The 72,089-nt window shown below is 40.0% G+C and overlaps 1 protein-coding gene across 2 annotated transcripts; it reads right to left on the bottom strand.

Moving 5' to 3' along the window:
- Positions 1 to 19,926: 19,926 nt before the first annotated feature.
- Positions 19,927 to 55,422, bottom strand: BTBD3 (BTB domain containing 3). Of its 2 annotated transcripts, XM_047069738.1 has the most exons (5): positions 55,316 to 55,422; positions 28,635 to 28,920; positions 28,052 to 28,142; positions 27,341 to 27,459; positions 19,927 to 24,283 (listed from the first exon to the last, which is right to left on the bottom strand). In XM_047069738.1, the coding sequence occupies exons 2-5, from the start codon at positions 28,775 to 28,777 to the stop codon at positions 23,251 to 23,253; spliced, it is 1,386 nt and encodes a 461-aa protein (XP_046925694.1). In that variant the 5' UTR covers positions 28,778 to 28,920; positions 55,316 to 55,422; the 3' UTR covers positions 19,927 to 23,250. The 2 variants fall into 2 exon arrangements, with proteins under 2 accessions (XP_046925694.1, XP_046925693.1); XM_047069737.1 differs by lacking the exon at positions 55,316 to 55,422 and having other exon boundaries at positions 28,635 to 29,259.
- Positions 55,423 to 72,089: the final 16,667 nt, after the last annotated feature.

Below are 72,089 nucleotides of genomic sequence, written 5' to 3'. Positions count from 1 at the left end.
CTCCATCTGCCATCTATTTAGTCTTTTCAGTTGGTTCAGAATGTAGGTGGGGAGATACCCTTTATTGGCACCCTCCACCCCCTAATAACCTGCAGCAACTGAGCAACTGGTCCAGGAACCTGGAAGCATGTTAAGGGTGTGCGATTGGTGGGTCACAATAACAAATGGAGATGCTTAGGATGGGTCTGTGACACAGTGTGGGGTTGCGAACCCAGCAAATTACAGATGCTTATGTTAGCCCTGGGGCTTGGTTTTACTATTCTGTGATTGGGCCCTAAGTGCTATGACCCAGGCAGGTGGCTTTAAGCCTAAAGTGCCAGTTTCACAAGACTTCACCATGGCAGAGGCTTTGTCCACAGGTGAACAGATATATTCTTGGAGGCAAGGCAGTGAGCAAAAGTGAGTGCCTAAGCAAAGATGCTTACCTTTGCTCCAAGGCACAACCTTAATCCTATGCCAAGAGAGCAGCAAACACCAGTCAACTGTCAGGAGCCTAAGAAGCAAATACTGTCCTAGACTCAACAAGGAAAAGCCTCAAGAAAGGTAGGGCCACATGGGTCCTATGCCAGCTCTGACCCAACCTACTCAGTGTCTTCAAGTTCAATTCTCTCATATTACAAAAGAGGGAAGAAAAGCACAATGGCAGGCGCAGAGTATGTGCTAAGTAAATGATCACATTATTATCTGGGAAGACAAAACTAGTGTTCCTTAAGAGTGGATGGAATGAAAAGAGAGTGGGGCAAGGACACCTCATTAGCAGTGACAAGTATTAATGGAACTGATTCACTGACAATGGGAAGGACTTGATGAATATTTAAGCCAACAGTCTTTACTAGGATGAAGAAACACTCTCAAGAAGGAGAACTGCCTGCATTTGGCTGATGAGCTGACTGGTTGATTTGAAATGGAGGCCGCTCTTTCCCTTTGTACTGTCGTGCTCCCAGGAGAGGTTCAATGGGAAAAGATTTAGGGATTGGGTCCTTAGGCTCAGAGCAACCAAGGGGTAATGATATTCCAGGACCACTTTTTCCTTAATAGGGAAAAGCTTACGCTGGAACACTAAACAGCCAGAGAAAATAGATATACAGCTTCTGAAATTAGACAGGACTTGTATCAACCCAATTAATAAATGACACAAGGGATTTGAGTGCAGGGATGTCACATACAAAAGTGTATATTATGTCAGAGGATAAGGCCCAAAGGAACTATTGATACCACAGACTGTGAACAGCAATCTTTGATGTTGTGCAGTGTACAAGTTGCACAGCTGTACATGTGACCCTGCTTAGGTGGAAACTTGTAATTTATTAAGCTAATGTGGAAATTCTGAGATCTTATTCCTTTGTCTTTGGAACAGTGGCAACTTTCTCTAGACTAGGCCTTGATGCAACGTTTTTCCTTCCTGAGAATTAGGGCAGATTTGAGTTTCTACATGATTTCCCATGCTCTTTGAGAGTGTTTCCATCAATGTTTGATTTCCCATGACAGTGGAGTGACACCCTGCACCTTCCAAGTTGGATCACATGACTTTACTGCTTCTGTTGGTACTCTAAACTTCTGTACTTCACAGCCATTCAGGAATACAACTGGGTCCAGAAGCTATATCCCTGGACTTCTTCCCAGGGTTCTTTCCACTGGAATTTGAAAGTATTAATACATCACCTAGCAAATGGTGACTACATTAAGCTTCATATATCCACTTACTGTTTAAATGAATGAATAGAATAGACATTCGACACTTGGGGAAGATTATGTCCCAAGGTCCTTTGTAAATCTACAAATCTTCAAATGCTATTAAAGCTATAATCTCAAACTGGCTAAGGAGGGTATGAGCTCAATACCCCCCATTAAATTTTTTGTTGGAATCATGAAGGATTGTGTACAGTTTAGGAAAAGCAAATTCAACATACTGATAGTATTTTTAACATAAGCCATAGAGCACAAAGGTCAATAAAATTGTGGTAGAAATAGAAAGTAAACTGAGAGAGCATTTCAAAAGATATAATTAAAAAAAACAGACTGAGTAACTGTCTACTAAAACATGTAATTTTTTTTCCATAAGAGACAGTAAATTATAACTGGAAATTTTAAGTGACCCATTCAGACTCCTGAATATTCCATAAATATAGGATTAAAATCACAGATGCAAACTTCTGCTGAGTAAGACATTTCACTCTTTAATTTATAGGAAACTTTGACTTTCTGACTAAGAACTGTCTCCTACATATCTATGCATTCTTTTCCTAGAAGCACTAGTAGCTGAATTTTTGGGATGAGGTGCAATTTTAAGGGAGGAGCAAAGCACTGTTCTGTTGAATCTCAGTTGAGTTTCTCCAAAGAGAAAACTCCAATCACACAGGCTGGAATGACATCAGAATTCACTGGCTTATGTGTCTCTAAAGTCTGGGGGCGCTGGCTTGATGCAGATGTCTTCAGGATCCTGAGAGCTGTGACATGGTTCTTCTGCAATTCTTTTGGTTCTGTCTTCCCTTGTATACTGTCCTTGTCCTCAGGCTAGCTTCCCCTGTATAGCAAGAAGGCTGCAAGGAGCTCTGGGGACTTCCGTCCACTTCCTTATTCGTATCCAGAAGTGAGCAAAGACATTTCACTCTGACGCTGGTAGACTGATTGTAAAAATGGCTCCAATTCTTTACCTCCACATCCCAGAAACCATGCCCTTGGCAATGTGAGCTTGTAGTTCCCCTCATCATGAAGTGGAGTCTGTTTCTCCACCCCATGAATGTGGGCTGGCCTCACGCCTCTTTTGCCAATGGAATAAGGTGGAAGTAACAAGGTGCCAGTTCTGAGCCTGGGCCTCAGAAGAGGGTCACCTTTCACTCTCACTTGGAATCCTGGCTCCGCTAAAAGAACAAACCTCGGCTGCCCTTCTGGGCAATGAAAGACCACATGAGGCAGAAGCAATTTATCTCAGTTGAGCCCGACCTATGCTAATCTCCAGCCAGCTGACCTCCGTACACATGGGAGAGCCTAACCTGGAACAGCACAGCCACGCGCAGACCTGCAGCTAACTACAGACACATAGAGAAGCTCAGCTGAGATCAGAAGAACGACACAGCTGACTTGGAGAGCTATGACAAATTGTTGGAAGCAACTCTGAGTTTTTGGGTGGTTTGTTACACAGCAATAGCTAAATGATACCCAGATTTTCTAAGGTTGCCTTGATTAATTACATTGTTTTAAGCCACATGGTCACTCCCAAACCAATGACGATGGTTGACTCTCATCCAATCAAGGCCCACCTTAACCTGTAATGGGGAAGTAGAAGTGGAAAACTGAAGGAACATAAAAATGATCAGGAGGCAGAGAAGAGAAAGGTGGGGATGAATGCATTATGAGCAAACAACTGCTACCATCGCTGCAAAAGAATTCCCAGGTGGGTGATGATGGAATGAGGCAAGGGCGATGAGGTGGCCCACTGGGTGCACGCTCTTCCCCTTCACAGCACATTCAGAGTAAATGGCCTGCTTCAGCAAAATTACAAGTCACTAACTTCCCTGAAATTTCTTGAACATTTTTAAAACCACGTCAAATCCACCAAAGCCAATGTTTTAAGTACTAATGGTTTCTCCCACTCCACATAAAATATATAAATAGATCAAATCCCATGGTTTTAAGCTCAGAAATCCTTCAAAGAAGAGAGCTGATGCACTAAGTAGGGCACATTTCCCCACGAGTATCTACTGCAGGCCCATAACTCACACATCATTTTCTCCAGGTGCCCTTTGCAACAAGGGATCCCTCCTGCAATACATCTAGTGCAATGGAGCCACTTTGTAACTGTTTGGAGGTAAGTTACAACACCAGGTTTTACTTAAATATGCTTTTAAAATGCTATGTTCTAAGTCTTTTTGAAATGCAACTGGAAAGGGATTAAAATCATCCTTAAAGAAAGAAAAAGAAAAACCATATGCAATAGAAGGATACTAAGCAATGGGTATAAATGTTGCGAAAGAATCATCTAATATAAAATCAGTAATGGCAGTAGGACTTCAAAGAGCAAAGAGCTACTACTAAAGGGAAAGTGAGTAGTGTTTCCTTTTCAATCAGGGGTAAAGATAATCATGGGTAACAAACATCCCATGCTCTGCATTTTCTTTTTTGAATCTCCCTTTTACTTTTGTAAGATAAAGAGCCAAGGAATGTATGTGAGGAGGAAAGTCATCTACAGTTCTAAAAAAACAAAACAAAACACCAATTTTTTTTTTAATTTTTTTTTAATTTTTTTTTTAATTTTTTTTTCAACGTTTATTTATTTTTGGGACAGAGAGAGACAGAGCATGAACGGGGGAAGGGCAGAGAGAGAGGGAGACACAGAATCGGAAACAGGCTCCAGGCTCTGAGCCATCAGCCCAGAGCCCGACGCGGGGCTCGAACCCACGGACCACGAGATCGTGACCTGGCTGAAGTCGGACGCTTAACCGACTGCGCCACCCAGGCGCCCCCAACAAAACACCAATTTTATTGACATTTTAAAAATAGTATTTGGAAGTAGTCAGGTTTTTATTACTAGATAGCATACTAAAGCTTAGGGGAAGCCTCTGGCAACCAACAAAACAAGGTAACTCCAAGAGATTTTGGTGTGAAAACTGTCCAAATGTGCTGGAGAGGATTTAACAAAAACAATTCTGTGTACATTTAAGAAATCATTTGTTAAAACTTAAGGAAAATTGGGTTGGATTAAAGAGCTGTAGAAAACAGGGACACATGAATGAGGGGTTTGCCATCTTGAAAATACTCCTATAACTTGACATATTTAAAGCAACCTTAGTGGATTGTGGTGGTACATTAACTGTATTAACAGCCCCAGTTTATAACAACTGCCTCATCCATGCCCTTGAGTACCACCCTCCCAGGTGACTCTGTGCTTGGACATGTGATTCTTTGGCCAACAGGACAGTAGCAAATTTCACTCAAGTAGAGGCTTGAAAAATGCTTGTGTATTTTCTCTTCCTCTCTTGGATTCCTGTCACCCTCATGTTTGCAAGTCCAGGCCAGCCTGCTGCAGCCATGTGAAGCTGGCTGAGTCAATGCAGCCTAGAGGGGTTTGAACCCATGAGAATATTATGCTCATAGAATCAAGGAGAAGACAGACACATTCTTAAAATCCTTAAAGGATCTGTTGTCCGACTTCATTTCTGGTGCCAAAATCTGTACTAGCTATCTCTTGGGGCATAACAAAGTAACCTAACATGTAAGGGCTTAAAAATAATGAATATTTATTATTCTATGCAGTTTTTGTGTGGGTCGGAAACCTTGGTGCAGCTTAACAGGGTAGTTCTGGTTTGGGGTCTCCAAAGAGGTTGAAGTCACGATGTGGACTGAAGCTATAGTCAGCTGAAAACTTGACCGAGGCTAGAATATCTGCTTCCAAGATGGCACATGTACAAGGCTATTGCCAAGACACTTCAATTCCACACCACTTGGAACTTCCCATAGGATAGCCTGAGGGTCCTTACCACATGACTGCTGGCTGCCCACCGACTGAGTGATCCAAAAGAGTAGCTCAAGAGGCTATGATGTATTTTACGGCCTAGCAGCTAAAATCACACATCGTAGGGGCACCTGGGTGGCTTGTCGGTTAAGCGTCCGACTTCGGTTCAGGTCATGATCTTACAGTCTGTGGGTTCGAGCCCCGCATCGGGCTCTGTGCTGACAGCTCAGAGCCTGGAGCCTGCTTCCGATTCTGTGTCTCCCTCTCTCTCTGGCCCTCCCCTGCTCATGTTCTGTCTCTCTCTGTCGCAAAAATAAATAAAAACATTTAAAAAAAATTTAAAATCACACACCGTTATTTGTGTGATAGCCTACTGGTTTCCCAGGTCAGCCTATCCAGTGTGTGCCGAATCCCACAACGGTTTGAATACCCAGATGTGGGGATCATTGGAGGCTGTCTTGGAGGCTGACTGCCATAATGGTTTTACAGAATTAGATTTACAATTTAGTGTTCAAAGACCTGTGTATTTTTTTCCAGATCAGTCTCTCGTATTACCTGAATTTCCTCTTGGCCTCCCCAGCTTGCAGCACCAAGGGAATACTACTTCAGTGGTTTCTCCTAATATCCGTGGACTCATTGGCTACCACAGCCAAAGGGTAGCATCTCATCCCACCCCTTTCCTTATATCTCTCCAACAGTCAACAGAGTTGGTAGTGGCTAGTTTTCTTTGTCTCATGTTTAATTTGTTGTAACCTCCTCTTCCGTTATGGAAGACATCTGTAGATGCCTCTCCTACTTTACTGGTCCACATAGCTGTTTCTGCAGGAACCTCTCCTGGGCACCTTTTCTCTCTGATGCTACTGCTGTTGCTGTCACTGCTACCTGAACTTCCACCCCCAGATACCCCCAGATGCCCTGGTGTTGAAAAGCCTTCCAGTGGGTCATGTTCTCAGAGGCACCAGACAATCCATGAACTCGTGTGTTCATCTCTCCAGCAGATTGGAAGGAACTTTCCTTCTGCTCACATGTGTGTGTGTGTGTGTGTGTGTGTGTGTGTGTGTGTGCGTGCATGCATGTATCCACACTTGCATGTGGAAAAAACTGCACAGTCCCTTAGTGAAATGTATTTTCACATTTTAAGCTACATCTTGCTCCTAACCATGGTGCAGAGGAGACCCCACCTATTGGAGCTTTCATACTAACCTAACACTTCTGGTCTCCTCTCCCAGCCCAGTCCCATTACTGAGAGTGAACAGTAACCTTCCTTACTTATGGTGATTTTGTTTTCCACTCCTGACCCCAATGCCACTTCCTGCAATCTGGCTTCAACTGTCCCACCTTTCAAGTCTATCAAATGTGTCTCTGTGTATTTGAAACTTGATTGTGGTCCATAAATTCTTACTTTCTTTCTAGTGCAAACAGATCTATCTACTGGACACATAGATCTTAGTACTGAAAGTTTTTGTGGGAATATTTTATAAAATTGTTTAAAGCAACTGAGTTTTGGGGTGACATGTTATTACATAGCAATAACTAACTGATACACAAATCTTCTAAGAGTGAATTTACATTCTAATGTTTTATCTTATTGTCTCTCTTAGCACTAGATTATTTCACATGTATAGGACTTTTAGTTTACAGGTTTATTTTAATGGGAGATCCTCCCCCAGTACACACCTCTTTCCTTCTGTGTGTCTCTCTCATTGTCTAATACTACAGTTGCCTGCACCTGGACCTCCACTGCCACCAGTTAGAACTAGATCTCAGATGGTGGTGCAGAGCCAGTGGTGGCTTGGCTCTCAAGGATGTGCCTGTATCATCCACTTTCCTATGCCTTTACTTGGCAGGAGCTATCATCAGTGGCAGTAGTGGGATGGTCTTTTTCCACCTCATTTTATGACTCTGAAGACAACCCCCAGTCTATATACTTCAAGCAGGGGTCTCCTCAGAAGAAATAGCTCATGGAGCCCATATGCCTTTCCAGGACCTACTTACTGCTTGCTTTGACTGCAAGACTGGAGCTGCCATCGCATTCACTCTGTGCGTGTGCATGTGTGTGAGTGTGTGTTTCATTCCATTTCCTTTTCCTGGGTTTGTTTATTCTGTATGTAATCCCAGCTTTGCTGTTCAATTTTTCACATGTAATATATACGTTCATTACTATTTGTTTAGAGAAGTGGGTAGTTGGGGAGAGAGTGGTGGTTGGGAAGCACTGAAGTCTTCACTCACTACACCATCCTTTGCCTGGAAATCCTGATTTATGTTTTTGAAAGAAGTTCCTCGTTGCTGTTGGGAAAACATTCTAGAGTGGCTAGGTTTGGATACCAGGAACGTGTTAGGGGGCTGTTTCAGGTGAAAGACAGTAGTGATTAGGGCTAGCCTATGGGCAGTGGAGTTGAGGCAAAATAGATGAGAGGTCTATTTTCAATGTCAAAACGGCGAGATTTCTTAACAGATTAGATGTGGGAAATGATGCAAAAAGAATCTAGGGTGACTGTGTCTTAAGTATTTAGATGGGAGCTCGTGACCTGTTCTAATACTGGGAAGATGGACAAGTTGTTTTTGTTTGTTTGTTGCTGGGAGGCAGTGGTGACAATAGAGACTTTCATTTTGGAAGTGGACATTTTCAGATGCTCACTTAGAAATCCCAATGGAGGGGCGCCTGGGTGGCTCAGTTGGTTCAGCGTCCAACTTTGGCTCAGGTTGTGATCTCACGGTTCGTGGGTTCAAGCCCCGCGTTGGGCTCTGTGCTGACAGCTCAGAGCCTGGAGCCTGCTTTGGAGCCTGGAGCCTGCTTCGGATTCTGCGTCTCCCTCTGTCTCTGCCCCTCCCCACTCACACTCTGTCTCTCTCTCTCTCTGTTTCTCTCTCTCAAAAAAAATAAACATTAAAAAAATTTAAAAAAAAGAAAGGAAAGAAATCCCAGTGGAGTTATGAGAAGGCAGCTGAACACACAAACCTGGAACTCAGACTGGGGACATACATTTAGAAGTCACTGTATGTCCTGACCCAAATCTTAGTGGAGTAACAAAAACCACTTCATTCTGCTCACAGATATTGTGGGTCAGTACTGGAAAATGCACAGTGAGGACAGAACCTCGCTGTTCCCTAAAGTCTGGGCCTCCGTTGGGAGTGACATAAGTGGCTGAGGCTGAAACAGCTGGACCAGGAGGATCCACTTCCAAGGTAGCTTTTCCCACTCCTGTGTCGTGCCTGGGCTAAAGGACTCACTCAGCAGGGAATGTCAACCAGAACACCAACATGTGACTCCCCAGCATGGTGGTCTATTTCTTATGTGACCATGCAGAGCTCCAGGAGTGAGCGTTTCCAGTGACCAGTGTCATGGCCTTGGATGACCTATCCTCGGAAGTCACCCAGCATCCCTTTCATTAGGCTCTATGGACCACCCAAGTTCAAGAGATCAGAATTTGACTCTACTTTGCATTGGATGGAATACCAAAGAATTTAGGATCATGGTTAAAATGGCCACATCTTCCTTATCAACTGTTTACTCAGGAGAAAATGAGCTCTATGACATAGATTTTTGTCTTCTGTTCTGTATTCTACTGTATCCCCAGCACCTAGAAATAGGAATATTTGTTGGATGAATGAATGAGGAATATAAAGCCATGGAACCAGATTAGATCACTGAGGAATAAAGGATGAGAGGAAAGATTACCGAGCCCTGGGTATGAGAGGAAAGATTATGGAGCCAACATTTAGGACCTGATGGAGGAGAAGCAGACAAAGTTCTTTGCCAAGGATTTCATTAACTCTTTGCAAATCAATCCAGGGGACATGCTTACCTAAAACCCATGCCTCAATCTCTGCATCGTGCAGTACCTGGGAGCCTAGAATTCTCTGTCTTCATGGCTTCAAAGCCACTTCCTCACAAGGAAAGATATACCACCATTATGTGTACCCTTAGCCCCCAGGGGTTGCTCTTTGCTGTTGGATTGGGATAGACAACATTGCATGTATGGGCCTGAGGAGACATACAATCAAGGTTTATAAGCGAAAAGGAATACACTATGGGAAGGGACCCATAAGCTCTTAATAACCACATTCCCCAGTACAGAACCCTGAAGGGCCAAGAATTTAAAATTTGAACCTGGCCTTCCAGGTTGCTATGAAGTCCTATTTGTCAAGATAGAATGCTTATTTAGCATGTGTTCGTTTGATACGTAACTTTTAATATTTAGACATAGAATATATAGGTAACTTTGTTTTAATCGCCCTGGGCCCTATAACTGTTAAGGTCAGGCATGGCTAAATGGAGGATCTGAGGTGTAGGGGACAGTGGTGCTACTTAAGGAAGCTAGAATATCTCATACTCAACTCCAATCCACATAAATCCTTTCTGCACTTGCAATTAAAATTTGCTAAAATTAGATCATGTTGCCACCAGGGGAACTGTAAGAATGCCCTAATTAAATCATGATCTAAACTTCCAGGCTTCTCCCAGATATGATTAGCAAAGATCAAGAATTTAGAATGCCTTTCCCATTTAATTAGGAATCTTATGAAGTAGGAGTCTTCATTTAAGCAACTAAACATAACTGTCAATCCCTGCATCTAAGAAGATGCATAATTTAAGTTTTAAAATTCGGACATCTAGCATTTGTGAAAACCTTAGTCTGTGTTTATGCGACTCCAGAGGTGGGCTAATCACAGAGAAGCCTTTGTCTACGTGTATGTCTAAAACAAACTAAGTTGACTTTCAAACATGCTTTCAGCTGTACGTTATTGGAATGGGTCCCGCTGGCACTGCAGATTTAAATGTAGGGGGAAAGGGGCCTCTGCCTAGGACCTACCTGACAGGTATGAGCTCATTGATCTATTCCTACCTGAATTAAAATAATTTTTTCTTGTGGGAATTCTCAAACATACACAAATGTAGACTGTACAACACAATGAAAGCCAAGTGTTCCTCACCTCGTTCAATGATAATCAACATTCTCTTCAGTTTTTTGTTTGGTGGTAATTCTCTAATAGCCTCAAATCAAATCCTTTTCTTTGACTGAAGGCAATGGGTTTCTTCTTGGTTTGGACTTGCTTTTCATTTTATTTCTTTATTTTTCTTTCCTTATCTTAGTACCTGAATGAGATTCATCCTTCTTTGTGTCATCCAGAATGATGGGATACGCAGATAAATAAATGCATTCATCCCACTGAGGGGTTTTCACAGCATTCGTGTTTGGCCACTTTTCTCCCTTGATTATTGCACAAATGTTTCCATTGTTAACCAGAAAGGAAAATGCTTCTGGGAAGAAATTGGAAAGATGACATCAATTTAACACTGCCTTTTGGGGTTAGCACAGAATGACAGGACAGCAGGAAGCAGTTAAAAAGCTTCCCCTGACAAGAGACAGAAACTAAATGATTCTGAGAGCCTCTCCCAATCAGGCATGGTATTGACAAGAGACCCACTCTGATAATGACCTATGAAAGACTGCATTCTGGACACATGCAGTAATTTGTTTTTCTAACCAGGGCATCTTAGTGGGAGTTTGGGAAGACTGCACAGCCCTTGTGTAAATGGCAGTCACATGGCAAAGCCTGACAAGTGGCACATGTAGGCTGTAAGAAGCCACTCGTCTTTTCTTGTCTATGGGTCAGGGATTAGGTGTCTGGTGACATTCACCTCTTTGTTCTGACCTATCTTCATTACTGTGACAACATGGCACCTCTGGGCTCTTCTACCCGCTTTGTCCCTACCTATTCCCCCACCGCCTGTTAAGTGGCCTTTTAGCTGTGAGAGGTGAACACAGTTCTGGTAGCAAAGAACTCCCTCACCTTTAACATCTTCATGAGTGAATGTGGGGATAGCAGGCAGGAAATGAGATGGATTGTTCAAGTTCAAAAGCTATAGGTGGAGTCCGTGAGCAGCAGAGGAACGGTGCCTTTGAGGCAAGAAGGATAGAAAAGGAAGGATGAACACATGCATGCCAAGAAGACCTCTGGCTCCCCATGCAGGGCAGACTCCACCCAGCCTGAGGGTTGGGCACAGCAGAGCAGTAAGGAAACTTCAACACCATCTTCTGGATTCCAAGTATGTCTGAAGCTGCCATGAACCAGACGTGGCTCTTCCTGGTGAAGGACAAAGCTTGTACATCTTTCCAGATGCTACATGGCCTGAGGGTAATACATGATGCAAAGGAAGCCCTAGTTTCTGGCCTCACTCCTCTACTCTGAATGGTTGGTGGGTCTGGCCTGCACTCTGGGCTCGATTTGGAGGCCCAGAAGCTAAAAAGCCTCTAAGAAACAGACCTGAGAAAGTCACCCATGGGGCTCTCACAGAAAGCTTAGCAAACCCACAAAGACTCATTACAGAGTGTGGGTGGTAGACGAGGGGGATCTAACAGAGCCACCTCCTCTCCCTCTGGCCACCTGTCACTACTGGACATCACTCACTCACTCCACCCAAAGAACTCCTTTCCTTCTTCATCCAAAGACTTTGTTTGCATCTCAGAGGAAATGGGGAGGCACCAGTGTACTTTCTCTCACCCCCACCCCCCATTCTGACCCTGTACTATCTTGTTTCTAGTCCCATTCATGCTCACTTCTGAAGCTTTCTTGGAGGCCAAGGTGACTTGCATATATGGAGGATTTGGTGTTATCAATCCAACAACTGTTTACCTGAAAAGGTAGGTAGGTGTTTCTTTGCCCTTGTAAGGAAGGGCTTAGTTCATTTCCCACATGACTTCTGAACTCTGAATAAATGAAACATTAAAGAATGGCAATAAAACCTACCACAAACATCTACAAAACACCCCCAAACAGAGTGTTTTTGCACACCACATTGGTCTGTGCACTGTAATCTTACTGGAAATGGCAGTAGTTCAATCTGCTTGACTATACTCCCTTGGAAGGTACATTCTTCCTGAATGCAGTTGAGGAGGGAGGAAAGGGGGATGAGAAACTCTAACATGAAAAAGTTTGTCCCAAGAGGTGCTCAAATTCAGCCAGTTTTGTGATTGGGGTGAATGACAGAGTCAGTCTCTGGGAAGCCACCATGTGACATGATTCCCACTCACACTGAATGTTACCTCCAACCCAAATTATGCCTATAGTCTGGAATTTTTACAAGGGGTAATGACACTCTTACTGGGTGAATGTGAAAATATTTAAAGTCTATCACAATTGTTCTATTTCTGTAATTCTTTCTTTATCTAAGGCAAATAAGCCTAAACAAAAGGAATGGCATGAGGTTTCTGATAAACCTATTTGTCAAGTAAATCTGAAATGTGAGGAAGGAGTGGACTGATTTAGCAACTCTTTCAGCAATCAAGACTTTGGTTACTAGCAGTAACCAAGTATACTGTCTCTGTAGGGAATGAAAGATCTGGGACACTCCAGTAGTTAAAATTTTCTGTCCTGTAGAAGAAAAACAGATACAAAGTGGCCAGGGCTTTCCTCCAAGAGCACTGGTGAGGGAGGGGTTCTTCAGAGAAGAAAGGAATGGAAGTAGGGTCAAGGGCACTGTCATATTCCCCCAAAGACCAGAGAGTACACAGCTGGCTTATGAATGTTCACGTGAGGTGACAAAGCACTGCTGGAAAGATTAGATAAGTAAATGTTCTGTTGATGAGGCCTTGGTGATATAGTCACAATATGCAGAGAAGATTAAGAAAGCCCTTGGCAAAAAGACCTTAGAGGAATACAAGTGATATGCCCATCCCACCGGCTGGTGGATTCACCCTAAACAGTCCTTTCTGCTGAACTTCCCCAGATCAAACACTGTGTGGTCCCAGGTCAGGGATTCCCAAAGAGTTGAGAAATGGGAGAGAGGCTCCAGGTAGAAAAGCTGTGTGAGGTTTCCTGCTCACCTGAGTGAGACCCCATCCTTGCTCCCTGCTCCAACCAACCCTCTCCCTCCAGTTCCTTCTGGCCCCAAGGGATGGCTGAGCTGTTGTATCAACCTACGACTTCCTCTTTTCTTCCTGACCCTGAGGGCCTACCCAGTCTCTCTCCATCCACCTGTACCTGGAAGAAGATCATGAACCATCTAAAGTTTCCTAGGGGTGTTGCTGTTAATGATAATGAAGAAACACACAAGGGAAAGGCTCCTTCCTCTCCACCTCCACAACCTTTTTTTGCTTTACTAGGGCCTGGTTTTCTGAGTTAAATCATACAGCAATGCTAATGGGGAAGTATACAAGAGTGGAAGTGATTTCAGTGACAATATTACATCTAACAAGGTGTTTAATACTCCAGGTGAAGGCTCCAGTTTGAGGAGCTGGAGCTAGGGGATGAGATGTGGTCTGATGAGAAGACAGTTTTGCCTGGGGAATTGAGGCCAAGAAGCAACGCGTTAGCAGAACCAACTACGTGGTGAGGACCCTTGCCAAATGGATATTTGGGAAGTATATGCTATGAGTATGAGAAAGATTCCTCCTCCTCTCCCCTATGAAATCCTCATGTTCACTTAATGCCTTTGGGGATTGTGGATTCTCTGTGGGTAACTTCAAGTGGCACTGACTCTGAGGTCCTGGTTAGAAAGGAGCACAGGGTCTGCATGTTAGGTACCTCCAACACTGATGGCATAAATGGCCCAATACAATACTCATCTTTTTATCCACAGCCCTTGCTACATGACTCTGCAGCTCTTCTCAGTAAAGAGGTAGAGTCTCATTCACCACCCCTTGCTTCTGGGTGGCCTTGTGACATCTTCTGGCCAACACAACGCAGAAGTGATGGTGCACAAATTCTGAGCCCAAGCCCCCAGAGGCCAGGCACGTTCCTTCCTGTTGTAGGTAATTCTCTTGTGCCTTGGCCACTGGCCTGAAACCACCCAGACCAGCTTGCTGGAGGATAAGAGACAATCGGAGCAAAGTTGCCCCAGGGAAGACAGCCAGTACCCAAATGTGAATGAACCCAATCAAGTATGTGTCGCTGCCAAGACAACCCACAGCCGTTCTTAGGCACCAGAGCATAAATGTATTGCCGTGCACTCCTGAGGTTTTGTATTTGTTATGTGATACTTGTGCAACACAAAGCTGCCAAAAATCTATTTTAAGTATGCCATTGTGGGGGTCTGGTGGAAGATGAGAAGAAGAGAACAGAGAGTGAGGGCTACAGAAGAGGCTGGGCACAGGGCTCTGTCAGGACCAGTGGCCAGGAATATCAGCCTGGAAGAGGAGATGCTGCATGCTGAATGAACAGGCTGGCACATGTCTGAAGGAAGTGGAATGGTTACAGAGACAGGACTCAGAAGTGGGGTTCCAAACATGGGTGGGCACCAAGACCACTTAATAAAGGTGATTAGAACTTAAGCAGGGGACATGGTCAAGTGGACTAGAGATGGGACCAGGACATTGCTGAAAAAACTGGATCTTTGAGCTTTTGAGGTGCAGATGTAGGGCTGGGGGGGTATAGGGAGACTGATGAGAGCAAGAATAACAAGCAGAGGTCAGTGTCAAGCAGTCAGGGAGTCAGAGAATAGGCCGTCCGATTCCCCTGGTTTACTTTATCCACTAATGCTGACTGTGGCCTTGCTTGGGGCCAGTTCCAAGATTCATTGAGTTCAGGGCATATGCATGAGACTGATTTCTGAGAGTCTGTGGTGCCAGGGTCCCCAGCAAAGAGCAGGGTGCTGAAGCTAAGTGTCCATGTGGGTGTAAGAAAAGGTTCCAAGAGGCTTGTCTATACCAGTGGTTCCCAAATTTTCATGCGCATCAGGATCCCCACACACCTGCTCTGAGCTTCAGATAAAAGTGACTGGTCCCTGAATGAGAATCTCTGGAGAGTGAGGCTCCTAAAAGCGTATTTTGCAAAACAGAGAATCCAGCCCTAAACCAGGGACCAAAAATTAGCTGATGTCAGGGCCCTTGTCAAATGAGGCCCCGGCACTGGCTTAGGAGGTGAACCCACAGAACAGGAGACATTCACAGGGAGGGCGGTAGAAAGGAGGTAAAGTGCCAGCAAGACTGTGGGGGGAGGCAGGCAAACTCAAATTCTCCTGGCACACCTGTGTTTACCTGAAGAAAGACAATTAGCCATTCAGTGACTCCTTGTGACATTCACATCACTCATCAGGTCAAACCTCCTTTCAACATGCAACAAATAATTTCAATGCTAAAAATGATTTTAATCCCCAAATATTTGGAGAAGGGGTGATGTCCAAAATTGTCTAAGATTGTAAGCCAAGAATAAAGAGCATATTTTGACTCTAGCAGAACAAATACAGGGGATTTTTTTTTTTTTTTACCAGCAAACAGACTCCTCTTGGAAAATGTTTTCAAAGGGTCTCTCACACACCTGTTGTGTACTCCCAGTCAGCTTTTACACAGCAGTTTTGAGAAATTCTAACTGGTGTGCTAGAATCCATCTACATCATGTCTCTCATTAACATGACAAAGTTGAAATACTTATTAGAAATTTGGTTAAAGTAAGAAATTCCTCAACAATATAGCTCTTTGTAGCTCTATATACTCCTTAGCTATTCACTTGAAAGAACAACAAAATGATTTTTTTTAATTTATTTTGAAAGAGACAGAGACAGTGCAAGTGGGGGAGGAGCAGAGAGAGAGGGAGACAGAGAATACCAAGCAGGCTCTACACGGTCAGCGCAGAACCTGAAGCAGGGCTCGAACCCATGAAACTGCGAGACCATGCATGACCTGAGCCAAAACCGAGTCAGACGCTTAACTGACTGAGCCAGCCGGGTACCCCCAAAATGATGCTTTTTTAATTGTCTGCACTGACAACTTATGTGTGTGTAAAATGAAAGTAAACTGGTTCTCATAAGGGCATATATGAGGAAAATGCATAGGTTTAATTTGTGGCCTTTTAGACTTTGTTTTACTTAATCAACATATGACACTTCCTGTTTGCCAGGTACTGTTATAAGTGCTTTAGAAACTTTAATTTACTTAATCATCATAATAATTACCTAAAGAAGGCACTATTATTATTGCCATCTTTCTTGAGCAAACTGAGGTTCAGAGAGGTTAAGTGACTGGCTTGGAGTCACATGCAGCTTAGAGCCGTGGTAGTCTTGCTCCAGCGTGTTATTAACCAGTACAGTCTGTTGACTTTTTTCCCTTCCTTTTTTTTTTTTTTAAATGTTTATTTTATTTTTGAGAGAGAGAGAGAGAGAGACAGTGTGAGCAGGGGAGGGGCAGAGAGAGAAGGAGACACAGAATCCGAAGCAGGCTCCAGGCTCTGAGCTGTCAGCGCAGAGCCCAACACGGGGCTCAAACTCACAAGCTGTGAGATCATGACCTGAGCTGAAGTCGGATATTTAACTGACTGAGCCACCCAGGCGCCCTCCTTTTCCCTTCTTTCTAAAAGAATCTTAGAATCAAGAGAGGGTATCTATAAATCAATTATCTACACAGGATGGTAGAGTCAAAACAAAAAAACAAAACACTTCTTCTCCTTTAGGATAAATGTAAGGCAAGACATCTTCACCAAGCCCTCTTTTAAGTGGATGTCACAACCACCACACGCTGGGGATCACCCTTCCACTTTCCAGAATCTTTGTCATTCTCTCCAATCCCTGGCCCCCTTCGGTCCTCATTTGCATTACTCACAGCCTAGCCCTAAGTACTTCTGTTTTCATTCTGAGCTAGCCTGTACTTCCCAGAGCTCAGAAAGATGTTTCGAAAACACAAAATTGTGTTCTGGTCTATTTCAAATCTCTTTAATGTCACTGCTTCATTCTGTGATAAAAGCCAGGTAATTTAGCCTAGCAGATGGAAGTGTGTGTTCAGGTCCAGTTCATTAGCTGGCTCCATACGCGGCACACAGTTAGGTGGCTTCGTTCTCCCACATGCCCCTTTTCTTAAGCCACGTGGAGCTGTTTGCCCTTCTATCTGCTCTGCTGTTTTTCTAGAATTCCCTTCGCCCTTCCCTGCTCCCTCCAACTTGCATCACACCAAGCTTCACTAGATAATTCTAATGCATCCTTCAAAACCCAGCTCAAGCATCACCTCTTCTTCCACTGATGTGGATGCCCTTTGCAGTGCTCCTGTCGTAGCCAAGGCATTTCTCTCCTGCCCTGCACAGGCCTTTCCAAGTGTGAACTGCAGATAGCAGCAGCAGCAGCAGCAGCAGCAGCAGCAGCAGCATATGGAAGCCTGTTGGATGTGCAATTTCTCAGGCCCCACTTAAGACCTAGCAAATCAGAACTTCTGGGGACAGAGCCTGGCAATTCATGATAATTCTTGTGCATGCTAAGGGCGGAGCAGCACTGCCCTGGACCTTTTGAGAGCACACACCATGTCTTAATGGGTCTCTCTACTGACCGGGATGAAGCAAAGGATCAATAAATGACCAATGAGTGAATGAACATTGGGCTAATCCTTTCACTAATTAAACCTTATGTCTTTCATCTAAGAAACACTGAATAGTCCCTTGATGCCGCCAAATGTTCTTAGAGTTGGAATTTGTCTTTAATTTCAAATTGGTTAAGGCTCAGGTGTACTGTTTGTTTTGGCACTATCATACAGGACACTGAAATAAACTTTAGAGCTGGTTAAGACAAGCACAAAAATGTATAGAATCTCTCTCAAAAGTACATTTTTACGTATTCTACTGTACAGCAGAAGGTGGTCCCCTCTGCTTCAAGCTTTAAAAGATTATTTGCAGCTTTCCTTAAATAGTCATCTTTCTTTAGACTATTTTTTGAATATAGTTTAGGAAGGAAAATGCAAATTGTACAGCTACAGTGAAGACTGCTACATATCAAAATATCTCATAGACTCTTCTGGTTTCTCACAACAGTCCTTATGCTATCTGTGCTCAGAAAGCTTTACTGCAGCACTTAATGTTAAAATTAGGAAGGCCACTAGTAGGACTTATTTTTAAACGTTTTTCGGGTATAATATCACTCCTCTAAAACAAACCGATGTAAGAGATAGTCTATTAAATATGAACTGCTTGCCAACATCATAAACACAAAAAAGTACCTTAAATTTTGAAATAATTTTCTGTACTATTGCTCCACAAAGTGGAAAAGGACACCATTCTTGAAGTCTAATACAGCCCCTCCCCCTCCTTCATAGCCTCTGACTGGTTACTACTGAAGCCAGCTTAAAGGAAAATCAGTTGGAGTAAACGGACATTGAAGTTCTGGTAGTCGAACGGGTAACTATAATTGTGCCCTGTATACAGAACTGTTTAAAGCACAGCTTTGACAAAGTAAAGAGCAGATGTTTTGTTTAACTATTTATCTTGAGGTTAAGAACTTTATAGACAGAGTATAAAACAACAGCATCTGCTAGTGAAACTGCTGTCGACTGGACATTTAAGTAAACAGGCAAATAGAAAACAAGGGTCATAAGGACAGTTAGGGTTGGCATAGATGGGAATTACACCTCTCCCACCACTCTCCCTCAAAAAAGGCTCAAGAGAGGCAAAAGAGAGAGATGCCCAAGTTAGAAATGTACCCAAAGGTTCTTCAGCAACTGATCTATGCTGCTGGCTAGTGTCTTATGCTGCTTGGTATTTGGCAGAGTCAACCACTGTCTTCATCCCTTCCTCACAAATACTTCCATCTCACCAACCTGACCATATCTTGAGAAGGTCTTCTCACCAGTGTCTATATTGCTTATAGAAATACATGCGGAATTTCTTTTGAAATATCTCCCCAGTTTCAGTTTTGTTATATTTTTAAAAGTGAAGATGAATGAAGAATAAGAGGAAATGCTGAACAAAGAGAATACCTGGTCAATAAATGTAAATGGCTCAGAATTAAAAGGCTGAAATGTATTAATTAGAAATCAGAAGTGTACTCAACTCCCATTGAGGCATCTCAAGGACACCCAAAGTGCTCCTCTAACAAAGACTTAGGGTAACCACACATTTTCAGGGCCATTTGCTTGTTTCAGCCTCTACATTGCATGATTTAGGTCCTCAAGAGTGCTTTCTCCCTTCCTATTTCTTCCCTTTTGTAGGCAAGCCATAGAGTCCACTGAGAAGAATGTGTAATTTCAGTGACATGTTGATCCTGGGTGCCAGCAAAGGAGCTCATTTCCATTGTTTTGGGATATTGAAAACAACCATATGGACTACGTTTAAATAGTGACAGAGAAAACAGATGACTTTCCTGGATTAGAGACCTTTGCAATTTAGGTTGTATCTGTAATTAAATCTGATTAGAACAAATATTTCCAGTTTCTTTATTCTCTGGAATAATTCCAAAAATTTTTTAAGAGGTATGCTTTAGAAATTGAACCCTGAGTAGATGAAGTGATTAAGCAAATATATAGGATTTCACAATCAACTATAGTAGAAGAGCAAAAGAAGGCTGCAGAGAAAAAATATAGTACACGTGTATATAATTATGTGTGAATGTGTGTGTGTGTATATATTACTTGATATGGACAAATATAATTGAAAACTAGTTGAGCATGTAAAAATTATATTCAAAATTCTCACATGACATTTATTTTTTTCATTCAGAGACTTAAGCTATTATAACACAGCAAGAACAAGCAGCACTGGTTACATCTAAAGCTAGATGTGATTCAGTATCAACACCCCCTTAGTATGGCCAGAACCACAGACATTTGAGCAACTATAGCATCAGAATGCCAGCAAACCACAAATTCCATATAGGGAATATAAATGCATCCATTCACTTCCTCTCATTAACTTAACAGTCAGGCTTTGAACAATGAGATTGATTAACATATCCATTGTTCTCCTACGCTTTTGCCTCAAATTCTTACTTCTTTAGGGATCAAAGATATCTGAATTCTTAGCAAACAAATGACCCAGCAAAACCAGCTCTGTAAAATGTAGTGGCACCAAAAGTGCCAGAATGGATTTTTTACTGTTTCAAGGGACCTACAAAAATGCTAAGGAAAACAAATCTATGAACCAATTTTATTTTTATTTGCATTTAACATGATTATACACATTCATGTGTCTAACAAGATCTGCACTGTTACATTAAAAATACAGTACAATAACATTCAACATGAGGTACTTCATATTTATATATTTTTCCTTCATAAATAATGCTGTAAGCTACTAAATTCAAGCACTCTGATGCACAAGTGGCTAGTGTCTTGAATTAGCTGAGCTTATTTAAACACCTTAAAAAACAAAAAAGACAGTTCAGTGCAATAATTATGTAGAAATTAGACCATTTACTTAAATACTATATTAAGATATGCTTAAAGAATGTTACATTAGAACTGCTAGCCTAGTTCCCCTTTATCCCCAGTATGAACAACAACAAAGACTGCCAGATACATTGGGAAAAGCATCTACAGAGTATTCTGTTTAATAAAGTTGTGTTTATACACTAGAGTTGCCTGCCTTGTCAGAACAGTAAAAGCTACAAAATTCGAGATTACCAAAGAAAATAAAGCAAGCACATTAGCTTTCATTCCATGTTGTTGAAAATGCAAAAGGGAGAACAGGATTTAAAATACAAAATTTCTCAGTCTAAATACAATTTTCAAATTTAACCCACAGCTCTTGACACCAGCCAATCAGGTGGTGGATGTGTCTTTTCTTTTTAAGTAATAGTAATTAACATAAAATGAAGCACTGACACCCCCAGTGTACAGGATCTCCCTCTGCTCTCTACCAGCTGTTCCCTAGCCACGTGGAGGGCATCTTGCTAACAGGAGCACTGACAGTGAGCGTTACCAAATGAGCAATCTTCACTCTGAGGTTATCACACCCACCTCAACAATCTGAGATGATGAAATTAGTGCTAAATCAAGTTTTTTCTCCTCTGGCTTAAAAATGAGTGCCTTCTAAACAGGTACATAGTCTACCAATTTGCATGGTAGCTATGAGTTACTGAAATGTTTAACCATAATTTAAAAGCAAAGTCCTTTATAGAAGTATTTCTTAAATTGAAAACATACTTTTGTTTCATAGATACTTTGCCAAAACTACTGTGTGCTATCTCCCTAATAAGAAATAATTGTTAGATAATTTTGGAAAGTTGTCCTGGGAATACTCATCTATAATCACCAGTAACAGCTTCTGATCATCTATGCTAACAGGCATAGGTAATGGCAAACATGATTAAAACATTTCCCATAATCCAGTGTTCTCCTCCGTCAGGGAAGCCGGCCAAAAGCAACAAGCCCACGTCTACAGGGGAAAAAGTGGCCCAGAAGCACAGTGAATAAGATCAGGGTAGTCACTCACTGGGGCCTTCCTCAGGCCAGCAGGGGGACCATTTGTGTCTCACCTCTTACTGGCCAGGCAGGGAGGAGACAATTCCTGAGTCGGCAGACATACCTGCATGCACACGGACGCGCACCGACGCCCACAACGCGCACACGCCCACCCACCCCAGGACTAACCCCTGGCTCCAGACAAGCCAGCATGGGGCTCACAGAGCAGGAGAAGGAGGCGGCCAGGGACCACACTCTGGGTGGTGGGGGAAGCCATCTCAGGATCACACTGAGCAGAAAAGCTGCTCAGAAACACATGGATACTTTAGCTGGAAGTGAACACACTGGACACTCCCAGGGTCACAGGCACTAAACCATCACAAGCCGTCACTGAAGGAGAATTTGTGGATGAGCTTTCCCCTCCTTTGTTTACATTAGCCACGTACAAATAAGAGGGCTGGATGGGATGCTGATACAATGAATATTAGGTACAATCAAGTATATCACTCCAAACCTTTTTTTTAAAACCCTGCAGGCATATATTGGCACTTTAAGATGGCCAAAGGCCAAATTCTAGCAGTCTAGGAACAGGACATAATTATAACTAACTAAGAAGATAGTATGTATGTGGTCAAAGTAGATCAGATAAAATGTATTTCAGATTAAAAAAAAGAAAATCAACAAATAAAAGTATCTTATTACATTAACACGTAGTGCTACAAAACTAATTGTTACTCCATACGTTTGAAGAACTTTTGGTCCTCTTTTCATGGGAAAAGGGGAATAAGATTCTATACAGTGTGATTTATAAAAACAAGCATATGGTGACGATCAGAAGCAAAGTGGGGAGAAGACTGGCTTTTTTCAAATGGTGCAGTCTACCATGCCATCAAATAAACTATTTGTAGAATGGGACTTTTTTAGGTTTACTTTATAAGCTGTTTTAGTTTAAATTAATAGGCCTGTGATTTCTTCCCTACTGACAATAAAAATTTGTAATTTAGTTAGTTCTAAAAGAAGTAATAGTTTATCTCCTAAACTAAAAGAATAAAAAACTGCTTGTAGAAGTCATGGCCCAAGCAAACATCCAATTTCCTTTGCAGTGTTTAACATTTAACAATCTTATGAATTTAGGATTTGAGAAAAAATAATGCCCAGAGTAAAATATTTAAAATGAAATAAGAGCTAAACATGACTGTCTACTTTCTAAATGTTACTTATTATGAAGCAAAACTTCTTTCAGAAATTGTACACTGAGATTTACCTATAATTTTTGCGGGGGGTGGGGGGGGAGAGGGAGTTCTCTTAAAAATAACTCTTATCATTGTTGTTCTGGACTATTTATTTCTATTTGTCAAAATAAAGCCCTAGAGGAAATTCAAGGTGATCCAAACGCTTTAAGTGGGACAAAGCTGGGAGGTCAGTGGGCAGCTGGAAAAGAGCACAAATTCTCCCCAGGTGTATAGATGCAACTCTAAAAACCACAAAGGCTTAATAAGAACTTGGCTCTTTTAAGCATATAGTTAAAAGCTGAATGCTGCATTTTTGCCTGTACATAATTAAAAGGTTGAAAGAAATTAGAAACTGCCTACAGCTTCATTCATTATGAACTACCTGCGTGGATCATGTATCTGCAGATGAGCTAAGCATCAAGCAAGTAGGAACCAGATGTGCACCTCAGAGCTCACACTGCTTCAGGAGGTGTTTTCAAGCATAGAATATAAGTTCAGGGATCTGCCCTCCCTGCACCCCAGTGCCATTGGTGCTATCTGAGGAGCACTGGAACTGGACAGTCACCTTGCCACACTGAACTTCCGTCATGCCTTCTTGTCCGAAGTAGCTGAGTTCATTGCCATCCAGTATCACGCTGGCCGTGTAGAAGGTGTCTGGCTCAATCTGCACTGGGTACTCAAACCACACAGGGAAGGTATTGCTGGAGCCATCTGAGAAGTACTTGCTCAAGTTCTGCCCCAGAACAACGCCCTGCCGCTTGAGTTCAATCTTGGCACTGTACTCTGCAGAGCCACAGCTGGAGCCGTACAGCCCAAAGCCGGCGATGAACACTCTCTTGTCAACTGCAAACTGGATGCTGTCGCAGCGGCCCCGGTAACGCCACTGGTTGCTCCGATAGGCACATGACTGGAAGCGGTGACAGCGCTGGGGCACGAGGCCCTTGCGGGCTTTACTCACAAACTGCAACTCAGGCTTTTTGGCTGCAGTGTACCAGAGGAAGATGTCATTGGTCTCATTGAGAGTTAAAACTCCAGACTGTGCAGCACCATTTGCAAAATCATCCAGGGCCATCGTGGGTATGCGGATCAAGTAAAGCGCCTTTCCGAGGACCTTGCGTTTATTTTCAATGCTCAAAGCTAGATCTTGTCGCTGGCATTCCACTTCAGCCCAGTTGAGAGCTGCCTCAAAAACCACAATTTCTTTGGCATTCAGAGTTTCCCTGCGGAGGATACTTTCTAGAGTTTGGAAGTCAATATCGCAGAATCCCTCAGACTTGAGAGCTAACTCAGCCTGGGCATCGATCACCTCCCAGCAACGCTGGGTCAGGTCTGGCTCCTCAAACAGGCAGCTCTGGGAGAGGAGCACACAGGCGTTCTTGGCACTCAGGCTGGTCTCCAGGAAATTAACGCAGGCTCTGGCGAGGTGAGGGACAATGTACTTTTTGGCAGCATAAAGAGTGGCCAGCACTGTGTCAGCAGCCAAGTCAATTTCATCACAATAGATATATCTGAAAGACAGCGCACAGCATATAAATGGAATTTTCACAAAATGAGCGTGTCCAGCAAGAAAAGATGCAACTACTTTCAAGTTAGTTCCAAGAAAATTGTCTTATGTGATAGTTATTACAAAAATGATTAGGGATTAAAGAAACCTCTGAAATATGTTAATAAATTATTAATATTTCAACTCAGCAGTAACTTTGTATAATTAAAGACATTAACTTTGTGTTACCATTCTAGCCTCTATTTTATAACCTGCATTCAATGTCTTCAAAAAAAAAAAAATAGAAGATATTAGAACTGTTTGAAAAAGAACTGCATGTCAGAGTTAATATTAGCGAAAAACAGCAAAGTTTCTGTTATATACATCATATTATATTTAATCAAAGAATAATCTCCCTATGTTCTAGATGCTATATATATAGTTTTATTTTATAATTTTCTGCATTCATATAGAAACAAATGCCTTCAATACTATAATGTTGGCAATGACTGCATCTTAATGCTATTAACAAAGTATGACTTGAATTTTTCCTAAACACAAAATAAGACCTGAAATTAAACAAGATATTTTGCAAGTAGTTCTAACCTCAAAAGATTATCAAACATGGATTTCAACAATATCTTCCAGTTGCCTTTACATAGAATGCAACATACACTTTGTATCTGGCTCTTCTTTTTTTAAACCCTAAATTCTTTCCTCTCTCTCTCCCCTACGCATTTCTTCTACCTTCAGAATTAAAGAATATATTGTTTCCAGATATATTTAATTAAAAGACGAAAGCAAGAAGGCCTAAATATGCACTATTTTTAGGATTCTGTGAAGTATCCTTATGTCAGGAGATAAAACACTTCTTGGTGATTTGGGGGGGATGGTGGCAGTCTCTCTAAATGGTATGTAAAGGTAAAAAAAAAAATCATCTGCTTCTCTTAGATTGCTATGGTTGAGTACAAGAGTCAGTGAGAAGTACGTATGGGTGAAAAATACAAACTGATAACACTTAAATTTTAAAATTTTTCTAGCTAAGGTGTTTAGCTACTTGCTGTGAAGTTTTCCTTTCGTTACTATATTTTAACTTCATGAAACACTTTTAACAAAAGATTAGCAATGGCTTCTGTGAACAAAGTAAAAAAACCCCACAATAATGACAATAAGTAAAATGCCCACAACCACAAATGAAACCTCCAGTTTTGCTCCCAGGAAGCTCTTTTTCTTCCGACAGGCTAAGCCATGTACCACCACTGGCAAGACCAATTTCACAAAATACCGGCAGCTTAGTGATGCCCTGACCTGAGAACCAGGACCTTGGGGAGGAATCTGGAACACAGTCAGCACTTTGTAGTTCTTACCCTGAACACTGAGCAGTAAGCAGTGTTCCCTTTTTCTTGACAATTCCCTTTCTAGGAATACTGGCTACTCAGCCACACAGTGCACTTGTCTGGAAGACCTGGCCTCCACTACTCTGGAGGCAGTGCAGTACTGATCAACAGTGGCCCAAGGGCAAACAGCACCCTACTACATTTCTTATTCTTACCGCTTTTGGTGGACTGCATGTATAATTTTAAAAAGCTGTATTGAGATATATTCTAGGTAATACATCTGTAAGAAAAGATGCTTAGCAAATGACTTAGGTAAAATGTAACTTTGTAATTTCTTATTCATGTTTCCTAATTATGTATACATGTGGCTGAATCAACAACACAACACTACTGGACTGCAGTGCAGTCAAAATGCTGAACTCGTGTTGCCGTTCTCCTCCGCCAGAGACAATGTCAAATATACGAAGCTGACTTTATGGGGGAAAAAAAACAAAACAAAACAAAACAGAACAAAACCCTTTCCAGGTAAAACTGGTTTCTGTACACATCCCTCGTCACTAACTGTTGGTTGTTAAAAAGTGGTGAATTAGTTTCACCTTTTGGTAGGTACTTCATATGCTCACTTATCTTTAATTTCCCTATTTCCCACTGTCAAAGTTTCAGTTAGAAGAAATTAGATTTCAAAACTACAACATAAATAGAGAATTGAATACTTCAAGTGCTAGAACTATAGTACTTATTTTTCAGTAGAAGCAGACAATAAATATATTGCAACATTTTAACTATTTGTGGGATTATTGTCCAACTTGTTGACACACAGAATAATTTTTTTCAACAAACCTATTTATTCCAGTGAACCAAAATCCCTACAGCAGCAGATATCCTTGAATTCCTGATATACTTGGTGTGCTAGAATAAGGATTTAACACAAATCATTAAGTATTATTTAAAATTATCATCAGATTTTAATCACACTGTCTAGCGCCAATACACATCAAAGAAGCGGATTCTATTTAGCTGATCAACATGTACTGGATCCTGAAAAGCACCATGAGACATAAAAAAACTATTTTTTAAAGAAGTACGTACCTTACAGCTTTACATTTTTATATTACCCATTAAATACATATAAAACTATAGAAAGCTATTCATCTGTCTCAAAAATGTCTCCTCTGCTACCAAATGCAAATGCCTCTTATCCTTGAGAAATGGTATGTGATTTTATGTAAGAGTATGTATATGCATGTATATATAAAGATCAGATTATTTCAACACAGTAAGTTTTACATTTGTTGACAGAAAACAGTAACTCCTGGAAAACTCAAAAATCTCCTAACTGGTGGTACTTAAATGAGGTATACAATTTCTGGAACTGTGAAACAAAAATATAATATATGTCTCTAAAGACTTCTTCATACATGATGCTGTCAGAGATAATATGCTCTATTAGACAATGCCTACTCTAGGAAGTTATTTTTCTTTAAGTCATTAAAAATGAAATCACTGTACATGCCACTTGCTCCCAAAAATCTTACGCCAAAGTGTTATTATAAATGCCTGCACCATTCCACATGCTTTCCACCGAAAGATGCACAGCAGTTTTCTCCAAAAACATTTACAAGGTAAGCAGCTCCCTCTTTCTTCATCATTCTCCCTTTCTGTTACACAGAACTTACATTTAACTGTGAAACCAGCGGAGTACAGACATGGCATAAACAAACTCTAAACAAACGAACGGTGCTTACTTCAGCATAGCGAGAAAAGCAGCAGGCTCGACATCTGGTATACGGATTTCATCTTTGTCCTCAGCAAGTTCTCCGTAGAACATTGCATGGAACACAGAGCTCCCAACAGCTAAAACATACTGTGGAGAAAGGGAAATCTTATTTCATGCACTAAACTACAAGCATTTTCAGTAAATCAATCCAGAAAAACAAGTCTAGGCAATCAGGTTCAGTGGACATAGAGCACCTACACCTGCTCTTTTTTCAAAGCCAAGGTACAGTGTATCTTGCCGTGAAAGCATGATAGATGTTCACGCAAGCCAGTCTTTATGCTGCTAATTACCTCAAGGCTTTAAGAGATTAATGGACAAGTTCCCTCATTACAAAATAAATAAATAAATGCATAAATAAAATAAAAACGTATCTAACCAATTTCTAAGGGAAGAGTAATAAACATGACTTTCCTAACCTGTCCCAACAACTTTCCATGACTGGAGAGTTAAGAGGGCATGTTTTTGTGTGGGACGTAAAGCAGGGTAGAGAGAAACAAAGAAAAAAAATTAAGCGTGGCCAAGACCCTTTGGAGAGGCTGTGCCTTCTCTGTGATGGGTGAAACACGCACTGCCTGCCATCGGCAAGCTGCCCACCCCAACCAAGTTTCATTTCAGGCTCATGGAAAGGGTCCCTCTTTGTAAACCTCAGGACTAAACCAGTAATGCAGCTGTTGCTTACTTTGTGTCCTGGCAACCGCTGAGTCCCACCTGGTGGCCCAACCACAAAATGTACATCTGCCATCAAATCATTATTGAACATCACTGCATTTCTATAAACAGAGGCAATTCATTAATTCACAGCAGCCGGCATTTTTAAAACCCCTCCCCAACATACAGAGCCCACAAAAGAGTCACAAGCTAAAGCAACAGTTTAGTAACTTCGGGGTAAAACTACAAATAAAGATTCCAACTAAACAACTCTGTGATCATTGCAAACACATGGGAAGTAACAACAACAAAAAAAAAGTTACACAAACTTTTCATCAGGCTAAGGACAAATAAAAGGTTTCTATCTTCAAACCTTCTGTGGTCCACAGACACAATCCTGTCACTTAAATGTTACAGCTTGCAAAAACATTTTTATCTAAGAGGAAAACAGCTGTACTGTTTTGGAAAAGATACAAGGCAGTTTTCCATTACCAGTAAAGCTTCTGGGAAAAGAGGAAACACAGATTTAGGTTAAAATCCATTACAGGTTATGCAAAAGCAGAAACTTCAACACAGGAAAACTTTGCAAGTAAATGTGCTGGCCCGGCACTTACCTCTCTCGAATGGTAGGATAAAGACCCTGCCAGTTTGGGGCCGGAATAAGGTTGTTGTTACTGAGGTTCTGCTGGTGGTACTGCTGGACAGTGGTGCTGCTGGAGCTGGCTGGTTTTTTACGAGGGAATATATCAGCAGCCATCTTCTTCTTCTTTTTAGTCTTCAAGGTAATTATTTCATAACAAACTGGGGGCAACTTGCTGTTGCTGCCGCCGCTGCTGTTGCCGCTGCTGCTGCTGCTATTTGTTTTCTTCGAGCTTTTCTTGGACCTATTCTTTACCGTCTCTGGAAGCATCAAGAAGAAGGTGAGACATTTCATGTTCTTTTCCTTGTCATCTACCATGAGTACAGTGTGTCTCTCTTTACGGCTAGAGATCCCAAATTGGTGTAAACATCAAGGAAAGGAGGCTAGCACGAGCCAAGATGTTAACAGAAACCAACAAGCTGATGTTTTGCTTCTTTTCTCAGCCGGACAAGGTGACCTTTTCACTATGTTGAATAGAAACTGCCTTTAAGTTTTATCCAGTACTGGGTCTGCTAAATACATCTCCATCATGATTCCTATTTCTCTTATTTGCTCATAAAAACAACCCAGTTTCCTAGATCACCTGCAAATGCTACACTGAGCGAAGATGACAGGCAGAGAGCCGCACTGCTTGTTCTCTGAATTAGGTTAGCAAGATGTGCTGGAGCCGCGCGAGTCTGTTCAGCCGGCTGAAGTTGTGTGGTGAATGGATCGGAGGAGAGTAGGTATTACAGCCCTGCAGATGGAGTCAGACAGCCAGTGCTCCGAGCCAATAGCTGAAGTCACCAATCATGATTGGACCAAGCAAAACAGTGACACCTATTGTAACGTGCATAGCTCTCATATTAAAGGAACAGCAGTTGCATTCTGTTGCCTCCTGTATTATTGCATATTTAAATAAGATAAACAACCTATGAAATATATCTGCAAACCGGAAAGGAACAGTTTGTGCCCACGGATTTCCCTTCAGTAGACATACATTTTAATTTCCCTAGCTAAATCAGCAGGATCAATTAACAAAGGGTAGGGACTGATATGTACTCTGTATTTCTAGTAAAATCTTTATCCCGGCAGCACTTAGTTTCAAATACTTCAAACAAAATCCTCCATTCTTCCAGCTAAAATGGATTATTAATAGCAAAACCATACTAAACAACACATTTATTACAGCTTAATGGAAAGGAATGTTGTTTTTCTTTTTCCAGTCTCTTTGAATGCAAGTTATAGTCTAGTGCAAAATAAGAGAGATGAGGTCATGTGTTCATTTTACCTCCCAACATTTTCTAGTTCCTATAATGATCTTTGACAGGAGTTTCAGGTCAGAAAATACTTTTAAATTAGTCTAAGATTATACCAGTAGTAGTTTAGCAGCACTGAAACTACAGACAAATAAAAATAAGATTCAAATGAGACAAGTCTGCTAATCAGTTTTTAAAAGCTGTAATTCACTAAAAATATGTCAGATGGGGGGCCCTGTTCAGGACCTCAAAATCCAGCCTAAATGTTATGGCTACATTTAATTTGTCATAATTTTGAAGAATATAATCCACATCTTCTAACAGAAAACAATAATAAGGCCATTCAAGATGATACATGTTCTGATGCCGCCTAGTTAAAATGCAAACAGGTTCTCTCTGCCTGGAATCAGAAGAACATAAACTACTACCTATATGGTTTTCATAGATGTGAACCCCTCAACAATTTCTAGCTTTGTTGAACAAGAAAAAACAAAACACCTGCTGTAAGATCCACACATGTTTGTTTATTTTTAAAGAGGGACTAATCAGGAGACTTAATCTCACCCCTAGCTATCTGGACTACTCTCATTTGTTCCAGGTACAGCCGCTATTTGCTACTCCCCCCAGCCCCCTCCGCGACCCCCGAATGCAGACTTCATGGCCATGGTCCTGCTTGTTGCACAGCATTCATCTGAATAATGAGTACCTGACAGAGTGAGGGCTCAACGAATGGAGCTATGATGATGATTATAACTAGTAATCTGCTGCAGATAACACACCGAAATCAAACTTTAATCCCTGGGACCCTCGGTCATGAGACTGAGCCAAGGAATATCCTCTGTATTGTCATCATTATTACCCTTAAATCCCTTACATCATTATTGCAAAGCTAGTGCAAGGCAGACTGTGTATGTAGGACCACGGCCTTTACCACAGGTTATTCACCCCCATTTTAGATGGACCCTGAAGTGCTGCTTATTTACTACAATTATTGTGTTCCCCATCACAGGGCTACCACAAGCGTATATATATATATATATATATATATATATATATACACACACACACACACACACACACATATACATACACACATACTTTCAAATCACACAACGTTACAGGAAGAGAGCTCTAGAGACTCATTTTTAAAGCCCATGGTGAAAGGTATAAAGAAGGAATAAATGAGCTCCTACTTGAACTAACTCCCAGACTGACGTTAAAATCAAAGGATTTCTCTCCTTGCTGGTCGGCTACAGAACTTCCTGACAACAACCTCCTAGGAAAGCCCCCACGACGGGATGACAGGAAGGTCGTCCTTGGTCCTTCTGACCAGGATAGTTCCACACATACCTGGCTTTCAGGTCTGACAGTAACCAATTAGAATGAAAAGGGAAATGAGCTGCTACAAGACAGACTCACTAATAATTGTTAACTGGACAGACAAAATAGAAAAAGCACAGGGGCACCTGGGTGGCTCAGTTGGTTAAGCATTTGACTCTTGGTTTTGGGCTCAACTCATGATCTCCCAGTTTGTGGGCTCCAAGCTGCTAGTGTGGAGTCTGCTTGGGATTCTCTCTCTCCCTCCCTCTTTCTCTCTGCCCCTGCCCTGCTTGTGCATGTTCTCTCTCAAAATACATAAATAAACTTAAAAAAAAAAAAAAAACAGGAAAAGCATAAAAAGTAGAAGACTTCGTGGTTTTTGCTCATTTCACATGTTGTTCAACACCTTTTACCAAGAAAGCCTCAAACAAACACTGCTCTTACACCACTAAAATAAAAAGTGCACCTAATAGTTTGAGCGAAAATTACAGAATATTTTAAAAACTGCTCTTTCTGAAATTAAAGGTTTCAGGTATTTGGACAATTAAGTTTCGTGGAAATATTTTGTGAATATACTAGTTACAAGAAGCAGTCCTAAACTGGAGTCCCCTAAAACCGTGCTGCAAAGAGGGTGTTGCCCTTCATGAGGTGTGGGGGCTGATGAGCATGGCTGTGAAAGATGTGTTCTTCACTACAAAAAAAGTAATCCAATTAAAAGATAAAAATGACATTTCAATTTTTGTGGCCAATCTGAAAAGCATGAAAATGATAATAAAATCAAGACATGGAAAACTTCTTAAGAGCTTCATTTTCCTACCACGGTTTAAAAGACAGGTAGTATAAAGTCCTTGCTACTACAAGTGTGGTCCACAGAACAGCAGCATCAGCAGCAACACCATCTCCTGGGAGCCTGTTAGAAATCCAGAGTCTGCATTTTAATAAGACCCTCCAGGTAATAAGTATGATGTTCAAGTTTGACAACACCTCATGTAAGATTAAAATAAGAGGGTTACAGGGTCTCCCAAAGATCCAGTATCAACACCTGGTGCCATGTTTTGCATTCCATTATCAAGTAAATGGAGAAAAAATACAAAATGATTTAATTTGGCTTGGTCATAAAACTTAACCTTCATGTCTTACTCTGAAATTCTTCTGATTAGGCCCAAAATGTCAAAATTCTAGGATTCACGTGTGTGCACAGCCAACTGAGAGGCTTCAAAATATTCTTCAATGCTCTGGAAAAGCTCATGCCCAGATTATTTTACAGGACAACGACAGAGACCATTTTAGTCAGAAACATTAAGGATTAAAGAATGCCAAGATGAACGACTTAATATTTATACAATAATCTACTTCATAATTCTGTTTCAAAAAATTAGTATTGGGACACAGCAAAACTAGTAATCAAATAATGTGGTTCAGTCCTGGTGCAGCCACAAAAGACTGTGTGTATGTGTGTTGAAGGTGAGGGGTGCCTGAACAAATCATTTAGCCTTAAAGGGCCTCAAGTTCCTCAGCTACAATATGAAGAGGTTCTCTAGAATAGATGACTGTTTTTCAACCTGTACCTTCAATCCACTTTAGTAAGAAATGCATTTTATATTCAGACTCAGTATTAGCACAAATGTGAAAACACACACAAAAATGGAAAGACCGTTCACAAAACAAAAACTCGTAGCATGTTACGACAGTATAGATATTATCTTATTTTTCTCTTTTATTTTTATTGTTGGTCTGGATTCATTCCATTGATTTCATGACCACAGTTTAAGTAATAACGGTCTAGCTTTATTTTTAATAGCTTTCAAGGTTTCATATTCTAGGGTTCTTTTCTATCAAGAACTTGCACTTGAAGGAGGATATGGCAGCTCAACAAATAACATGCACAACTGGGAGTGTGCATTTATTTTTCTAGAAAGAGAAGCCATAGTTATCATCTGTCCTTCAGAGTAATCCATGATCCAGAACACAATAAAATATTATGAAAATCTAAGACTGATGTGAATATACAAAGTATTTATATCACTTTCCTCTCTGCTTTCTTTTCTACAGTCTAGTTCATTAAACACAAATTATAGCTTCTTTTTCTCCCTTGAAATTAAATGTAAAGAGTTCAAACTCCATCTGTTGAATCTACAACCCAGAAACATTACCCACTATGTTGAAGAGTGAATAAATCAAGGATATCAGCTCGAAATCTACTGTCATATTCCACCTCTAAAATTTCCTTACAACAACTAGCGTTACACCTCCTGAATTTTAAAGCTGTTATGAGACATGGTTAATCCGCCCTAATATATTGGTTAAGGAGCCACCAATCTTTTATGAAGTATATGCATGTATCTCCCACTTTTCAAAAGTTCACATTATGGACTTCGCTCTTATGAAGGACCTACATTAATACATGTTTTCACTAGCCAGAGGAAATACAAAGAGAAATTTTGCTTTTATGAAAAAAAGCACAACAGGCCTTCAGCATTTGTTTTGCAGTGAGCCATTCCAGAGGCAGTACACATTTTGAGAAAAGTGGCACCACCACTCCCCTTCCCCAGGAACTCTACTCAGCATCAAGCTCCGTAGCTCTGAACTCTATGAGCATCTGTGCTTTACACCTTGATTTATTTTGTGCATCCATTAGCAACATGTGCCCTAAAGTATCAGAAAAGCCAAAGAGAGGCTATTTTTTGGGGTCTGGGAACACTCAAGACTTTTTCCAAATAAACTAATGGTAATTGCTTCTTCTTTGTGCCATTTTGGCCTACAAAAGGTTTCACAGGTACACTGTACTTCTGGATAGTAGGGGAAACATGTGCTCTTAAAATACAACATGCTAATCATGTAACATGTTAAATGACTGGCATACGATAGTGAGCAAGATTACGAACCAAACTTAACAAGTTAGCTAGTAAAAGTGGATTTTAGATAATTTTTACAATTGTCAGAAAGTTCAATCATCTTTCTCTCTTTTCATTCAATTCCCAATAACAAAATTATCAACAGAATTTAAGTTCACTTAGATCATCCTCTTCACCACTGGAAGGTTTGCCAGACATCCCTCTTTATTTTAGTAGAAACCTGTATATTCAGTTTGGGACCTGAATGAGATTTGGAACAGAGAGGGACAATACAAATTAATACATTTAATGCAACTCCGTCCACAGATAAAGTGACTAGGTGTCCAGAAGATTAAGGGAGTTGTGAATAGTTAGGGAGGGGGGCAATGTCTGGACTAGAATAAAGATTTCCAGACTGCTTGCCTAATGTTGTCTGTTCCGCTCTAATTTCCATCCACAGTTAATTATCCCCACATTTTTACATAATGCTTTATTTTCATATTTTTATCTACTTTAAAAGAAAAAAAAATATATGCAAAAATTACAGATATGAAAACCATGAACATGTGTATGTGTGTGTGTACACACACACACACACACACACACTCCATACCCTGCAGAAAGAATTCTAGGGCATTTTCTGGAAAGAAATGGAGAGGAACTCTAACAGGAAGGAATATAAATGCCTAACAGCCATGAGGAAGCTGCTGAAACACACAGAAGAGGCTCTCCAGGTAAAACGAAAGTTGGAAAAACCAGGCACTCGTGGTCTACCCCAACAAATCCTATGTCAACAACCAAGAATGCTGGCAACTCTTGTTTAACTTGCTCTAACTCTGGACTCCTTGTCTGAACTTGCATTTGGTTTACCACAAGATACCTAAACAGCTACAAGTGAAGTTAACATGATAAACTGTGGAAAGGATCACTTCTAAAAATTACTGATAGACCATCACAGAGGAGAGAAATTTCAATCTAACCTGATTAAGTCACAATGGAACAGGGTATTGTTTTTGCTTACTTTTCAATACTGAGCAAAAAATACGCTTGTGATATAAGAGATAAAAAAGATAAGCAGCAAAATGTTGGCAGTTCCTAAAAATAGCAACAGCTGCTGGAAAATAGACGATATACTTTCTAAATTTAGAAATAAATATGGAGCCAAGCATTGGCAGCATGGTATAGTGAAAAAAGCAAGAGCCATCAAGAAGTGACCTTAAGGTACTGAATATCCATGAGTCTCATTTTATTCATCTGCTAAATGGGGTAATTATACCCATTCAGCCCTTTCAGGTTTACTGTGAAGGCAAGATTACATGTTTGTGAAAGCGTTTTGATAAAAGTCTAAAATGCTTCCCAAAAGGTAAGCTTTCACTATTAGTAACAACTGTACCCAAAGCAGGAAATATTTGTGATACAATCTTCCAAAACAACAAAAACCCAAAAATTAATCTGGCTCCCTGCCCTTATAATCTTCCAGGCCTCACAACTAATGACATTCCATCCCCATCTGCAGGCTTGCTCTAGCCTCACTCACAGGCCAAGAGGTCCTGGGTTGCTGAGGCTCTTTGTGGGGATTTTGCAGGTGAGGTTGTGTTGTACACTGTGATTAGGTCCCCACCTGATGCCTAAATCTACACCTGGAACCCATACTCCAGGCCAGATGTCCCCTGGAGTTCACGCCTGTGAGACCGCCTGTTGGCAGATGCCCTGCTGGACCCCTTTTCTGAGAGGGCCCAAAGCTACAACTTACCCATCTACGGAACTAGCAACTCGACTTGACCTCTCTCAGCCATGACCTAGTTTGAATTATAGCACCAAGGGTGAGAACACAAGCATTTCGGCGAAGCATACCTCAGTGTGGCTGGAAGGATAAGGCTCGTGGACAATTTCATTAAGTTATTTCCTTCTCACCACACAGAGCTCCAGTTAACCTTCACTTGTTCTTTAAACTTAGAAAATATGCCCAAAGGTAGAATGTGACTATCTCTGAAGGCAGGAACAATGATTTCTTTTTAAAATTTTGTATGATATTTAACATGATATTTGATGCTTATATAAGCTGTGTCTGTATACACTTGTTTGGAATACTAAACACCTCACTGAAATCCCAAGTCATTCTCTATCATGTTAAATGAGGTGATCGTGAGAAGAAACAGTATATAAAATTTATCATAGGAGATACTCTAAAGATAACTATTTTTTTTTATTTTTTAATGTTTTTATTTATTTTTGAGACAGAGAGAGACAGAGCATGAGCAGGGGAGGGGCAGAGAAAGAGGTTGATACAGAATCCGAAGCAGGCTCCAGGTTCTGAGCTGTCAGCACAGAGCCCGACGCAGGGCTCAAACTCACAGACTGTGTGTGTGTGTGTGTGTGTGTGTGTGTGTGTGTGTGTGTGTGTGAGAGAGAGAGAGAGAGAGAGAGAGAGAGAGAGAGAGAGAGAGAGAGAATCCCAACCAGGCTTTGCACTTACTGTGAGAGAGAGAGAGAGAGAGAGAGAGAGAGAGAGAGAGAGAGAGAGAGAATCCCAACCAGGCTTTGCACTTACTGTCAGTACAGAGCTCAATGCAGGGCTTGATCTCACAAAACTTGAGATCATGACCTGAGTCAGACGCCCAACTGAATGTGCCATTATTTAATTATTAAGACCTCCCCTGTTTTAACGTCTCTGAAATTGGATTTATCTTATAATTGATGGCAGCTAATAGTACAACTAGTAGGACTTTTTCTTCCCTTTCTTATTTGTACATAAAATAATACCATGTCTTACAGCTGATGACACCTTATAATCAGTGAAATAAGGTAAAAGATACACAAGTCAATGGAAAGAAAGGATTCTCTTTAGATTGGTTAATTATTCCCCCAACCAGGCAAGATGGCCTCTCAAAATTCTGGCTCAACTACACTAGAATAACTAAGCTTTCATCAAGAAGTCCTTTGTTAAAGTTTATAATCACAATTCTCAATTGAGTTTGCTACTTTGACAACCAATAATATGCAGAGAGTCTAGATGGAAATTCCAAAATGAGAATTTCCATCGGTAAGAGATCCAGCATTAATGCAATGCATTTCTCCTATTTTCTCAGGGCACAACAACTATACATGTACACACACCTGGTTAATAGAAGCCTGTTAATTCTTTGGGTAATGTTTACTAAAGATATTTTACCAATCAATGTAAGATTAACTTACAACATCATTACACATAGATTAAACCTGGAGCTAAATGAGTCCTTAGAAATCATTATTTTCAAACAAATAGAATCTACATTAAAATGCTAAAGAGGGAGACATATTGTTACTATAATACAATGATTCTATTCTATGTATTACTTTCACCTAGGTACCTAAAAACAACTTATCCAAAGAAAAGTAAAATCAGGCCTCAAGAAGTCTCTTGTGAGAAGGCCAGAAAGAAGACTACAGTGATCCAACAGGGGACATTAATCCTACTAGAAATGCTGGAATGGAACAATCTTGCTGTGACCTTCTGTAGGTTGGTTGTTGGCTTCAGTTCACAGGAAGAAAATCGTGTGCTAGTCAAAGAAAAACATTTTTTCTTAGTTTTTTTTTTTTTAACTTCAGTGGGTGATTTTTTTTTCCTGATATTAGGAATAACTAAAAACATTTCCATAGTCAGATCATTAAAATAAAATCCAAAGCCCTTCTTCATTAAGGCCTAACCTAAACTTAACCAAAGAATGTCTTGCTGTATTTGGGAAAGTCACTTTTCCAATAAGCACATGGAATGGGACAATGCTCTAATCATCAGATACTGTATATCAATACTGGTTATTAATGGGGTAAATATCGCAGACCAATTTCCCTAACATTCACAATTCTACTGGTAAAAAAAAACTCTACAAGATGAAAAAAAAAAAGATTACCAAATACCAGTCATCTAAATATGTGTTGTGCCCTTAGTCACTAAAAGGTGCTTAGAGATGAACACTGCTCTCCTATCATTCAATTTACCACTACCTCCTAAAACACCTGAAGTAATGATATACATGATATTAGGTTTAAAATTTTTATCACTCTAAAGTGAACAGAATTAGGTTTGGTAAAGGCAAGGCTGAGGGCGGCGGGGGTGGGGGGTTGGCAAGTGAGCATGACTTTTATTTCTTATTTTAACAAAATCACATAGAAAAAGACTAGTTACCAATGTGGTGATTATGTCATCATAATAAATACATCGACAAGGGTTCTCAATTAATTACTATTTAATGAAATGCCTTCCTTCACTTTTACAATGTATGTGTCTGGAATGAAATATAGTTATTTTAAGCAAACAGTGCAAGATCTAAAAATAAGAAATCTGCTCCACTGAGATAAATTGTGCCACGGGAAAATACAAACATATGAGAAGTTATACAAGGCATCTTCACACCCAATTTCTAACCTATATTTTCTAGAGTAGGGACCACCAAATGAAAATGAAAAAGGCACATACATTCTAAACTAAGCCACAAAAATGTTTCCTAACAAAAAATTCAAGTAGAATTAGAAGCCTGTGACAGAGGATGATTATAGAAACCAGCTTCTGGCAAAAACTCACAGTAAAATCTATCCTAAACCCAAATTTAAAAAATAGGTTTTATGCTAATTTTAATTAGCTGTTAAGTACACAATTCTCCATGACTGTTGTGAAGGACACTGTCCTATAAAGGCTGGCAAAACCCTCACTATATCAACACCAAGTAACATTCAGAAATTGCCCCCATTTGCTGCAGAAAATAATAATTTGGCACTGATAAAGTATTCCCTTGTTGTTTCCATCCCTCATGCTGCTGTAATTGGAATAAAGTTGAGAGGGTTCTGTACTTAGTTTCACTGCATGCACCAGAAGTAGAAAAATAAGGTATTTCAAAGAAAAATTCAATTGTAATATATATTCAGCAAGCATTTCTTTTTTTAATTAAGAGCTACTATATAAGTAGGTCAGTACTTGAACTGCCCAGAGGTACAGAATAAAAGAAGTTAATTTCTCATAAAATAATGCTCCAATGAGTCTCACTTAGAAAGTCAAAAGTATTCATAAGAGTATGTTTTTAAATTTGGGTTTCCTGAATCTCTGCATCACAAAACAACAGGTAGACAGTGTTTACATGTGTATGTTAACTATAATGCAATTAAAGATTAATGAACATTCAAATCCAAATATATCCTCAACAAGTGGCAATTCAACTGTTTAATTCTGTTGTTGTTTCAATAACAGAGAAACAGCCAGTTCACCATAATTCAGAGGTACATGGACCCATACATGGGTTTCAGACCGTCTCTGAAAATGTTGATCACAATTTATAGGAGTTAGGTCTCTGCATACGCATTCTAATAGCCAGCTATAGGGAAGCCGTGATCCACTAAGACTTTAGAATTGGAAACATGGTTGATATCACTATTTAAGGTAACATTCTCTCATAAAGTTTAAAATATAGCATCAAACAGGAAACAAAAAGGAATATTAGGTGGCATGTGGCCAAGTGCATGTCAGGACTGCAGACCAAATATCTCTCCAGGAAGAAATGAAGAAATTCTGTCTCATCTTTCTCAGAGAGAGGAAGCCTCATGTTTTGCAATGCGTTCTGAATCGCCATGACATGGCTGTGAGCTAACTTGTCCTCTTCATGAGCTCACTTTGCAAACAAGACTATTCCCACACTGCAGATGAACTAATTGTCTCCTGCCATCCTCACTGCTCTTTCTTCCCTACAAATCTACCCACCAGAAGCCTATCTATCCTTCAATGTAGTCCAAAGACACCTCAACAAGGAAGATTTTCTGGTGCTTAGAAACTACCCATGCAGTACTTTCTCACATTCCATTTTGCCTTATGGTGTCTGATTAGAAGACGTTCTCTGAGGGCTGCATCTCTGCATCTCCCAAAGAGAGCTAAGAGCACCACACCCACACCAGGCTTTCAATCACTTTGTAACAGGAAGGACCTAGTCCAACACATCCAAGTCCATCTAGAACCCTAGATGGCATTTGTGGAGTACAACTGGTCCTGGGCTTAAAATGGTCTGAAACTAAGGTCTATGATGTTTCTAGCTGCCTGAGCTGCAGGCTTGTGCTAGGTACAGTGGTAAAGAACCTAGACATCTATTAAATGTGTCCCCAGGCTCTCCTGAACATGTCTAAGCATAAATGTGGTTTTGTAATATCACATTCATCTTGCAGCTAGGCCAACTGACAATACTAAAGTTCAACTTAAAGCATGTCCCCACATGTGCTTAAAAAGCAAGGCTTTACTTTACCAGAAGTGTAAAACTTACTGGAGTAAGGATATTCACATATTCAAAGTGTGAGTTAACCATGGCAAGACCCAGTTACTACGACAAAGCTGCCTTTATCAACTAGTCTCAATTCATGGTCTGGCATATTTATTTATAGCACCAGTAGAGAATTTTAGTGATTTAATGAACTGGAAAGGATAATAAATTCTCGGCAATTCACATGAAAGGAAGAAAGCAGTCATATGAATAATCTAAAAAAACAGATAATTAAAGAGACTTTTCCTTTGAAATGTGTTTCGTCTATATTTAACATTGAATGGATAAATTTCCACTACATTAGACACACCCAATCTTCAAACAAAGTAATAAAACAGGCTTGTGTGTACAGGGCTCGGTATATGAACAGTCTGGAAACTCACGCCTACATGGCAAACAAACACAGTGCCAGGGATGGGCAATGTCACATTAAGATTACTGCAGAGCATGAGCACAAGTAGAAAAGTACACTTCTTACACATGTCTCTACACCATGCTTTACAAAGAACCGAAGTGTTAGGTAAAAAAGTATTTGTTTTTTTTCCCAAAAAAATAAAGAATTCTCAACTTCGGTCTATATATTCTCTTACAATATTGGAGTAAGAATAAATGGAGATAGTAATATCAATAGTGGAATAACTGAATATATTAACTGTGGCTGCAAAAGCTCTTGCATGTTTATAAAGGAAACTTTTACCACCAGCAAGGATTTTAAAAATCATTAGTAGGGTTGACAACATTAACAAACTGTTATAAACCAATGGCTTGAATTGTGTGTTGGCAAAAAATAAAAAACGTGGATTTCTAAATAAGTTAAATTTGTTATAAAAATGTATTTTTTGGAAGGTGGGATAAGGTAAATATATTGTTTTGTGCCTGCTGTGTGAGTATGCATGATTTTAAAGTATTAAATAGCATTGTAAGCAGTTTTGAAATGTACTGGTGAAGAAAGTATTTGAAGTAGGTACAAGTGACTGAAGCCCTCTGAACCCCCCTAGAAACATCTGGTAGTGGCGATGCATAACCAAGAACCCTCATGAGAGGAGCCATCTGCTCCAATTAGAAAAGGGAAGGTTTTGTCCAGAAGCTCCAAAGAACTGGTCCACAGCCTGGCTGTGTGACTCTTTTCACTACTGATGCTGCTAGTTCTGAAGCCACCTAAAGATCATTCCAGTGAATCCTGAGCAGCCAAAGGACCAGTCAAATCACCCTTCTTTCCCCATTCTTCCCTGCCCAAACCTAGGGAATGGGAGTATTTATGAATAGTGGTGAAACAGCTTGGGCAAATGCAGATTAGCTACTGTGCATACCTTTGCCTTAATCAATGCAGTTTCATGGGGAATCTCTGGGAGATGCAGCAGTAAAAACTGTTGATTTAATTACGCCTTAACCCTTGAGCACACATCTTTTTAATATTCTGTGTGATGAAATGGGAAGTATGCTTAAAGCATTTCTAGTGAAACTGAAATAGAATGGTTGCCTTGAGGAAAAAAAAAAAAATACTCCTGCAATTGTTTGTGTTAGAGCTGAACCAGCCACTTTTTCCATGGAACACCAATGAACTTGAGAAAATTTGCCAAATATGCTTATTCACATTTAAATATCTACCAGACATTTTCTCAAAAATGAAGTGAGACTGTCACTTAAAACAAAACAAAATTATTGCCAATGATAAAATTCAAACGTTCGAGCAAAACTTAAAATTTTGGAAATCTTGATTACACCACAGTGAGTTTGATAGCTTCCCAATACTTAAAGACTGTTTCTAATGAGATTGGTGATGCTGTTAAATGAATGTAATTTTTTTATATTGTATTATGAAACATAACATTTGAAGGATTTGCATAACACACTGATCCAATGTTTTCTAATAATAATGTAATTACAGTAAAGAATCATGCACGGGGGGAAATGGTCCATTCAAAGTAAAAGACCAATGAATTTCAGTATAACAAGAGTACACTGATGGTTTTACATTTCACATGGCAATTAACCTTTAAAACTACCATTCAGGGGGGCCTGAATGGCTCAGTCTGTTGAGCGTCTGACTCTTGATCTTGGTCCAGGTCATGATCTCCCAGTTTATGAGTTCAAGCCTGCCATAAGGCTCTGTGCTGACAGCACAGAGCCTGCTTAGAATTCTCTCTCTCTGCCTCTTCCACACTCATGCTCTCTCTCTCAAAGTAAATAAACTTAAAAAAAAATTTTTTTTAAATAAAAATAAAAATCTACCATTCAAATTTTGATGAGGTATCAAACATTCACAATAATCTGAAAAGGGTATTAAAATGTCTTTTCTTTTCCGGCTGCCTATCTATAAGACCAGATTTTTGTCATAGGATTCAAACCAAAATATTTATTTTTATGTTTTTAATGTTTATTTATTTTTGAGGGAGGGAGAGAGAGACAGAGAGAGAGCGTGCACGCACATGAAGGCGGGAGGGGCAGAGAGTGAGACATAGACTCTGAAGTAGGCTCCAGGTTGTCAGAAAGGAGCCCGACACAGGGCCTGAACCCATGAATTGTGAGATCATGACCTGAGCCAAAGCTGGATGCTTAACCAACTGAGCCACCTAGGTGCCAGAAAATATTTATTTTTAAACATGTAAGTAAATATATAAAATTTATCTTTGCTTTCATTTCTGCACCAATAAATAACAACAGATATAACCCCTATAAACAAAAGTTCTCTGGATTTCTCAAAATAAAAGAATCCTGAGACCAAAAAGTATGAGAACTATGGATGCCTGCCTAGCATCCTAAGGAATTTGGATTTTACTGTAAGCATATAACGTGGTCAGTCATTAGAGGTTTTTAACAGAGAGTCTTTTAAAAAGGTGTTTATGGGGCGCCTGGGTGGCGCAGTCGGTTAAGCGTCCGACTTCAGCCAGGTCACGATCTCGCGGTCCGTGAGTTCGAGCCCCGCGTCAGGCTCTGGGCTGATGGCTCAGAGCCTGGAGCCTGTTTCTGATTCTGTGTCTCCCTCTCTCTCTGCCCCTCCCCCGTTCATGCTGTGTCTCTCTCTGTCCCAAAAATAAATAAACGTTGAAAAAAAAAATTAAAAAAATAAAAAATAAAAAAAATAAAAAGGTGTTTATACATACCATCTTTTGGTTTTACTCTTCTAGAAAACAATAATCCTCGAAACATAATTCTCAACTGCTCACTCCCCAAAAAAATTTTTTTGTAGATAGAGGACGCAAGAATAACATGACAATCTCTGCCACAAAAATTAACAGCGAAGAACTATTATTCTACTTTTTCTACGAGTTTGGCAACTTAGCTTTGCTTCAGCCTCCCAAAATTCACAGAACACGAAGTGCATGATTTATTAATTGACACCTTCATGATATTGAGATCTTCTAATAAAAATAGATTTTGAGCAGACAAATGTCCCTAGAAACTTCACATAAAGCAGTAAGAAAGATGCAGATATGTCTCCCCAATAATCTACTTTCTCCTATATTACATTCCCTTAGGAGAATTAGAAGTAGCAACCTCTGCTGTTTCCCGATGGGAAGCATGGCTGCCAACATTAAGAGAATTTGCTGTTCAACTTTTTAAACCATGTTTATTTTATTTCTGGGAGACAGGGGGAGTGGAGGAGAGGCAGAGAGAAGGGGACAGAGGCTCTGAAGCAGGCTTCATGCTGACAGCAGCAGGTCTATACGGGGCTTGAACTTAGAAACCGAACCATGAAATCATGACCGGAGCTGAAGTCCACCGCTCAACCAAGTGAGCCACACAGGAGTCCCCCTGTTCACTTTTGACCTTCATTTAACGACAGACACATTAAGTTACAACATGCCTCTTTCACACTAATTTAATACCTTCCTATAAACTACAGTATTTGAGGTTATAGAATATCAAAATCTGTATACGTATTAAGTAGTAGAGAAGTTGTTGGAAATAAAATTTAGGTTAGGACTTTGATGAAGTCAAAAGGAAATATTTAATCTACCATCAGTAACTTTTCATTTAAAAATAGCCTTTTCTAGGGCACCTGGCTGGCTCAGTTGGTGAAGCACGCGACTCTTGATCTCAGGGTTATGAGTTCGAGCCCCACGCTGGGTGCAGACCTTACTTAAAAATAAAATCTTAAAAAAAACCCAGCCTTTTACTAAAGAGCTGGTGTTCAAACACCTTCTTAGCTTCACTCATAAAAGGATTTCAGGGGTTGTGTATGTTGGTAGAATTGTGATCCTCATAATTACTCTATACCCAACAATTATATGTTATTACAAAGACAGTAAAATCAGAATACAGGTTGTCTGAACTTGAGCATCTGATTTTCCTATAACTTAAGACAGATACCATTATATAGTGACATCCCCAACCAATACTCACCTGGTAGAATATATCACTGCCTGGTGATGATTTTAAGTACGTGCCGGCAGCTGTATGCTAGCAAGAACTCAGGATCAAATTTGGCATTTTGAGGATTCTTTCATGGCACTGACAAGAGAAAGTAGATAATAAAGTAACCTAGAATTTCAGGTAAGCATGGGCTGGTCCTGTAGGTCCCAGAGAAATACTGTTGAATAGTATTAAGTTAACTAGAAAATCTACTAATTCACATAAAGAAGCTCCACAACACTTATTGAAAGATGTGAAGCCATCTGGGGGACAGGGTGGGGAGTCCACCATAAGAAATGACCAGCAGGGACTGGAAGTGACTGACTGCACACTGCACACTATCCCTCCAGTGCTGATTGCCTGCCCTCCAACAGATGGGTGCTAGCTTCTAGCACTTACTTACCCTGTCTCCTAAGATCCCAGAAGAAATCATGGGAAGGGAGGGAGCACTCTGGGATACACCCATGGAGAATGATGTCCCACGTGGGAGGTGGGGGGAAGGCTATATGCAAGAAATAGCAACATTCAGCAATAGCTGTTTGGAGCCTGAACCTGCATCTTGAGCAGGAGGTATTTCTGGGTAGATTCTCGCCATTTTTAATGTTGACAATAAGATTTTGGGAAAAGAAGCCTGCTGTAGGTCTAACTTAAAATATTACCATCTTCTAGACTTTCCAGGAATATAGATCATTCCCCAAATAAGATATCTAAATGTAGTTTGACTATTACACTTGACTTTTTACTACATTTTCCATGAACAAGGGTATGAAAATAGGTGGGAGTCTTGGTAATCTCTTATCTGTCCAGAGACCTAAAGTAAAATAATTAGTCCCTCACTATAGAGTAGGTATGTTTGCTGGTGCTGAGTAGGCAAGAGCACCACTTCCAAAACAAAACAAAACAAAACTGAATGCATATAAAAGGTGGCAATTAAAAAAAAAAAATCTTTAGAAAGAAAACAAATGTTTACATATGTTCCCAAACCAAGTGTAGAACTTTAAAAACATGGCATGTTTTCTAACTGGGCTATCAATTAATAAATAGCCTAAATTAAGGGTTATTTTGTGATTCAGCAACAGAGAGGCAGGTCAATGCTCTCCATTCAGACTTGGCCAATAAGACCTTGTTTGGGGTTTAAAATAAAATAATTGTAATAAAACCCAGATGCTAATATGAGTTTCAAAGGCAGAGCAAATTTATCAGGCAGATGCATTCAGAACAGTGTTGCTTCAGAAATTTTATTTCTAATGTGTAAAGATAATCACGGCTAAAACGTTTACGCCCTCTAACTGAATATGGGGATTGCTCTTGCTCATATACTACTACAGAAAAATTAAGTAGATAAAATACAAGGAACTAGATATGCCTAGGGAAAAAGAAAGTAAAGACAGAAGAAAAATTGCACATTTTTGTATTTAGGTAACAGCTATTGGGTTTATGCATTTCTGGAGATACATTTTGGTTTACTGTCTATTCTTTGGTTGCTTATATGATCTCTAAAAAATCATCTTTTTCCTGCACATGACATTTATTTGCACAGCAAATGCAACAGGATAAACCATACAAACACTTCCTGCTCTATCAAAAGAGAAGGGAAGGGAGTCTGATGTTTTTGAGGTACTATGGAATTGGAAGGACACAAAAGGAGGCTCTAGAAACACCGTAAGCAAAACTCTAAAATGACTGCTATAATGATTGCTGTGGGGATTGTAGTCCGGGAAGCTGAAGGTAAAGGACTTGAGATGCTTTGATTCTGTGGATTCAATATCATGTTCAATTATGTGCTTCTCTGTGGCTCTGAGTGGTTTCAAAATCACTTTATAAAAGAATTTATTTCAACCTTAAGGAATAAAGTTTAAAGGGGACATAAGAGATAGAGAGATGTCCTGAACAGCAAGAAGGCGCAAAAGGAGAAAACAAAAAATGGCTACATTCTATTTTAACAGATTGGTTAAAAAACAAATATAGTAACAGTTAATCACTGATATTTACCAGGGAGTTCAGACAGGTAATTTGAAAAGTTCCCAAAGTGAGGCTGCTGCCCACCCTTGGTTAAGAGCTGAAATCCGAGAGCAGGTTCTAGAATATAATTCACCTGATTCAAATATGAATAAAGGCTGTTGGCTAGGCTTTTCTGACAATTAAGAGACTTGTCCCTACACATTGGCACAATTCAGCACTTAACAGGCAGTATCCTACTTAATCCTCATAACCAGTGTATTACTACATCCATTGTAAATTATACATGTTCTGGAACTTCTCCATTGCCGGTAGGGTGTTAAATCATTAATGTTGGACCCAATAATGCCACGGACTATGCTACTTTATAAGAAAATCATTAAAAAAGAAAAAAACAAAACAAACCAGAAGGCAGACTGCATTCATTCATACAAAAATATTTACTGAACACCTTCTATGTACTGGACGCGTGTGGCACCTTAAATGAACAGACATAAAATATTTGCCCACACAGAACTTACAGCCTAGCAGGAGTGGGGAAAGACAATTCACCATCAGTCAGTCAGTCAGTCAGTCAGGTTGTATTTTAGAAGGTAATAGATGCTACAGAAAAAGAAAATGCAGAGCACCGTAAGAGGGATCCAGGCCATAACTTGCAATTATATATAAGGTAGACCTCACTGCCAAAGTGATATTTTAGTGAAGACTCACTCAAAGGAGGTGAGGAAACTGGCCATGAATGTATCTGGGGAGAAAATATTACTGGCACAGGAAAAACCCAACACAAAGACTTGAAAGTGGGAATGTGCCTGATGTGTTTCAGGATCAGCAAGGAGGTGAAGATGACTAGCATGGAAAGCAAGAGAGGGAGGGAAGTGGGGAAGAGGTCAGAGTTAGGGCTAGCCAGATTGTACTGGGTTTTGTGAATCATTATGAGGAAATCTGACTTTTATTCTAAGTAAGATGGAATGCCATGGAACGGTTTTAAGTGTAACCTGACTTCTGTTTTAAAAAGATCGCTCTGGGGGAGCCTGGGTGGCTCAGTCGGTTAAGCACCTGACTCTTCAAAATTTCGGCTCAGGTCATGATCTCCTGGTTTCTGTGTGTTTCCGTAGTGTAGAGGTTATCACGTTCACCTGACGTGATCTCCTGGTCTGTGAAATGGAGCCCTGTGTCTGGCTCTGCACTGGCAGCACAGAGCCTGTTTGGGATTCTCTGTCTTTTCTGCTCCTCCCTCACTAGCACTCGCCCTCTCACTCTCTCTCAAGATAAATAAACATTAAAAAAAAAAAATCACTCTGGGTGGCTCAGTCAGTTAAACACTCTTGACTTCGGCTCAGGTCATGATCTCACAGTTTGTGGGATTAAGCCCCATGTCAGGTTCTGCACTGACAGCACACAGCCTGCTTGGGATTCTCTCTCCACCAACCCCCATTCATTCTCTCTCTCTCTCTCTCTCTCTCTCTCTCTCTCTCTCTCTCTCTCTCAAAATAAAATAAACCTAAAAAAAAAAAAAAAGATCACTCTGGTTGTTATTCAGATAACTTGTTAAAAGGAAGCCAGGGAAGGAGAAAAGAGAGGTCACTGTAATAGTCAAGAGGCCTGGAAACTTAGACAAAGATGCGAACAATAAAGGTGAGGAAAGGGGCTGAAATCCTGGATTTACTTGGAAAACAGCATTCTAGGTACATTTGAAGATAAGTAGGATTTGCTGGTAGTCTTGATGTGGAAAGAAAGAGAAGAGTCAGGATGATTCCAAAGTTTTTGGCTTGAATAATCTGAAAACTGTACCTACCACCCACCAAAACGGGGTAGGCTGCAAGGAGAGTAGGTGTGTAGAGAAAAACAAAAAATCAGTTTTAATCCTGTTAAAATGGAAGTACCTTTTATGTATTCAAGTTAAGAAGTCAAAAAGGTAGTTGATATGTGCTCCAGAAGTTTCAGAGCACTATCCCTGCTGGAGATATCCATTGGGGAGTCTTAAACAGCTACGTGGTATTTTATTGAAGTCTCCCAACTGTTTATGACAAAAGTCCTACAGGAACTGAGCCCTGAAGCATTCCAAATTAATAGGTTGGTGAGGAAAACCCAGTGCAAATTTTTAAAAATGACAGAAAAAGTGAAACTAGTGGTCTAGTAGTTTAAGGAGGAAAAGTAGCTGCATGTGGAATCTTCAAAATCAAATGACATATGTCAAAAGAGAGGGGATGACCAATTATATCAATGCAGGCAATAGGTAAAGATGAGAACTGACTGCTGGATTTAGCAACTTGGAATAGTTTCTTTAGAAAAAGTCCTAGTGACTCTATCCTCCCTCACCCCAGAGGACAATTACAGATTGAATATGATGTTATAGTTCAATCTGCTCATGAATTGAATTTGTTTTTCTAAAGAATTATCCAAAGGAGGGGAGCCTGGGGGGCTCAGTCAGTTGAGCCTCCGACTTCAGCTCAGGTCATGATCTCATGGTTTGTGGGTTTGAGTCCCGCATCGGGCTCTGTGCTGACAGCTCAGAGCCTGGAGCCTGCTTCGGATTCTGTGTCTCCCTCTCTCTCTCTGACCCTCGCCGCTCACGCTCCGTCTCTTTCCCACAAAATAAATAAACAAACAAAAAAAAGAATTATCCAAAAGAAAGGATTTACTGCAATTTAATATTTGGGACTCAAATCACTTGATCCATTAAGAAATACCAGTGATACGGGCACCTGGGTGGCTCAGCAGGTTAAGAGTCCACCTCTTCATTTCACCTAAGGCCAAGATCTCATGGCTTGTGAATTCAAGCCCACATCTGGCTCTGTACTGACAGTGCAGAGCCTGCTTGGGATTCTCTCTCTGCCCCTCCCTGCTCACACTCTCTCTCAAAAATAAACATTAATAACAAAAAGAACTACCAGTGATAATCTTTTACTAACAGTAATTTGTTAATATATAATTCCTATCCCTTCACAAAACAAGACAAAAGAAAGCAACCTCTAGGTAAATTGGAAATAGAATATATATTTCATTTCTACTGATGAGGAATTATGATAAACCAAAAACCAATATTTTACTACTGTTTTTCCTATTAAAGAACACAGGTTTGCACATTACCACCATTACTATTGATAACAAATGCTCCAGAAACATTTTATAATGTTCCAGAATGTTAACATTAGTCAGCATGCCATAAAACCAAAATATAAGGTATAATTATTAGAAAGAAGTAGATTTAAGTATCATTATCGGTAACTGATTATATAACGAGGAAACCCAAGAGAATAAAATGCTCTTAGATTAAAAGCTCTTAGAATAGCCAGCTATAAATAAATACACAAAAATCAACAACCATTTTATACTAACAATAACCGATTTGAAGACTCCATCACAATGGCAACAGAAAGATAAATACTGAAGAAAAACATTAACAAGAAATATCAGGACTTCAGTGAAAAACAAACAAACAAACAAAAACCCTCTGTTAGGACAGCTAGAAGGTCTGAATAACAACTTTTCAGGTCCCTTAACAGAGACACTGACTACTGTACATGTAGATGAGAGTCCTCACCAAAAATCAAAAATGCACCTAACTGTAGTGGAAAACTGCAACAAAATCACAAATGTGGATAGCAGAAAGACAAGTAGCAACTTACCTGACCTAGAAGAGTGACATAGGGTGGCAAGCTAAAATTAGGTTAATAAAGTTTGTTTAGGAAGCTCTACATCCCTGGATGCCCTTCCAACCTAACTTGCTGCAAAGGTCTGGCTGACAGTCCCAGAACCCATCAAGAATGGAGATGGATTCCTGACAAAGTAGATGAAACAGTTAAGTCTTTGGGTTGTAAACCCACAGGAACCTTCCCCAAAGTGACCTCTATACAAAGAGGATTCTGAAACCTCTACCAGATCCCTCCGGGAACACTAGCAGCTAGATCCTTTCCTCAGCTCAGGATGCTGGAAGACAATCCTCTGACCAGACCAAGAGGAAAAAGCCTACAGTAGGCCCCAGTGAACAACTCAGAAGAAACAGTAAACAGTCAAAAGGCTGCCACTGGGGAGGAAGACTCAGGGGATTGGGGCTGGTGGGGAGAGGGGCAAGGGACCATTTATTTTACAGTAAGCCTTTTGGATTTAAACTATGTGCCTGTATTAGTTTAAAGACAGCAAGATGGTAATTTTTATCTGAAAGGACAGATGAATGTACTTCTGACTTTTAAAAGAATATCATGACTTGCTCTACCAGGTATTTTCATGTATGCTAAATCCACAGTACAAAATATTTGGCATTAAGTTTAGAGATCAGTGCATAGATGAGTAAGACCTAAAACAGAAGCAGACCCAAGATTAAGTCAAGATCTTAATAAAGGAAAAGACGATAACCAATGAGGAAAGGATGGACTTTTAAGAATTGGTGTTGGGGGGTGCCTAGGTGGCTCAGTCAGTTAAGCATCCAACTTTGGCTCAGGTCATGATCTCGCAGTTAGTAGTTACTAAGTTCAAGCCCAGCTTGGGGCTCTGTGCTGACAGCTCAGAGCCTGGAGCCTGCTTTGGAATCTGTGTCTCCCTTGCTCTCTGCCCCTCCCCCACTCATGCTCTGTCTCTCTGGTCTCTCAAAAATAAATTAAAAAAAAAAAAACCTTAAAAAAATTTAAAAAATGGTGTTGGTAGAACTGGTAAGGAGGAGGTGGTATAAGACAATTCATATACATACATTAATACAGAATTAAACCTAAAAATCTAATATATTTCCAAAATTTCAGTTATATTTACCTCACTTCTGGGTTTTTCAAACATAAATGTGTATAAGAAAAATCATAAAAGACAAGACAAAGCTCGACTACATTAAAGTAAAACTATTTTGCTGTTTGGAAAACACCATTAAGTAAATTAAGAGACAAACAATGAGCTGTGGGGGGAAAATCACTGCAAATATGATAAAGGCAGAATACTATATAAAACAGGTATTCAAAATTATTTTTCTAAATCACCAACTAAGAGTGAAGAGGGCAAAGTACCTGAACAGACAGCTTTGAAAAGGTAAACAAGAAGCAAATCACTAAGTTCACTACTTACCAAAGAAGATAAGTTAAAATAAGATCGCATTTTTATAGAAAATTAGGAAAGATTAAGCACTGGAATGCTGACACAGTGGGAGACCATTAGGTGCATAAGGGAATCAATGTGTCTTAGCATAAGCAGTTTGGCACTGTGCCTCAAGAGTCATAAAAGAGTTCACCTCTGCCTCAGGAATTCTGCTATAAATCCAGCCCAAGCAAGTCAGAGACCCCAAGACTTTCAGGCATAGGCATTTATCCCAGCTCTGCCTCCAAGTCTGTTCTTACTTTCTGAGCCTACTTCCTTTGCCAGACAGACTCTGTTGAAGGCCTTCCTCTATGATTCATTCCATCTCTCCAAATCTCTATGCTGTAGGCATTATTAGGTAGAATTGGGTAATTAATAAAGTTCACTCCAACCCAAAGTGATCAAGGTCAGATTTGCAACCAGTATTTCATACCAAATTTTCAACCACTAAAATGGAAATATGTCAAACAACAGAAAACTCATTAAATAAACTTTGGCATATCCATCATTAGAAAATCTTACGTTCAGGGGCACCTGGGTGGCTCGGTTGATTGAGCATTCGACTTTGGATCAGGTCATCATGTCGTGGTTCCTGAGTTTGAGCCCTGCACAGGGCTCACTGCTATCAGGGCAGAGCTTCCAATACTCTGACCCCCTCTCTCTCTGCCCCTCCCCCACTGGTGCCCTCTCTCTCCAAAATAAGTAAACAAAAAAATATTTTTAAAACTTATGTTCAAAGATTTAAAGGCACAGAAAAGGTGAAGCGAAAAGGTCATATTTAAAACTACAGATGAAACTGAAATGCCTTTTTTTTTTTTAATATGCAAAGAAAAAGGGACAAATGGAAACATACCATCACATGAACAGTTCTATTTCTGGATGATGTGATTGTGAGTTTTATTTTCTTTGTTTTTTTTTTTTTTTAATTCCCTAAATGTCTACAGCAAGAATAATTTATTTTAAAATGTTTAAAAGCCATAGAAACAATAGATCCTCTCAAATGGGAGTTGCTTAGAAGCCCTCAATTTTGAAGCATGTGATCCAAAAAGGAAAGATTAGGTGAGAAGTTACTATCTTAGCAGAGCATTACTGTTGAACTACAAGGTCCATCAAATGAGAGGGATTTCCATCACTATTTTCTCAGAGTAAAATGGGAAAAATCAGCCTTTCAGAATCTGCTTGATAGTCCAGTTAACAGTTTAATTACCACATAGAACAGGGGATAGTTGCAAGAGAAAACCTCTTCAACTCTCAACGCATGCTCAGAATCACTGGCCTACTAAAAGCATTTTGGAATTGATGGGATTGAATTCTGATATTTACACAGTAAAGTTTGAAAGGTTTCAAAAAGCAAAAAGCCTAAGACATGTAAATGATATTTCCGTACTTTTTTGTTCAGAACTGTTTTAACAGTTCCTTGAAAGGCAAACTGGAATTCGATGGCTATAGGATACCTGTTTTGAGCATAAAATTATCTGTTTGGATGTGTTTTCTGTGTTGGGGAAGGGAAAACAGTGGGCAAATTTGTAGACAAACTGTGTCTTTCCTTTGTTAAAGTATAACACTACAACTGGTTTAATTTATGTAAAGAATCTAGGCAAAGCACTTTCTAGGAACCAAACTGTTTAAAGGCTGATAATGACTTTTTTTTTGCCACAAATTACCAGAGATTTTTTGCATGACTGTAGGATTATATTTCACTTTTAAAATTTCTTAAATGTAAGATGTCTTAGGACTTTGGAGAAATGATGTATGCAATTCTTAGGTCTGTGTGCCCCAAAGGAAAAAACTGTTTCAGAAAACATCGTTTCCACCTCATTTTGGAACTTTCTTAAACAAGTTCTCAGCGCAAAAACAGGGAAAAATGAACATTCCTCGTAGCTGCTAGCAGTATTAATGCCAAGCAACAGCATTAATAGTTATGTAATTACTTAGAAAGAAAAACTGGAACTGTATGAGCTCACCCTTACCTGCGCTGAGGCCAAGAACTGAAAGAGTGATTCAAATTCTTCAGAAAAGGAAGAGTCCTATTCTGAAACCCAAAGGTAGGAGGACCCGCCCACTTCCCCTGGAGGACTCGTTGCTATAGGAACCCGCAGTAACCCTTCAGAGCCAGAACAGTCCGGGGGAGGGGGATCCTCCCAGGGATTGGGGGATGGTTAAAAAAAAAGGGAACGGAGAAAGGGTAAAGATGGGGGGGGGGAGTTGAGAGGTTAAAAGACAATGAAACCCCTTGGGTATGACAGGGTCAGAGAAGAAGGGCTGAGGAGCCCCAAAGGAAACTCAAAACATCAGTTAGAACAATGTCCTGGACGCTACAGTCACATTATAGTTAAGTTTAAGTTTGAACCATTAGAGACACTTCCCTCCCTCCCCGGTGGCAAACAAACCACCCTTTGTCGATTCCTGTGTTTGGAAAATGAAGCTAGACTTTTATCTCCTCCATTACAAACTGAATGCTACTTCGTAAAACTGAAATCTTGACTTTCTTATATTAAACCATCGGTTCCCAAACTATGCTTGCACATTGGAATCACCTAGGGACCTTTAAAATATACGTTGTTTTAATTGGTCTTGGGTGTGCTACTTGAGCATAGTTTTAAAACTCTCCAGTGGTTCTCTTCTTCAGCCAATTTTGGGAACTACTGTACTCCGTGATTTGGTGAGGTGGTCAAGAGTATTTTTAAAAGAGGGGAAAAAAAGAAAAAGAAAGCACAATTATCTCCCTTTGTCTTTTTAAGGCTAATAATAGAATTACTGGCTTTCCCCAAGCACACACAGGACAATAGGTTTCTTGATAAATAGGAATCCCCAGAATGCTCTAACAATACTTTCTTTGAGATAAAAAGACTAGGCAGCATAATCTTTTTCTTCCCAAGACAGCAAACACCGTTCTTACCCAAACACCAAACTTATACACCTATTTTAAGAGCGAATGGGCCATGAATGACGCTCACAACTTGGGAGTACGAGTTCCAGCACCAGAAGAAAAACAGACCCCCAGTAGCCCACCATCATTCGCTGGGGTTCTGCGGCGACCAGGGCTGGGCAAGGACGGGGTGTGGGTCTCTGAAGCCCCCAATCCGGGCCCCGCTGGCAGCGCCTCAATAAAGTTACTCAGGGAAGTTTGTTCGCTTTTCCAAGCAGGCGCCTCCCCGGGCCAGGGGCGCGGCCCCCGCCACCTGCTCGGCGCCAAAGCTCTCCGGCCGCGCCCCCTCCCTGGACCTCCGCCACCTCCGCGGGTCGCGCACACTGCGGGCGCCCGTGTGACCGGCTGGTGCCCGGGTGGGCTCGCTTCGCCCCCCAACCCCCGCGTCCCTCGGCTGCAGCTGGCCCAGCCCCTCGGGCCACAGCGCCAGGACCTCTTCTCGGGCCCGGCACCATCCCGCCTGGAACCCCTCGAGAAGGCTTCCCGCGCGTCCAGCGTTTCCCGAGCGAAGGCGGGATATCCGGGCACCCCGCATCCCGGAGCCCGACGCCGACCGGCGGACCCGTCCCAGCCCAGCCGCGCACGGCCCCTTCGGCCCGGGGCCGGGAGCGCGCCCCTGGCCAGGCGGTCCGGTGCTGCGCACGCGCGGAGGCGCCCGCCCGCTCACCCGCGGCGCCCTCACTCACCGTCCGTGCTCTTCGTCACCTCTGGCGTCGCCGCCGCCTGCGGTGCTTGCTGCTCGCCGCTCGCCACCCCGGCCCGGTGCCCACTCCTCAGGCCCCGGCCCGGGCACTAGGGGATCCAGCGCCCGGCGGGCTTGGCGGGCACCCGCACGCAGGGCACGCTCCGCGGGGCCGCGCGCGCGCGCCCGGGAGCCGGGAGGGGGTGGGGCCAAGCTGGCCACGCGCCTGGAGGCAGCCCTGGATAAATAAGGGGCATGCGCACTGCCTGTCCCTTCCTGGGGTCCTGTTTCTGGGAGACTGGTGACCCTGGACCAATGAAAGGGAGAAGAGGCGAAGAAGGCCAGGAGACCTCCTCACTGTGAGGCGCATTCGCCCTTGTCCCACAGACTGCAGGTGTTTTTCTCGGGTGCCTTCATCTAATGTGTTAAACATTTATTGAGCACCTACTTTGGCAGACCCTTTGTGCAGGACCAGGGCGGTCTCCATTAATGGGGGAACCATTGGCTTGAGATTGCTTTTCCTGCAGTGATTGCATCCTTCTCTTTGAACAGATAAGGCGAATGCACTACACTCTTCTACAGTTTGGGGAAGGAGAGTTGCTGCTGGATCGGGGTGATGATAAAACTTCACTGAGAAGCCTGAAAGAATAAGAGCTGGAGTCAGAAGTTCACCTGGAGAGAAAGGTGAATGAATACAAAGGAATAAGTGGAAAAAAATTATATATGTGTGTATACATATGTGTATACATATATATGTATACACATATATATACGTGTATATGTACATAAATACACACACACACACATACACACCCTGCACACCCTGTTGGGGGTTAAAACCTGAATGTATCATTCATAGAGCCGAAACGACGGGTGGAAGAGTAGTTGAAGCTCCTCTGGAAATCATTTTTAACGCTTAACCTCAAAATTTTGCTTTTTTTCGTGAGTACTTGAAAAATGTTAAAGATGGGGGGAGAGGGGAGGCGGTGGTCTGATTAACTTAAATATATGAAGACTGGAGACCTACAATGTAGTATATATTCTGGTACGAAGTGGTAGTGTCCTAAATTCTAGTGTTGGCACCAGGAATGGAAAGCACGGAAAAGTTTTCAGAGATTGTGAAGAACAAGATTCCCTAGCTTTTGTCACTGCCTTTTTGGGGATACGGAGCTGTTTATAATGACAGACACCTACTTCATTCAATTAGATCATCATCTTTGGTAGGTATTTATTAGTGGATAAATTAGACCTCTAATATATACAGCCACAGTTACTAAATGTTTCTTTTAACATTAGATGAGTCCTGGAAAAACCTAGTTCTACTCATTTGAAAATCATATGTGTGGGGGCGCCTGGGTGGCGCAGTCGGTTAAGCGTCCGACTTCAGCCAGGTCACGATCTCGCCGTCCGTGAGTTCGAGCCCCGCGTCAGGCTCTGGGCTGATGGCTCAGAGCCTGGAGCCTGTTTCCGATTCTGTGTCTCCCTCTCTCTCTGCCCCTCCCCCGTTCATGCTCTGTCTCTCTCTGTCCCAAAAATTAAAAAAAAAAAAAAAAGTTGAAAGAAAAACATATGTGTGTGTGTACACACACACACGTGTGCATATATGTATACATATATGTGTGTATATACATATATGTGTATATATGTATACATATATGTATGTGTGTGTGTGTATATATATATATATGTATATGTATATGTATAGGCTTTGGAAAACAAAAACCCCTTTTTCTAAAGCCCAAATGTTTCATAACAAACTGCTGATACTGTGCAAATTACTAGTGTCTCTGAGTCTTACTGTGCTCATCTGTAAAATGGAATTATGATGGATATGGAATTAAATGGAATAATGGAACACATTAATTTTAATGTGTTACTTGGGCTCTGCCACAGTACTCAGATATTCGGTCAAGCATATTCTAGATGTTTCTGTGAACAGGTATTTTTTCAAGGTAAGATTAACATTTAAATCAGTGGACTTCAAGTGAGGTAGATTGCTCTCCATGATGTGGGTAGGGCTCATACAATCAGTTGAAGGACCTAATAGAAAAAGACAGACATCCCCTGAATAAGAAGGAGTTCTGCCAGCAGAGTGCCTGTGGATGTGAGCTGCAATCTTTCCCTTGGGTGTCCAGTCTGCCAGCCCACCCTCCAGATTTTGGACTTGCCAACCTCCACAATCATGTGAGTATAAGTCTCTCTCTCTCTCTTGTGATAGGTAGGTAGGCAGGTAGATAGATAGACAGCCATGTTGGTTCTGTTTTTCTGCAGAAACCTGACTAATATCCCTTGCAAGTCTCTGAAGATTATGTAAGTTAATTACCATCTGAATCTGAAAAAAAGAGATTATAATCTTTAATTTGTGAGGTTATGAAAAATTAAATGAAAATAGGTAAAGCATGCAGCATGTATTAGGGTCTGAATTACTTATGAATGAATAGCAGAGGCAAAACCAAAAGAGGAGAAAAGGTAGATATTGGCACTGTGATAGCATTTCCTCAGTTCACTGAGTAATAATTTTAAATTTAATAAATGGACTTTAGAGATGACAGAAAATTTTGGTCTTCCTAACTCTGACCTGCTAAAAAAGTGATACATATGAATATTTTAATTATTTGCAAGTAAATGCCAAATGAGCTATTAAGATAGACTTAGTTATACTTTTAAAACACTGGACATGCAAGGCAGAGATATGAATTCACATCTGAATATTTTATTCCAATTTAAGTGTCAGTTCAATTCACTCTACTTGCTACTTTGGAAGGAGAAATCTAAAAAAAGTTTACTTTTGAAATAATTCCCAGTCCCAGAGTAGTGCATGATACAGTATTGAGTGTATTATTGAATTCCTTTTGGGGCAGGCCCATAGCTATTGCGAGCTTGCAAAAATGGATAAAATATTCCATTTAATCTACAAATATTGCCACTTATTATGTACTAGGCAACATCTCTGCCCTCAGGGAATTTATCAAACAGCCTAGAAAAAAATGAATAATCATAACTAAAAGGCAGAATGTGGCAAATTCTTTAGGAGGAACATAAATGAATGGGTCAATCTTACCTTGTTCAAGAGATTGATGCTGGGGGCTCTCTCTCCTAAACCTGCCTCCGTTGTGGCCCCCAGCTTTGTGCTGTTTCCTGTGGCGCAAGCCAGAGGGGCACAGCAGCAAGCATCTTTTAAAACTGTTTTGAGCAAAGTTGATAAATATCAAATAAAATAACATTCCACATTCCACTGCCTCACTTGCTTCTGAGCTGTCAGAGGTGGTAGGGTTGAAGAGACATTACCACTCATTCAGGTTGTGAGAGCTCCTGTTCTCTTTGTTTTCTCTGTATTGTTGTGGCTGTTATTTTGTTTAAAGGAGAATTTAACTTTAAGTGAGAATTTAACTTTGGAGTTAAAAAAAAAAAACATAAATTTTTCCTGACCTAATGGAGATTTATGAGGAAAAACAAAAACAAAAACAACCTAAAATGAAAATAACAAAAGGTGGGGTTTGGGTTCATAAAAAGATAAGGAATGATTGAGTTGGAAACTATTACACAGGTTGACAAAGATGACCCTACTGTTTGTCCGATAATAGTCCTGTCATAACGTGACCTCCTTTTTCCTTTTGGCTATAAATGAAATATTCCACCATGGGTGAGAGTAAACTAACTCCAGGATTTACAAAATGTAATGATTCTGGGGAAACTACCTAGCATTTTAGTAATCATTAAATACTGAGGATGGGGTGCCTGGGTGGCTCAGTGGGTTAAGAGTCAGGTCTTGATATCATGGTTCGTGGGTTCGAGCCTCACGTCGGGCTCTGTGCTGACAGCTGGAGCCTGGAGCCTGTTTCAGATTCTGTGTCTCCCTCCCTCTCTGCCTCTCCCCTGCTCATGCTGTGCCTCTCAAAAATGAATAAATGTTAAAAAAGAAAAATTTAAATACTCAGGATATTTTATTTTGAGAGTTTGTGAATATATTCATTTCAGGAGCTTTGCCACGGTGAATGCGAAATAAATTAATCTGGGATTAATGAAAACCCTATACTAGAAAAGGAAGAGTTTTAATAAAATCGAAAGGAATGGCCTCCAGCCATGGATGTTAATTATCATCTGATGAATAATAATGATGATAATAGGAGATGTGAAATAAGTTAAAATACATCCTGGGCCAGATTTTTTTTTTTTAAATTACAAACCCTGGAATGTTGCCTTATAAATTTAACCAGTGTGCTAGCATTAAATGGTTTAAAATTAGACTTAAAACACAATGAGCTCTGTGCTATTCATATGTAGCACTCACCATGCGATTTTTTAGTAACGCTATTCAAATGAATTCAATTTTGATCAGTATCACAAGTAGAATGTCGGTCACCCAGTAGAGAGAATGGCAGTATAAATGTTTCTTCCTATAAGCATATTCGATCATGAGAAATCAGAATTTAATAATGTGGCACAATATTGGTTATTCTTTACAGGCTTTACCTCCCTCTTTAATATTTTATGCCACTGATAAAATGTGATCAATTGACACTTTTCAATATGCTGACTTTTGCACATTTTAATTATACATTTATTTTTGAATATTAAATAAACTTTACCTCAGCATGCCCTTTAAAATATTAAATTGAGGGGCACCTGGGTGGGTTAGTTGGTTACACGTCTGAGTTTGTCTTAGGTCATGATCTCACGGTTTGTGGGTTCAAGCCCCACATCGGGCTGTGTGCTGACAGGTCAGAGCCTGCAGCCTGCTTCGGATTCTGTGTCTCCCTCTCTCTCTGTATCTCCCCTGCTCACACTGTCTCTCTTTCTCTCTCTCTCAAAAATAAATAAAACATAAAAAAATTTAATATAAAATTGAGTATAATCATACAAATTAAATGCATATAAATGATTTTGCATAAGCAATGATAAAAACACTAATAAATGCAATATTGGGTTAAAGAGGGTTTTTTTCTTTAAAAATGAAACTCCTACAGAACATTATATCCAGTTTTGTGGAATGTAAACCCACACTTCATTAGGGAAGGTTTCGTAAAGTCATATGAATATTAAAATAATTATTTCCATACCTTATAGTCTAGTTTAGTGGGACAGTCTAGGTCAGTGCTATCTAACAGAAGAAAAAAAGCCACAAATGCAAATACATATGTAATACTAAGTTTCCTGGTAGTCTCATTTTAAAAAGTAAAACCAAACAGGTGAAATTAACTTTAATAATATATTTTACTTAATCCACATGTTCAAAATATTATCATTTCAGCATGTAATAACTATAAAAATTGTTTATGACATATTTTACATTTGTTTTAATACTATGTCTTCAAAATCTGGTGTGTATTTTCCACTTACAGCTCACCTCTATTTAAACTAGTCAAATTTCAAATAATTAGTAGCCACATGTGACTATCATATTGGACAGCGTGGATCTAGGACTAAGGTCACTAGTTCTCAAACGTGGCTCCACATGGGAATCACCTGAGAAGCCTGAAAAAACTTTCGATGTCTGGGTCACAGTCCCATGATCCTAGTGTATTTGCTCTGGGGTGTCACTTCGGCATTGGGATTTAAAGAAAAAAAAAACTCTTCAGGTGATTCTAATACACAGCAAAGTTTGAGATTTACTAGTCTTGTTTATTTTTTTTAAGTATTACCAAAACAATATTATGAAAGCAATGGCAATTGTACTTTACTTGAAATCAATAGCATTTAAAAATCATGCTGAAACATACTAACGGTGTAACATATATAATAGCATAGATGACATATTTACATTACTACTATTTCTAAATATAATTAATAATTGCTAGTAAAATTCCAAAGCTTTAATTAATTTCGCCAGGAGTTCAAATGTAACATGAAGATTTCAGGTGAGGATTTAATCTCAGTACTGAGTGAGATTTGTTGAATAGTGGCATTTCTGTATGTCTTCTCTGAATTTTTTACTTTGTGTTTGTTTAGCAAATGTCCTAATAGAGAAATCACCTCTGACAATGGGGTCATAAAAACTTTCTGTGATGGCTACATTTGTTTCATATGTTTAACTCCTGTGTCCAGTATCCTATTGTTAGTATAAGAGCTAACCCACACCCATGACAAATATTTCTCCTCTTGTTTTTTATTCTAGCAGTCTTTGTCCATCTGTACTTAATATATTGGTACATCTAGTATTTCTCAGTGACAAACCGTCCTAAGACTTAGTGGCTTTAAAACAACAACCTTTAGGGGCGCCTGGGTGGCTCAGTCGGTTAAATGTCCAACTTCGGCTCAGGTCACGCATGATCTTGCAGTCTTTGGGTTTGAGCCCTGGGTCAGGCTCTCTGCTGAGAGCTCAGAGCCTGGAGTCTACTTTGGATTCTGTGTATCCCTCTATCTCTCTGCCCCTCCCCTGCTTGTGCCGTTGTTTCTCTCTCTCTCTCTCTCTCTCTCTCTCTCTCTCTCTCTCTCTGTTTCTCTCTCAAAAATAAACGTTAATTTTTTTTAAACAGCAAAAAATAAAATAAAATAACAACCTTTATTACTTCCATTAAGTCTGTGGGTCCACTGTGCCATTCTGTGTCTGGGCCAGGCTTGGCTAACTTGTCTGAGCTCTCAAGCATCCACATTTAGCTAGTGGGGTACATAGAGGCTGGTCGATCTAGGATGGTCTCAGCTAGAACAGCTCAGCTCTGCTCTTTGTGGTCTCTTATCCTCTAGCAGGCTAGTACAGGTTTGTTCTGAGAGCAGTGGTGGCCCTGCAGAGATGGTGTAAAACTACACAAGCATATTTTCAAGCCTCTGTATCAAGTTGACACTGTTTCACTGGCCAAAGCAAGCCACAGGGGCAAACCCAGAGTCAGTGCAGGAGGGTACTACCAAAGGGCACAGGCATTAGTGCAGTCAGTCTGCCATGTCTGGTGTTTGATTTGATTCGTCCTATCATGTTTTATTCTGTTCATTGCCAGTTGTTCTTACTCTGCAATGTTTTTTGTTTTTTTTTTTTTTTAACTATCTTAGCTGCAGTGTTGAATATTTCTACCTGTTATAAATGAAATCTTTCTCTCAAAGTTTTCTTAGTATCTGCCTTTAGGAACTTTCCTTTGTGGTTTAGTCATTTTTATGCTTTTAAAGCCTCTTTTTAAATTTGATTGTGTAGATAAATAATGAAAATAAATATGATCTTTGATCAAGTAGACAATCAGTAAATAGATACAATGTGTTTAAAAGACTTCATGCATTATCTTGAGATCAAAAAAAGTTTTAAATGCTTTATATTTTGCCAAAGTTCTAAACCTGATTTCAGAACAATTAAATAAGTGAAAAAATGTTTGTATAAATAAAATATTGATGCTCACTTCCTGCTTGTCCATTGTCTACTTAACACTTGTATTTCAGCATGCATTTTTCACTGCATTTCTTTACAATAGATGGTTTAATTCATCATGTAAAACCATTCTGATTGAATTTTGAGGAAAATATACTAAAGGGTTATATATGGAGAGCTTCGTAAACCCAGACATTAAATAAAAGCCATCGTATTTTGTCAGTTGAGGATGTGACTAAGCTATGTTTTAAGAAATAAAACAAGTACATTTCTGTCTCTGGGGTTACTTATTTGGTGGAGGTTTAGAGTCCTATAGAAACATTTTTTTCTTTTTCCCTATAAACAAGCATTATAAATTGTTTGTTACTAGATTATAACCTTGTAAGAGTAAATTACAGTTGATAGAGCTTTGAATTACCATGCAACATTTTGTGCCTACATCAGTAAATGACAAAAAATAGACTAAGAAAACGCCACATACTTATGTTGTGCTGTTTGCCCTTTTAAAAAGGATCATTACTATGTAACTCCTCATAAAGCTGGAGAATATATTCTTTCTTGGATCAGGGGAAGCCTTATGGATTCTAATTTTCCCAAGGTTAGCTTTGTGGGTTTGGAATATTCTGAAACCTAATGTGACAGCATTAAGCTGTATCTTACCAGACTCTCTTGCACTGATTTTCCTTAGAATCAAACTTCCAAACAGGATTTGGTACAAGTAGTTTACTTGGAGGTGATCCAGGGAAGCACTGGTTGTGAAGTAGGAAAGGAAAACAATGAAGGGGAGGCAGCCAAGTTACAGGCTGGAGTTCAGTCATGCAGGGAAAACTCGGAGCCAGCATGGAACACGTACTTCAGGGATATTCCAGTCAAGGACCAGGGAGCTGGGATCATTATCTACTAACCCCCATTCATCAAGGGATGAGAGAGCTGGAATCATTATTTACCCATCTAGTCTATCAGAGACTGAGGGCTGCTCCCAAGGAAACCCTTCCCTGCACTTTGATTTAGCCCTTGCACATAAGCTGAAGGTGGTTTTGTGGCCAGAAAAAAAGGCAAAGAATGTCAAGTGCTACCAATTGTAAGGCATCTTGCACCAGTGAATGTAAAGAAATATGAGCATGGCAGCACCAGTATGCACCAGGTACAGGGGGACACAAAGTGGCATCATGCCTTCCCAGGCAGACCTGAATATCCTCTCCATCCTCTTCAACAATTACCTCTTTTTCCATGTTTTCTGTTTTCTTGTCCTCTCTGATCCTCTCAGAATTCAATACCTTCAATAATGGTATGCTCTAAAGAAATGCATACCACACAGTGACCCACTGTGCCCGCAGGACAATAGGGTTTGTCAACCCCACAGGCTATTTTCACATCCTTGGTGCACCTTACATCCAAACTGTATCTAGAAAGTTTGGAAGAACTTGTATGAAGGCATAGACAGCTTGGAGAAGACCCAAAGACTGAAGCATTAGCAGCTATTCCATCTGAAGCTCAGTTCTCAACTGGAGTTAATTTTACCCCCCCCATCCACTTCCCTCCTTGGAAATGTTTGGCAGTGACTGGAGACATTTTTGCTTGTCACCACTTTGGGGGAGGGTACTGTTGGCCTCAGGTGGTTGGAGGTCAGCCATGCTGCTAAATAACCCCTTCCACCCAACAAGGAATTAGCTATCCTAAGAGTTCTTTTGTGATGCTGTTCAGACACTTGATCTCGAGAAACATCAGTGGGAAAGGAAGATGCTATAGGTCATGCTTTACAATTTCCTTTCCTAATCTTTACTCCCCATTTTTACTCTGACAAAGTTTCCATTGATTTGTAAAGGTGTTGCTAAGCATGTTGGGAGGCACAGAAAGGAAGCTCATTATGCTTCCTGAAATTTTGCTAAATTGAATAAGGGAGTAGCAATCTGACCTTTTAAAATGTTTCCAGATGCTAAGCCACAGATTGAAATGCTAAACCCAGAGAACCAACTACTACTGATTAGTAGTGCTGTGGCAAAAAGGGCAGTTTTCTTTTGACAAACCAAGTCATGAAGGACGGAAAGATACTGACACTCAGTGATTAATTTCTGGGAATGTGTTGAACGAATCAAATTATGTATCATTTGATGCCATTAAATTTGAGTTCCTGCATTATACGTGGACCTTTCGCTTTTCAGACATTCTCAGTGTGTGAAATTGAATGTGCCATTTACAAGCTATCATGTAATTTTCTGTTTTCTGAAACAAAAGCAACAATCTGGGTACATTAAAGACCATTATATAATTGACAAACCTGCTTTTTAAAACTTGACCCAAAACACTTAAAATTACTATCATTTGTCAAAGGGAGTTATTCTTTAACAGTGCAAAATCATTTAAAAATTAGAATTAAAACCTCCTTTTGCTTTGTTCCAACAAGAATACCTTCCATGTGTATACATTTTCACAGTTTACAAAGTTACTTTTCATGCCCACTAACTCACTTGATGTTCAAATCAACCCTATGAACAGGTAGCATTTTCCCCATTTTTAAAATGAGGAAGGTAAAACTCAGAGATCATAATTTACTGATTCAGTTATGAGGACAGAATATCCACTATTTGTAATATATATATATATATATATATATCACTTTATATTACTTTGACTTGATGTTTAATATCAAGATTTAAATGTTTTATCAAAGTAAAACATACACATAAGAAAGCATGCAAATTATTAGTATTCAACTCAATGAATTTTCCCAATTTAAAAACATCCAGGTAACCAGCACTCAGACCCTCCCTCTTCCCAAAAGTTTACTTTATGCACCTTGTGAACACTACTGACCATTTCATCCAGGATAACACTATCCTTTATTCTGACAGCATTCATTTATTTTTGCCTGTTTTGAACTTTATGTAAGTGGAATCATGGTATGTATCTTTTGTGTCTTCTTTTGCTCAATGTTAAGTTTGTGAGCTCCATCCAGATTATTCAGTGTGGTTCTAAGTTGTTCTTTCTCATCATTGTATAGTATCCTGTGTGTGACTGTTTCAAAGTTTATTCATCCATATGATCATTGATGGGCATTTTGGTCCTTTCTAGTTTTTTTTCCTATTACAAACAGTGGTGCTCTGAATTTACTTATACATGTCTTTTGATGGCCACAGGTACATATTGCTGTTGGACTTAAACCTACATGTAGGATTGTTGGGTCAGAGGATATGCATATACTCTGCTCTGGTACACATCTCCCAACAGTGGTTGTATACATCTACAATCCCACCAGCATCATGTGAGTTGTCATTTCTCATCCTCACCAAAACTTCACGCTGTCTTTTCCATCTTACTCATTCTTTTAGGTATGGTATTTTGTCATCGAGATACTAGATTTCAATTTTAATTTTATTTCTTTTAAAGTTTTATTTATTTTGAGGGGGCAGGGAGAGGGAGGACGAGCTGGGGAGGGGCAGAGAGAAAGAGGGACAGAGGATCAGAAGCGGGCTCTGTGCTGACAGCAGAGGGTCCGATGCGAGACTCCATCTCTCAAATTGTAGGATCATGACCTGAGCCGAAGTCAGATGCTTAACCAAATGAGCCACCCAGGTGCCCCCTCAATTTTAATTTTAATCGTTGGAACCTGAGCCTCTTGGGATCACTAACCTGTAGGTTAAACACTGATTTTAACACTGAAATTTGCTTTGTTTTCCCGTGTCCCCAGCTACATAAATGCAGGGCCTGAACACACTTCACAACAACCCAATTATTTCCAACTGTCCATTTAGCCCAGAGGGACTTTCTTCTGGATTTTGTCTCTGACCACTCATTAGTGTTTGGTGCCCATAAGGTGTGTGGCAAGTGGTTTAACCAGTACCATGGATACCAAGCCCTTTAGGTAAGTGCTGTGTCTCTACCGAGAGGGATTTTGCCCAGCATGTCAGATGCCAGAAAGTTCAGTGAGGCTGAAGAGCATGTGCTACGTTCCATTCTGTTTTCCCTGTATGGGAGTACTATTCCACGTTCCACTAGAAAAGTCTTTGTTATCTGGTCTTCACAGCGTTGTCTCTGCCTCTGCTTCTATCCCCTTACCTTGATCCAGTTGGCCAATCCCCATCCCAATCCCACATTCCAGCTCATGTCTCATGGCTTTCCTCTCTTTCTCTTCGGGGTCATTATACTTGATTGCTAGAGAGAGCTTGGAAAAAACATCCCCCCATTGACCTTTCTACACATCTCTTCATCTTTCCCATTTCTGACCCAGGAACTCACAAACAATTTCAATCTAACATAATCCCCTGCCTCCCATGAATGGGTGCCCTCATGACCAGTCACAACTGGTCTCCACATCACAGTTTAGCTTGGTCTTGGATAATGTGCTATAAAAATATTTTTTTTTTCATAAGAAAGACGCTTTGGAAGTCAGAAAATCATGAGCCATTCATGATAAAAAGAAGTATCTCTACACTCTCCCTGAGAAGTCACAGAACTACTCAGGGTGGATAGTCACTTAATCTTTCTAAGCCTCAGTTCCCTTCTCAATAAATTAGAGATGATTATAACCCAGAACCCTCCTCTCAAATACTTGTAATGATTTAAAATGTGATAAATAGCTTGCAAACACCTAAGTGCTTCACAAACTGTTCAGCGATGTATACATATAAGACATAATTATTGTGGACATTATTCTCTTTATTTTGTTTACATGTTGGCCCTAATCATTGGCATATGTTGGCCCTTAGCAGAATTCTGACTTGGCTTTCAATGCTTCTGGCCCTGATGAATGGAGTGGCCTTCTTTTTTTTTTTTATTTTTTTAATGTTTATTATTTATTTTTGAGAGACAGAGTGTGAGCAGGGGAGGGTGAGAGAGAAAGACACACAGAATCCAAAGCAGGCTCCAGGCTCTGAACTGTCAGCATGGAGCCCGATGTGCAGCTCAAACTCATGAACCATAAGATCATGACCTGAGCCAAAATCGGAAGTTTAATTGACTGAGCCACCCAGGTGCCCCTGGCCTCGTTTTTTATTAAGCCTCCCAGAGGTTTCCATTACAATAGCCTATCCATTTTTAGGAAGTACCCAATGAATGAATGAATGAAGTTTTCAAGGAAATGACCAGTCAACCTTGTCCTTTCTTGCATTCAATCAAAATGAATTCAGTGTCTTCTCTGTGTACACCTCCCATGACTAGTCAGTAACAAGTACCAGGATGCAAATAAGAATAGAAACAGCTGCCTCCTTGGAGGAATTCACAGTTTAGGGGTAAGAAACCCTTCCAAATAAGTTTTATTACCGTGTGGGGAATACTGTATTGGGGGTTATGTGCCCGATTAGGTGAAGTCTTTTTAGAGAAGTGAGAGCCAGTTTCAGAGAAGGCCCTTGGATCTGAGAGGAATGAGTGGGAGTTGCCCAGGCCACAGGCAAAAGGTACACATTCCAAGCCAAGGAAACAGTTTATGTAAAGAAAGAGTCTGAAAGAGATGGCATGTTTGGACACAGTCCAGTAATACTGGAATTTATAATAGGATCATAGGTGTAGTGGGAAATGAAGGTGGGCAGGTGTTAGAGCATTCCTGCAGGGCCTTTTATATTATCCCAAATATTTTAATTTTGTAGGGAGAGGATGGCACTGAAGAGTTTAAAGGGGAGTGATATATTCAGAATTTAGTATTAGAAAGACCACAGTGGCAGGGAGGACAATAAGGACGATATTGCAAGAGTCCAGGTGAGAGATGACCAGTCCCTGATCCTGGTCCGTAGAGGAAGGAATGAAGAGAAGGATGGAAATGACAGAAAATAACTAATGCTAATGGGATATTGTGATTGACTTGATGAGTGAAAGGGATATACCCACCTACAGTAGGAGCATGAAGAGTGTTCAGTCAGGCACTGTGTGAGTAAGTCAACAGATTGGCATTTACTGAGCCCTTACTTTGGGCAGATGAAGGAGCTAGTCACTGTGGTGTATCTATAAAGATGAGGAAGATATAGACCTCTGACAATTAGTGACCAAATAGCTGTCTTAAGTCACAGAATAGTAATAATTTTTTTAAAAAGCTTCTATCAAGGAAAGGTCAATGTGCTATGATACCCTCAAGATAAGGATGAATGACCCTGATTAGTCAGCTTTTATTTTAGGGAGCTGGCAATTATCATTCTAGGCTTGGATTGTTCATGTCTCTATTCTTTGCCATAATAGATTCTATTCCTTTAATGGGAAACCAGTAAATGTCTTTTATTCTCTCTTTCTAATGTTTGAAAATGAATAAGACTCAAAAAAGTTCTTTTAGGATCTTTACAGAAGTGGCTGAGCCAACACAGTGCCCATCTTTGCTAGGTGACGGTTGTTTTGAAGGACATGTAAGTAAGTAAATTCACTTGCTTATCTAAAACATATATTTTGATAATTTTGTTGTTAGCCAAATCTGTCCTGAAGCAAATCATTTACAGTTAGAGTAGAAGAATATAACCCTTCTCAGAGGACATTGAAATGTGCCCACAAAATAACAGAGAGTGACTTCAGACAGATTATACACTTTTCTTAGAGAAAAGTGGCTTGGAATTAGTGGGGATGATAAATGAAAGCACTAGATTTCTTAGCTACAAAGAAGATCACACTGGCACCAAGTCTGATAAGTGCTTCCATTAGGACCGTGGAAAATTCAGTGGAAATCTATGTAACCCCTAAATGGTGCATTAACTCACACAGTGTTTCAGCATTAGGTTATCTATTTGGACAGGTAGTCCAAAAGAACTTAACAGAACAATATTAAGGAAAAAAATAATTTCCTGGAATAAAATGTCTGAAGAGAGTGATAAAATTATTTGCTGTCCCTTTCAAGTATAATGGATATGCTAATCATATCCATAATAAGTTTTCATTTCTTTTCCTCTAGTAATATAAATTTATAAGGAAGTTCAAGATTGATTTACTTTCTTGAGCAAAGGTAGGCAGGCAATATAAATGAATAAAGAAGGTGAGCTAGAGACTATTAAATTTGCCCCTTTGTAAAGGAACCTGCTACTTTTTCAGCCCTTTTCTATAGTTGCCATGTGGGAATGAGAGGTCTCAAGTTATCAGGCCTTCTGAGGATTCAGAAAAAAATTGGAAGTATGAACACTTCTATATTAAAGTTTTGTCAATTATTAAGAAACTACTATGCTAGCCAAGCTTCATAGATAGCAAGGACATCATTTCACAACAGAATAAACTATGAACTTATTGCTTAACTTTGCAGTTACTATTATATTAAAGTTTATAATTTGACGTTCTGATATTGAAATAAGTTTGAGGGGCGCCAGGCTGGCTTAGTTGGTGAAGCATGAAACTTGATCTTCGGGTTGTGAGTTCCAGCCCCATGTTGGGTGTGCAGATTACTTAAAAATAAAATCTTAAGAAAGAAAGGAAGAAAGAAAGAAAGAAAGAAAGAAAGAAAGAAAGAAAGAAAGAAAAGTTTGATTTCTTGCTTAGTTTTAACTTAATGCTGATTTTTTTCTCATGCCTGTTCATTTTGAGTGTTAATGTTTATATTTTTTATATAAAACCAATCCCTTAACCAATATTTGTTAATCCCTGATATAAAACCAATCCCTTAACCAATATTTGAAAATCCATTTTCTGGGGATTCCAATGTTAGAAGCATCTCTAGCCTGCAAAGATGTCCACACAAAGACCATTATGAATATCTAAACATCTGTGGCCAGAAGACCAATGAAAAGAGCAACAAAACAGACTCTAAAACATGTATTCTATCTGTGCAACCTCTGTTTTCTAGTCTTTGAAGATGGAGGTAACATTGTTATACAATGGTTAAAGTCTTTGGAGAACTCCAAAAAAGGCTCTTTGAATATGGCTATCTCTAAATTATCTGACCTAAGAAACGTATACTTCCTAATGTAAAATAGAAATTTGCCATGATTTCTTATTTTGCTACAATACAAATTGAATTCAGTAAAAAAAAAAATGCAACAGAGCATTTTACTTATTGGATTAGGAAAGATTAGGAAGATTGAAAATACCCATCTTTGATGTGAATTCTGAGTATGGGTTCTCTGTCCTGAAAGAGGAAGTATAAATTTGTGTAACTTTCAGAAACTCAGTTCAATAATGTTATCCAATTAAAAAATACAGACACCTACCCTTGCTTAGATTTAGCAATTCTACCTTGAAGAAGTGCAGTATAGACTGTTCATAATCATAAGGCAAAAGCTACAGTTTAAATGTTCTTTATAGGAGAATTATTGTACAAATGTTGCAACAGCCAGTCATTGGAATATTTCGCACTCACTAAATGCAAAATGGTATATATTTCTGTTTGTTGACATAAAAATAGTATATGTGAAGCAAAAAAGTAGGACTCAAAACATTTCCATTATGGTGCTACTTTTGTAAAAGTACATGTACTGATATGAAATAGAGAAGGAAGGAGAGAAAGAGGGAATTAATAAATGAGAAAAAGACAGGCACCCCTTGTATTGCATGGTGGTGTGGAACGGTACTACTGTGCAAGCTGTTACTGTTATATGTGTCTATAAAAATGAAAAAAATAGTAAGATTAATATGTATTTAATACACTAATATGAATTGTTAGAAACATTCGAGTTAAGTTGTTTTATTTTTTAATAAAAAATTATCAAGAGTGGTTTCAGTAGTGCTTGCCTTCTTCCTGTCATATCACTTACAGAGCAAACATCTTGTCTATGCCGTGGTGAATTGTCATACTCCTTTTTAAGTTTGGGTCATCTTCCAGCACTTTTCGTTTGCACTGATGAGGTCATGAAATATCTCTGAGAGGTTCTTTAATGGAGAGATTTCTGTTGACATCCCTTCCCCTGGAACATCATCATCCTTTCCTCAGAACTACTTTCCTCATTCATGTCTTTTGTTTGCCTTCACAGAATTCCTCTCCAATGGCAACAGTGTTAGTATCCTGAATATCAGCAATATTTACATTCTGTTCAAATTTCACCTTTAACATTAACACTAAAGGGATTTTTTTTTTTTGGTGAACTTTCATTTTGTTGGACAATTTCCCCTTTTAGTTATTCATTTTTCTAAAATGTGACATGGGTTGATTCCTGGGAACCAAGGAGGCAACACATCTACAAGTTTTGCTGTCTGTGTATGAATAGAATAACAATGTGCAATGACCAATCACTGACAGACTTTGAAAGGAATCATGCTATTGGTCACCAATGGTGATGTAAATCTGTTATTTGTGACCAAAGAGCTAGAAGCAAAGTTTGCTCTTTATACAGTTACTCACAGCTAGTATGACATAGAGACTGAAATTTGAAGCATTTTGTTGGGGCATTGAGTTATAACTGAACCATGGTAACAGAGTTTTACCTGTCAGCCCATGCAAACCAAGGACTGCATTGAAAAAGCTTGGAAGGACATGCAACAAAAAGTTAAGAATGAGTGGTGATCCCCAGGTCTTACATTTGCAGATGATTTTATTTTACTTGAAAAAAAATGTGCTTAGGTGTATTCTAAGTTTTCCTGCAATTAATCGTTATTT

The sequence above is a fragment of the Lynx rufus genome, unplaced genomic scaffold, assembly GCF_022079265.1.
Source record: "Lynx rufus isolate CCGP_SWC_20201006 ecotype Redwood Valley unplaced genomic scaffold, mLynRuf1.p SCAF_8, whole genome shotgun sequence".
Taxonomy (NCBI): Eukaryota; Metazoa; Chordata; class Mammalia; order Carnivora; family Felidae; genus Lynx; species Lynx rufus.
Note: the sequence above shows the minus strand (reverse complement) of the source record. Positions and strands in the feature narration are given on the sequence as shown.

Excerpts from the sequence above, each read along its gene's own strand:
- BTBD3 (XM_047069737.1), bottom strand. The coding sequence starts at position 28,978 with ATGGTAGATGACAAGGAAAAGAACATGAAATGTCTCACCTTCTTCTTG. Across the intron at positions 28,143-28,634 it reads TATCCTACCATTCGAGAGAG|AAATGCAGTGATGTTCAATA; the intron begins GTAAGTGCCGGG and ends CTCTGTTTATAG. Across the intron at positions 27,460-28,051 it reads AGCGGTTGCCAGGACACAAA|TATGTTTTAGCTGTTGGGAG; the intron begins GTAAGCAACAGC and ends CTTTCTCCACAG.